Here is a 72089-nt window from a genome sequence, read left to right as displayed (position 1 = left end):
TGGCAGGATTCACATGGGGCATTCATCCACGTTCTGGACAGTGGCACTGAGGGCTTTGGGTAGGTGTGGCCAGGTTCTTCCCTGAGCAGGTGCACAATTTGTTCTCTCATGGTATCTTTGGAAGTGATGCCCCTATGCAGCTCCTCTGAACTGGCCACCAAGTTTCATTTCCAGTGTGAGGACACACCCAGACTAGATGGAGAAGATCAGTAAATGCACATTGACCTCCAGGGGTTGTGAACTAGAGACGAAGTTTCTTCAAGCAGGACCAAGATGGATGTTAAGAGGCTTTTGGGATTGGAGGGTGTTGGACAATCAAAGGAATGTGGCCAAGAACTTCACAAAGCTCAATCATCCTGTGACATTGCAAGATTGAGAGCAGGGTTGCCTTGAACCTAGCTTTCATTAGTGAACTTGGCCTTCACCACTTATAAGTCTTAAAACTGAGTAATTAATCCTGGGGTTCATAAAGGGTCAGCAAACATTTATATTGGTTTGTTTGTTGAAATGCTTTACACTTTTCAAACATATACATGATATGAAGCAGAATTCATACATTATCAATAGTTATGTTTACTATACTAGAAATAGAAACTGAAATTTTTTGAATGATTTTTTTCTGAAGATTCACTTCAAAATAGCAACAATGAGTGAATTGCAATGAGTACACTTCACAGAAATTAGTCTGAACCATATGGGCCCTTGAAAGTAGTCCTGGGACTGGGCATGGTGGGGCCCACCTGTAATCCCCATGGCTCCAGAGGCTGAGGCAGGAGGATCACGAATTTAAAGCCAGCTTCAGCAACTGGAAGAGGCCCTGTTTACTAAATAAAATATAAAAAAAACAACAAAAAAAAACCCCTGCTGGGATTGTAGTTAAGCACCCCTCAGTTCAATTCCAGTACCAAAAAAAGAAACTGTAAAAAGAAAGAAATTACTCCTAAGAATCATTTTGTTATAGAATATAAAAATCTCCCAATAATTGATGCTAGGACACAGGTAGACACGATTGTAAAAGCAAACTATTTTTAGTTGATACCCTGTTTCTATATTTTTTTTCCATGTATACTGGAAACCCAGGCAATATGTAGAGAAGAAATAGGAGAGTCCACCACATTATGGGAACAGAACTGGAATTATTTGGCAGAGGAAATTAGTGACAGGGAGGAGTTTGATGTTTCACATTTTATACTTTATTATTTTGTGCCCTAACATAACAAGAAAGTAAAGTGTGTGTGTGTTTCTGTGTGTATGTGTGTGTGTGTTGTGTTTTGAACCTTAAATTCACAATATTAGGCAACCAATCCCTAACTTTGAGCTATAAGAATTTTGTGGATTTAAATGTTATTTGATAATTTCCCACTTACCTAAACTACTGTGGAATGTCCAACCAAGTATGAGAAATTCATGGCAACTGACTAGGGACTGAAACCTCCAAAAACATAAACTAATTCTGGTAAGGTGGAAAACACCTATTATTTCAAAAACTCTGGAGGCTTAGGAAGGAGGGTCACAAATTCAAAACCACCTAAGGAACTCTATGTCTCCTAAAATAAAGAGGGTCAGCAAACTAGCTAAGTGGAGAAGACCCCTGGATTCAAACCATAGGCCATAAAAAAAAAACTTAGAATAAGCATTATCACAGATATTAGCTGTTGTAGGGTGAAAATTAACACAGCTAACATGATAAATTTATGTGGTTAACTTGATAATATTATGTGAACATTCTTATCTGGGGATTCAGTGTTCTGTAAGAAAAGATAGCATTTTCCTGTGGAAACATCTAGAAGCAGAATTGCTAGGCATCTGCCACTTCAATCAACATTCCAAGTGACTGTCCAAATAAGACATTCCCCCTGTTGGAGGTGCTATTTATCCACCTATTCTCAGTCTCATTACATGAAGGAAAATATATACAAAATAAAGGTTTGTATGCTACACACCTTTTAAATGCATGGAAAACACGTTTTATTTTGTCATTTAATATCATTTCAGAATTTCACACTTAAATAAATGTGAGATACATGACAAACATAGCATCTGAAACTCTTCACAATGGTTCCAAGAGGGTGGGCAAAGGAAAACCATAAATGCAAGATTTCCTCACTATTTCTGGTGTTGCTTAAATGACAAGAACGAGTATAGCCTCTTTCATAATCAAACATAATGATAGCAAAATGAAAAGGACTGATAAAAAATTCTCTATCCTTGGCCTGCTTCTTCACAAAACACCCCAGGAGTCAAAAGGATATTCAGGAAGAGCATCTCCAGCTGCATGTGTGAATGGTGCCACCTAGTGGTCTGAGCGATGTAGCCTGCAGAGATGGGTCCACAGGAGCTGTTGGAGAGACAGGAAACTCTCTGGTGGAAGACTTCAAGGTGTTGTATGTCCTAGAGACCCAAATTGCAAAACTGGTTCCAAGTGAAAAGCTCCGTGATACCGCTGTCTTCGAAGATTGTCTCAAAAACTCAGATCAACAATATCCAAAGTCTCCCCTGGGCACCCTTGCTAGGAGCCACAGCAAAAATATTGATACAGGTACCTTTGGTTTAGGTGACTGCCAGCTAGCCATTGAGATTATGATTATGTTAAGTTTTACATTCATATGAAAATTGGACTCCTGCTGTTTACCTCGGCCTGTTATGAGACTCAGGTTACTCATGTCACTCATGTAATGGAAGAGTTCCCATTTTTGGGGGAAGGATAGTAGGAGGGAATTTCCGGGGGAGGTGCGCGCGCCCGGTTCCGGTGACACATGTGGGTTGACCGGCTTGCTAGCAAGACGCACAGGGATCGCTGGCAGCTTTTTTAGATAAAGCTTTGTTTCCCGCTTGAGCGGTTCCTGTTTCTGTGTCTAGCCGGGTTGCTGGCGGCTCATGCAGCCAGATTGCGGTGGCTCATGCAGCCTGGTTGCGGCATTTTGGCGGCCCGGACGGGGAACGCCCGAAAATTAGAGGTGAGTATTCGCTCGCCGCGGAGGAAAGGCAACAGAATGGGTATTCTTATTTTGATTTATTTTGCTTTTATTTCAAGCTCCCTAGCCTTAGAATTTTTTCAGGCGAACTGGGAAAAATGGTTGGCTCAATGTTTGAAGTTATTCGGCCCTGAGAGAGAGAAAATTGATATAACCATTCTCCTCTTTGTTTCTATCTCATTCTGTCTTGGCCTTCTTCTATCCTACCTTATTGGATTACGTTACCTTTATAGTAGATTAGAATCTAATAAAAAAAAAACCAAAAAACTGTTAAGTAAATTGTTAGAGGTCCAGGCTATGGTAGAAAACATATTAGGTCAAGCAAAAGAAAACGTCCCTCAAGCTAGTCAGACAGAGAGAGATTTAAAGAAAGCAAGCTCAGGGGAAAAACGGCCATCAGGTAGGGAGGCTGCTACTAACTCTGTTCTATCACCAGAGGGCGTAATTCAACCAACAACTACCTGCAGCTGAGCGGCCCTCAGTTTCCTTAGATGATGGTCAGAATCATGAGGCAGGACCCCAAGAGTTAGAATGCCCTGTACTTGAGCGAGCGGAAGGGCAAAGAGTTTACCGTCCTTTAGATTTCAAAATAATAAAGCAATTAAAGGAAGCTGTAGCAACCTATGGCCCTCAAGCCCCCTTTACAATCAGCATGGTCGAATCTATTACCAACTGGGACTTAACACCAGCAGATTGGGCTAACGTGTGTCGCTCTGTGCTAAATGGAGGACAATATTTATTATGGAAAATTGCCAATGAGGAATTCTGCATGGAGACAGCTAGGCAAAATGCAGTAGCCGGTTACCCTGAAAGAAATACACAAATGCTTTTAGGAAAAGGACCTTATGAAAGTCAAGGTCAGCAGATCGGATATGACCCTGGTGTATACGCACAGATTGCTATAGATGCAATTAGGGCATGGAAAACTGTGCAGGAACAAGGAGATTTACAAGGTCAACTATCTAAGGTAATACAAGGAACTAATGAACCCTACGCTGATTTTGTAGCTAGACTTATTCAGACAGCCTCTAAGATATTTGAAAATACAGAACAAGCAATGCCATTTATAAAACAAGTGGCTTATGACCAAGCAAATCGTTACTGCAAAGAGGTCATTAGACCATGGAAACATGAAGATTTAAACACATATATTAAATTATGTAGAGACATTAATGAACAAGGGCAAGTCTTAGCAGCAGTAAAACAGGATTTAGATGCCAAGCCAAAAACATGCTATAATTGCAATCAGACAGGACATTTTAAAAGGAATTGCCCCATGGGAGGAGGGTTTAACAAAGCTAGGTATCAAAGGAATAGAATCCCAGGTATTTGCCCACGATGCCATAGAGGGAGACATTGAGCTAATGAATGCCATTCTCAGACCACCATAGAGGGTATTCCATTATCAAAAAATGGGCAAGGATCAAGTGCTTACCCACGATATCGTGGAGAAAGGTATCAGGCTCCATTGCCAAAAAACGGATTGGAGGGCCCAATGCCCCGGGGCCCAAAACCACAAATATACGGGGCAATGGAGGAACCCAACAGCACCATCAAGGTAGTGCCCAGGACGCATTATCCATTAGATCCCTCATCAGACAAACTAGAGGGAGCGCAGGGTTGGACATCTGTGCCTCTGCCAGAGCAGTATTAACTCCAGAGGTGGGAGTTCAAATCATTCCCACAGGAGTAAAAGGACTTCTTCCCCAGGGAACAGTAGGCTTATTATTGGGACGCAGTTCTTCTACACTAAAAGGACTTATGATAAGTCCTGGGGTAATTGATCCCGATTATGAGGGTGAAAGAAAAATTATAGCTAGCTCTCCTAGAGGTATATCAGTAATTTCATCAGGAGATAGAATAGCACAGTTATTAATAATACCAAGCCTACATGATAAATTTTCCAGTTGTAATGTAGAAAGAGGTTCCAAGGGATTAGGCTCCACAGGTGTAGATTGGGCTATGCTATCTTTAAATTTAGATTCTCGCCCTATGCTAAAATTAAATATTCAAGGACATGACTTTAATGGACTGCTGGACACAGGTGCTGACCTCAGCATCATATCTCGCCAGGAATGGCCAAAGCATTGGCCATTGCAACAAGCCACCCAAACGCTTAGAGGCCTAGGAGTGGCGACTAATCCCCATAGAAGTGCAATGGTATTAGATTGGAAGGATCCTGAAGGATGTGAAGGAACTATACAGCCCTATGTATTGGACCATCTCCCCATAAATTTATGGGGACGAGACGTCCTAGATCAATTAGGATTGACATTAACAAATAACGTCAATCCTAACGCGCCCACTACTAGGGCAAAACAAGGCTTTAGAAAAGAAAAGAGATTAAGAAAACAAGAACAAGATATAACAGCACCAATTCAAATAGATCAAGAAATAAATAAACATGGATTGGGTTTTCAAAAAGGGCCACTGAGACAATCAAAATTACTTGGAAATCAGAAAGACCAGTGTGGGTTCCTCAGTGGCCCCTAACTAAAGAAAAGATACAAGTAGCCCATGACCTGGTCAAACAGCAATTAGCGGAAGGACATATACAACCTTCCATATCTCCCCATAATACTCCCATTTTTGTCATTAAAAAGAAATCTGGTAAATGGAGATTATTACAAGATTTAAGAGCCATTAATAATGAGATGGTTTTTATGGGACCTGCTCAATCAGGGGTTCCCCAATTGTCTGCTCTACCAAAAACCTGGCATGTTTTAGCTATAGATATTAAAGATTGTTTCTTTTCAATTCCAATTCATCCCGAGGATAGTCCACATTTTGCATTTACTATCCCTGCACTGAATCATGAAGGTCCTGATCAGAGATATGAATGGAAAGTACTCCCTCAAGGGATGGCTAACAGCCCAACTTTGTGCCAAATTTATGTTAATAAAGCAATCCAGCCACTTAGAAATCAAAAACCTGAACTACAGATGTTTCACTATATGGATGATGTGTTATTGGCACATAAAGATAAAAACACATTGCTAGAATGTTATGCCACTCTTACAAACTTATTTAAAAAATATAATCTAGAGATAGCAATAGATAAAGTACAATTAAATCTTCCAATTAATTATTTAGGAGTTCTATTATCCTCAACCATGGTCCGTCCACCAAAAATTCAAATACGAGTAGATCAACTCAAATCGCTTAATGACTTTCAAAAGTTATTGGGAGACATAAATTGGATAAGCCTTATCTAGGCATACCAACAGGAGAGTTAGGACCTTTATTTGATATTCTAAAAGGTCCATCAGATCCAAATTCACCCCGCATGTTAATGCCTGAAGCTAGAAAGGCATTAAAAATCATTGAGGCATATATGGAAAATATGCATTTGGATAGAATTGATATAAGTTTGCCTTTATTATTTATTGTACTACCGACAAAAAATATTCCTACAGGAGTATTTTGGCAAGAAGGTCCATTATTATGGATACATTCATCTTATTCTCCTAATACTATTCTTACTAGATATCCTGAGGCTGTAGGGCAATTAATTCTCAAAGGAATAAAAGCAGCAAAATGAGTGTTTGGGATTTCTCCCAATAAAATTATTACTCCATATTCTATGGATCAAATTGATGAGTTAGCTAATGAGTTAAATACTTGGTCAATAATCATGTGTAAATCTAGTGTTGCATTTGATAATCACTTGCCATCTAACCCTTTGTTGTCTTTTTGGTCTAAGCATCCTGTAGTTTTTCCAAAAATGACAAGAAAAACCCCTATCATAAATGCTCCAAATATATTCACTGATGGGTCAAACAATGGTAGAGCAGCAGTAGTTACTCCTGATCAAACTTTTACATTTTTAGTACCCAAACAATCAGCTCAAAAGGTAGAGCTCAATGCAGTATTGCAAGCTTTTATGATGTTCAAAGATTCTACATTTAATTTATTTTCTGATAGTCAGTATGTAGTTAATGCTATTGTATCTCTTGAAGATGCTGGTAGGATTTCTCCTTCCTCTACTGTTTTCTCTTTGTTTTCTGCTATACAAAGTCTAATCTGGGACAGAAAGGATCCATTCTTTATAGGACATATCAGGGCACGTACAGGATTGCCTGGAGCCCTTAGTTTGGGTAATGAACTAGCAGATAAATCTACACATGACATACATATTTTCTCCACAATAGAAGAAGCTATAAATTTTCATAAAAGGTTCCATGTCAATGCTAATACTTTACAAAAACGTTTTAAAATAACTAAAGAACAAGCCAGACATATAATAAAACAATATCAAAATTGTGTGACATTTTTATCACAAGTTAATCTTGGAGTCAATCCTAGAGGACTGATACCTAGCCATATTTGGCAGATGGACGTCACACACTTGCCAGAATTTGGAAAATTAAAATATTTACATGCTACAGTTGATACTTCTTCTGGATTTTTGATGGGCTCCCTTCATCCCGGAGAAAAAACTAAAGATGTTATAGCTCATTGCTTACAAAATTTTGCCACTGTGGGTGTTCCTAAACAGTTAAAAACTGATAACGGTCCTGGTTACACCTCCAAGTCTTTTAAACAATTTTGCTCATCATTCGGCATTACTCATATAACAGGAATCCCATACAATCCACAGGGACAAGGCATAGTTGAAAGAGCTCATCAAACTATTAAAATGTACTTATTAAAACAAAAGGAGGGAATTGGTAAGGGGTATATATCCCCCAAAGATAAACTTAAAATAACCATTTTTACTCTAAATTTTCTAAATTTGGATTCATCAGGACTTAGTGCTGCGGAAAGACATATGTATCCGAAAAATGTACATAAGCCTAAGGTACTTTGGAAAGATATTCTAACAGGACAATGGAAAGGCCCGGATCCAGTAATAGTCTGGAGTCGGGGCTCTGTCTGTGTCTTTCCACAGGAAGAACAGCAACTAATTTGGATTCCAGAGAGATTAACTAAAACAATTTCTACAGAAAAAGAAGATGATTTGACTCAAATCCATAACAGCTGATATCCAGAGTTCCAGCCTGGCTATTCTTACATCTGCGACAGTGATTTACCATGGTGCCTTTTTCAATATCTATTTTATTATTTGCATTTTTCCCACATCATAAAGTTCTATTTTATTTTATTTTATTTTACTTTATTTTTTGAGCTCATACAAACCTAGGTTAATGTTTTTCTGATCAGTTTTATTTTTTGACTGTTTTATTTTTTGACTGTGGAGTTTTTAAACATTGCAATGGAGATTTCACCTAGGTATAGCTACAAGGCCTTTATTTACTATTGTCTTATGTGTTGTATGTTATGTATGCACTGTTTTGTGTTGTATGTCTGTATGTGTGTATGTCCATATTTCATTTATGAGGAGCACTCATGTATAAATGGATCAAAAAAAATTTTTTTTATTCACGTGATTTAAATGGTTTAATTTAAATTAGGTAAACAGCTGTTAAAAATTTATTTTATACGTGGTTAACAGATCTATTTGTTTACTTTCACCTTTCCTTTTCATTATATTTAATAATTCTGTTCAGGATAATGTCTCTTTAGCATCATAGCCAGAATTCCCATCTCCATCCCAGTGCCCGTGAAGACTAAGATAAAATCAGACTACAGCTTCTATAACTCAACACGTAATACTCAATCAAGGACTTGATTGACTTTGGGAGGAAATGGACATATTGATAGACTCCTCCACTTTGATTCTGCTTACACAACTAGCCTGGACTATGTATCACTTGAATGCATTGTGCTCTATTTGTTGATACAGCGAACTGGTAGTGCTAAAATATCTTAGCAGATGTGTCATCAGTGTTTCCAAAGGAGCCTTCAATTGGCTTGGTGTCGTGGCATTTCTGTGTCTTTCTCCCTTCTACTAGTGATGGTCTAAATTTGGGGGCCAACAGAGGTGAGGCAAGAACCTGACCCCCCCACTGGTGCATAGGCCTACTCCACAGGTATGGCTATATACTGGACCGGTAGTCAGTGACCAGTATGATTCGATTGCAGTGGTATCAACCTAAGCCAGGAGGCTGACGCAATAATGTCAGTTTTCCCATGACGGGTAAGAACCATATGTTGAATTGGACATACGTAACAGGCACGGTCCCTAGCCACATTGCCTGTTGTTTAATTAAACAGAAGGGGGCAGATGCTAGGAGCCACAGCAAAAATATTGATACAGGTACCTTTGGTTTAGGTGACTGCCAGCTAGCCATTGAGATTATGATTATGTTAAGTTTTACATTCATATGAAAATTGGACTCCTGCTCTTTACCTCGGCCTGTTACGAGACTCAGGTTACTCATGTCACTCATGTAATGGAAGAGTTCCCATTGGTTGGGGAAGGATAGTAGGAGGGAATTTCTGGGGGAGGTGCTCGCGCCCGGTTCCAGTGAAACACGTGGGTCCACCGGCTTGCTAGCAAGACGCACAGGGATCGCTGGCGGCTTTTTAAAATAAAGCTTTGTTTCCCGCTTGAGCGGTTTGTGTTTCTGTGTCTAGCCGGGTTGCTGGCGGCTCATGCAGCCGGATTGCGGCGGCTCGTGCAGCCGGGTTGTGGCACACCCTCAGCTATCATTGACCTGCATGCCCAAGTGACTGTCAGAACACTCTGGATTCACAAACAGGGGCTCTCATCTCAGTGCAGGAGCCTCCAGGAGTTCTTGAAGTTGCAGTAGCTGAACCTGTGGCTTCAATACAAGTTCTGTTTTCAGTGGGGACCTGGGCTGCTCTCTAGCAACTTGCTGTCCATGTAACACAAAAGGTAGCCCATGTAGGAGGATGGAGGTATCCAACTCAATTATGGCCAGAGATGGATTCTGCCAAGAATGTGAATTGGAAATCAAATGACACAGCAACGGCATATGCCTGCCACAGTCCACCACAGGCACATTCACTGTGAGCACAGTGGGAGAGTTGAGGGCTGGGGGAGATTTTTAAAGGCAAAGGAAAAAAGAATGAGAACACATATTTCCAAATAATAAGCCTTGGCAACTGCAGTGAAGAACAAGAGAGATGTAAGTTCAAAGGTAAACAGACAGTTTCTGTTCACAGATCGCTGCAGAAGTCTGTTCTAAAAGGCTGAATTCCAGCAGACTCTTGTAAATTCTTGTCAAGCAATCCTGGCTGGGATGTCTTCGTTCCTAATGTCCTGGCTTGGTTTTTGTTAGTTTGTTGGTGACAGTGGACACACATGAAAATCAATTGTGATACCAATGACACTGTCAAATTTCAGAGAGTCCAGGCTGTCCTGGCAGACTATAATATCCTGAAGATGCTGCTCTGCTTCAGGGAGGAGAGCAGCAGCCTTCAGACCCTGCCATACAAAGGCACTGTAGAGGACCTTATCTCCAAGGTGGAGATCATTTGTGAGACAGGCTGTGCAAGATAGATTTACCTAAGCACACATTGGTATGAATCTGGCAAGTGCTATCTTTGTGCCTGTTGCTGTGGCAGTGGCTGCCTGAGTCTAGCTTTTTCCAGAGCACTAGGAGAGGCACAGTCAGAGACATATTACTAGTGGGTACTGCTACCCCTCCAGAAGACTCTGAGAGTTCAGGAAACTGTGAGCAAGGGCTGATATCTGGGATAAAGAGAAATGTAAGAAGGATCAGGAGAGCTTTTTTTGTTGTTGTTGTTTTGTTTTTATTTTTTTTTTTAATTTTCTAGTGCTTTTGTGATTTTGGGGTTTTTTTTGTTTGTTTGTTGTTGTTGTTTTCAAGAAAATTTTCTACAATAAGCATCTTTATGTGCACATTCAAGAGACTCTTAGTTCTGACCCTGAGAGCATGACTTCAGGATGACTTCTGACTATAGGTTCCTAAAACTCAATGCCAAGGACTTCAGTTAAAATTTCAGCCACGTCATCAAATGTTTCATACCTCTGCTCAGTTGGGGACATTAGAATTGGGTCCTGAACTGGCAGTTTCTCTTGGTAACTCTGAGGCTGTTGCAGCTGTGGATTATAATATCCCCAGTCACTCTGCTGCTGTGGTCCCCATAGATCAAAGAGGTCCATGTCCTGCTGCTGCTGCATCTTTCCCTGCACACTACTGACACAGGTTAAAGGCAAGTCATCAAATATTTCGTACCCTTCACCCCAGACCTGCTGGTTTGGGGACCTGGGCTGCTCTCTAGCAACTTGCTGTCCATTCAATGCAAAAGGCTCTGGAAGAACACTCAACCCCATTTGTGGAGTAGATGTTCACTGAATCTGAGACCTTGAGTCCTCTCCATTCTTTTGAGAATCCGCATCCAGCTCTTGTGGATCTGAGGGCAACTGCTGCCCCAAGACATGATGCTTCTCAGTCATTAGAATTGGGTCCTGAACAGGCAGCTTCTCTTGATAACTCTGTGGCTGTTGCAGCTGTAGATTATAATATCCCCAGTCACTCAGCTGCTGTGGTACCCACAGATCAAAGAGGTCCATGTCCTGCTGCTGCTGCATGTTTCCCTGCTCAGTACTGACACAGGGCAAAGGCAAGCCATCAAAGAGTTCATAGCCCTCACCCCAGACCTGCTGCTTTGGGGAACTGGGCTGCTCTCTAGCAACTTGCTGTCCATCTAACACAAAAGAGTCACAGGAGCCATTCTCTTCACTGGAGAGTCCCCATGTTTCCACAGGAAAGGAGCCAGTGTTTCCCTGTGGAGTCTGCTGGAGGCAAGAAGGCTGTGCAGTTGAGCTGTTGTCATATTGCATCTGGGCCTCCTGGTGCCCTAAAACAGGATGATGTCCTTGGACAGTGTACTCATGTCTTCTCCTGGTGACAACTGCTCTCTGTTTCTCCTTTAGTCGTAGTCTGGATCTTTTATTTTTAAAACAATTCTAAAAAGAAATAATTATTTTCACTAAAATATTTTATACCAAAGCTTAATTTCAGGATTATCACTGATCTGCTCATTGACCTGGGGTAGACACAAAAAGGCAATCAATCCTGGTCTGAATCATGGAGGTTATTGTGGAGGTTATGAACAGTGCACAATTCCATACTCCCAACTCTTCCCAAAATCTACCAAAATTCTTCAGTGCATGTGAACATAGCTTTTCAAAGTCTCCCAACCACCTCCCTGCAACCAAGGAGAGTCCCAGGTTCCCTGTACACTTTCCCACAGCCTCTTGATTTTTCTCAAGCTGCCCCATCAACACCCATTTATGACTCCATGTCCTGTAAGGGTATTCATAAATTTGTTGCATTTAAAAGCCATAAACAGAACAAATAAAAGTTTTTCAAAACTGGACAGTGAGTGTATTATACATGTGATCCTAAGAATGGAATAGAAAAACTCTAATGTATATTTTTTTTCTCCTGCATCAATTCAGGATAATTGCAATGCTGGCAAGAGTTCAAAAAGCTTTGAGGTATGTGTTTAAAAAATGACAAAATGCTTTTTGGACTAGGTAACTTAATTAGCTAGGGTTGCAGAGGCTCACAGTCAAGAGTGTATGGAAACATTTTGATATTTGATCACTTCTGAAACCCATCTCCCAATCAGGATGAATTTAGGTTAACATCTAGGAAAATCGTTGATCCCCACTTAGGAGGTTTAAAATTATAACTCTACATAAAAAACTGGTTCTTCTAAATACATGCTCTCATTTTCCCTTCCAACATAATTAAACACAAAGAAAATAAGATGTGAATATCCATCATTTGTCAACAGATAGCAGGTGGGTTCAAAACGATGAGACAAAAAGGCAGATGCTCCCTTTCTCATTTCCAGACTCCCTCGGATCCTCTCCCTGACCATGCTTGCTTCTGTATCATATGGGCTTATTCTAAACTGTTGCACTGCTTTTCAAACCACCTCCTCTCCCTGACACCTGGTTATGTTTTTCTACTTTTTGTATAGCATCATTGATTTGCAGGATGTTTGAAATATTTCCAGTTCATGGAACATTTGAAATACAATAAATTGATAGCTGACAGAGAATTTGCTATTATTTCATTTTGCAACACTGTTATTACATTCCCTGTCTTATTTTCTCTAATAAAACGTTCTCCTAGTCTCAGGCAACAAATATTTTCAATAAGCATTGAATATTGATAGAGGAGAGGTATATGCAAACACAATTCACTATACATTAGGGCAATCCCATTACAGTAAAACTTTGTGCAGCATAAACAATAATACACAAAAATCATCATATCAGAAATTCCTAAAACAAAATATTGGCTCATGTCGCGAATGGCTACAGAGTGCCTACTAATGCTATGAGGTGCCACATATTGGATATAATTGAACCAAGTCTTTCTCCTGCACCTTGGGCGATCACCTCTTGGGAGTTAGATTGGCATACCATAGTTAGCAGTTTGCAAATAAAATCCTCCAATGTCTCTGCCAAAAAACAAATGAGGACAAATTGAAGTGCCCTCCTTAAATCTTATCACTGAATGCTCAACATCTCTGCAAACTCTTTGTCCCAAATTTAAAATATGCAATCTTCCCAGTTTTCCATTATTCCATAGCCAGCACCATGATCAAAAACTGGCACTGTTCCTATTTATTGAGCTAACACCTGAGCCACATCTCCAGCTCCTATCCAATTTATTTCTAAATTCCACAGAATATTAAAAAAAAAAAAACTGAACTCGATAAACAATCCCCAGGTTCACTCATTAAATTCTTCTAGTATATTTTCTCTCCCATCCCCCATCCTTGGGTTCTGGAGACCTAACTCAGGACCTGGGACATGCTAGGCAAGTACCCAAACTTTAAGCTATGCCCATGTTTTTGTTTACTTTTCATTCGTTCGTTTTGTGCTGGAGGAAGCCAGAAAGAACCAAGGCTTCATGCATATGGGCTCCTGCCTGCTCTTCAAGCACTCTGCTACAGAGCCACACCCCAGCCTATCCTGTTGATTTGATTTTGTTTTTCTCTTCACTCTGGGCCCTTTACCACCTCTGTCCCCATTAATATCTAAAAATTCATAGACTGGCCATGAAGTCAGGATCCTCCCGCCTCAGCTACCCACACAGCTGAGATGATGGGCACACACACACCATGCCTGGCTAACTCTTCATCCCACAGAAAGGGAGAAAGAGAATAAGAACCCAAAGAACTTATCCCTGGACCTCAAATCAGAGCAGTACCTGGCAATCTAACTAGATCCACTCACCCATGCTGCACATCTTCTAGGCATGCCACTTCATTTGTGTGTGTGTATGTGTGTGTGTGTGTGTGTGTGTGTGTGTGTGTGTGTGTGTTTTAATTGGGACTACCAGATATATGGTTTGGCTTGGAAACATTTCCAAATACCTCTAAATTTGATAAGAAACCTCTTGCATGCAGTCCACACCCTGCCACGAAATATCATAACTCAACCCTCCACTAAATTACCTCACCTTTGGAAGCCATGTTGCATTTCTACTCCTCACGCTTTCTCCCTGGTAAACTGAGGAACTCTGACGCAGTATCCGTTAATATACCCCATGCTAGACACGCCCACAGAGGGCTCCACCCCTGAGTGATAATGCCAATACCCATACCATGCCCCTTGCCGCAGGCCCAGACAGGTTCCCTAGGGATGCAGACTCAGCCCGGCCCTAGCCCACAGTACAGCCTAGACTCCTCTGATGACATTTAACCTACCTCTTCCAATCTTGGCTTCCCTTCATTAAGCACCTACTGAAACTAAACTTATTTAATCTCTACAACACCCATAAAATGTCTGTACTACTTTATGCCCATTTGGACTTGAGAGTACCAGGAATGGAGTTGTTTAGGCTTTTCAGAGCCACTAACTTCAAACCTCCTGTCACCACATTCTCACAACCCACACACACTATGTGTTCTGACAGTCTTGACTCAATGACGAGACACATCACTGGGTATAGTATGGCTTAAATAGTATTGAACTTAGAATTAGGAGAGACTATAAACTGGAATTGAATAATAATATTATAAGACATAGATTAATATTTTATGAAAATTAGATCACTGTTTAAAAAAAAAAGAAAACACCTTTTATTCTTGTTTTCAGTAAGGCGACATGAACATACAGGCACTCTACACTGAACTACACCCATAGCCATTTTTTTATTGTTTTATTTTAAGTTTTCATCTCGGCAATTTAATGGCAATTGTGCAGAAATTAAAATTTTAAAACCAAAAAAGCTGAAGGAATCCAATTTTCTAACTTAACTCCACCATAGACTGTTTCTCTGTAACCAAAAATCAAGAAGAGGCCCAACAAACAGATTGATGGGCACTTAAATTTATGGAGGGCCTTTCAGAGGCTATGACAGCAGGTGGGCCCCAGGCTGTCTGCTTAGGACAATCTGCCATTTGAGGCACTGCATGTGCTTTGGGGCACATGGGGGAATATTTTAGGAACCAGAAGGGTTGGAGGAGATTGGAGACTGAGACAGTAGACCAACCAAAATTGGGTTTAGCCACCAGTTGTCCCCAAAGCCATCTTCATTGTTCTGGGATCCCACTCCCCCTAGCCACAGCCCCCTCTGCTGATGGCCTTCTTTGCCCCCATGGGTTCTGGCAGGTCTAGCTCCAAATTCTAGGTCTCATGCTTTCTTTTGGAACACTCTGCATGGGATCACAACTTATCTACCATGTGACAGGCTGTCATATAGACCAGCTCTGAGGTCCCCAACAAGGACTTCATAAGAAACAGGAAATTGTGAAGGAGTCAGATGGGAAGAGGCCTGACTAATGAGAAAGCTAAAGAGGATGACAGTTTCAGGATGTCAGGTCAACAATGAGGGAGATGAAGAGAGGCAGGGAGTTGATTATGAGGCAGGGATAAAGATGTCAAGGAGGTGGGTGGGGTGGTGGTGATAAAATGGGCAGCTTAAAATGATATGGATGGAAATGTTGATACCAATGAGGATGCCAAGACAACAAGGAGAAAAAAAAATAAGTCAGTCTTCCTGGTGCAGGCCTGTAATCCCAGCAACATGGAAGGCTAGAGCAGGAGGATCACAAATTCAAGCCTCAGTCTCAGCATCTGAGCAAGACTCAGCAGTATAGTGAGACCTTGTCTCAAAATCAGAAAATGGAAAGAAGCAGAGATGAAGTTCAGTGCTACAGTACCACTTGGTTCTGTCACCAGCACCAAAAAGAGAGAGAAAAAGTATTTAATTAATAAATAAATGTCCCATGACCTGGTCTTTCCTTTTTATTTCTTCAAAGAACTTTCGAAAGAAAAAAATTCAGGATTTATTTTCATTTTAATTGTTTCTACACCTTCATAGGTGTTAGGCACTTTTAATAGCCAAACCAGACTTCAGAGCCTTTATTGTACTTTGACCATGTTCAATATAAACTCAAAAAAAGAAAAAAATATATATGTTTTAAATCAAAATAGAAATATGGCTGCAGTGGCACAATCTGAAATATTGCAAGAATCTGTCTTAAAAAATAAAAAAATGAAAACAGATGAAACAACAACAAAAATACTTTTTTGGAAAAAAATTTCTGGGAATGTTGCTCAGTCATTAGGAAATTAAAAGATCTCTCATGTTCTAAAACAGGAAAAATTCATATCATCAAAATGGCCTTTATATTAAATACAGAATTCCATCAGAAGCCTACCAACCAAGAAAAGACCAGGACCAAATTGATACACAGCTGAGTCTGTAAGACCTTTAAAGAAGGAATAACACTAATAATTCTCAAACTATTTCATGAAATAGACACAGAGAACACTTCTGAACACTTTCTATAAGGTCAATATCACCCTGATTTCAAACCAGACAAAGACACATCTCCATCATTATTTATTAGACCCCAAATTAATTAATAAGGATCCTATAGTGCAAGAATTAAAGAAAAAATCAACAAATGGGATGGATTCAAACTAAAATGTTCTCCCTGATAAGTGGATGCTGTTCCATAATGGGAGGGCATGAGAAGAAAGGAAGAACTTTGATTAGCTAAAAAGGAGGGAGGTAAGTGGAAGAGGCTTGGGGGCAGGAAAGATGATGAAATGAGAAGCACATCATTACCCTAGGTACATATATGACTGCACATATGGTGCAAAGCTACAAAGAGTACCACCAGGAAATGAAAAATTATGTTCCAATTCTGTACAGTAAATCAAAATGCATTCTTCTGGCATATGAACCTAATGGGGATAAATAAATAATTTTTTTAAAAAAATTTAAAATGAACCCCATTTACCAAAAATAAATAAAATAAAATAAACCAAAATGTACATGGAGAAACTGCAAATTGATGGGAATACCTGTGAAATTTTATATGGAAATTTGTTTTGAACACACCTTATAGAATCCAAACAATGACACACTTCAAAGACTGAAGCCTTTGTTCATCTGAAAAATCTACTTACACCCACCTGAGTTCCACTTATGCAGGGAAGATCTTAGAATGGTCCCTGCCACCTGGAGCAGACAAAAACCTTTAAGGAGATGTCTGGGGTGACAAGGAAGTAGCAGAGTGCCCTTGTCAGGATCCTGATGTATCAGGTCTGCCTGGTCTTATGGCTTCCTTATCCCTGTGAACCTTGGTCCCCCGGTAGAGCTGGATGGAGCCCCTCAGAGACACCAGGCAGTGTAAGCATCTTTAGTTTGTGACCAGACACAAACTCCTGACTCCTGTCCTGTGTGGAGTGTTAAATGCCCTGCTAGGAATTCAGTCCCCAGCTCCAGCCAGAAACCCTGCTTGGTCTTTGCTTGGCAGTGGGGGAATCCCAGCTGAGAGCTGTCAAGAGATATCTCATTGCCCTCGCTGGGCTGAAGCCTGATTCCTCCTCCAGAAGCAGAACAGTGCCAACTTCTTCCAATTATGGCTTCCGCCCTGCTTTAGAGAAGGTGACCAGCCAGTGCCTGCCATCCAAAAAAGAAAAAAATAAAACAGGACTTGACAGGCAAGAAATGTGACCTGGTCCTGGGCACTTCAGCATCTCAGTTTTCAGGCTCAAGAAGAGGCAGGGGGTCAACAAGCTAATCCTGATTGTAGGCGGATGACTTTCAGAGGCCCTGAAACCCAACTTTCCACCATAGCCTCTCGTGCCCAGCAACCGTTTCCAGCTTGGACACTGAAGGCTGAGTCCAGAGTGGGCCTCCTGAGAGCTTACAGATGCCTTTTGACAAAACCCCACCTATACCCACAGAGATATGCTGATGGAAACCAGCCCTCAGCTTAGTACCACCCCAAACACATGGATCCCCAAGCCAGCAGATCCCAGAGCCTGTCACAGACGCCGGCCTGTGAAAACAACCTGTGCAATAGAACATAGACCTTATAAAAGTATACAATGAAAAGAACACACCACTACACTTGCTCTAGTCTTGAAAGTTACCAGGCTATTTGGAACAACTCTATGACACTACATTTGATACCTTTCATAAATATATCCATGGAAAAATTTAACTTCCCAAAAATGACTCAAGGAGAACCACTGGGAATCCTTGAAAAATACAAAATCAGTCCTAATAAATCTTCCTGTAAAGGAAAGGCCAGACTCAGTCACTGAAAAATCCAAACATTTCATAAAGTTATACATGTAAATTTGCACAAGATTTTAGAGAATAGCAAGAAAGATGGCATTCCTAATTCATACTAAAGGTATCTTATGACCCAAACCCTTGAAGATAGTGCTGGCAAAAACCTGATTATCAGAAAATTCCTGAAACTAGGTGCAAAAATTTTCTTGGAAGTATTAGGGACCTTAATGTAGAAACACATAAATAGGATACATGTATGATGATCTACTAGGCTTTCTCAAAGAAAAACATATTTTTTTAAAAAAAATCTAGGCAGATCAGGATATGACTGGGTTATAATCTTGCAATCAATGAAAACAACATTTGAAAATTCAAAATCTAAAGAAAGGGAAGGCATAAATAAATTCAGTTAATGACTGGGGTTGAGGTTCAGTGGTAGAGTGCTTGCCTAGCATGAAAGAGGCACTGTGTTTGATTCTCAGCACTGCATATAAATCACTAAAATAAAGGTCCATTGACAACCAGAAAACATTTAAAAACAAATAAATGAATTAGTTAGCTAGTTAGTTAAAAACAAACCCAGTGGAGTTTTCTCAAAAAATTGGAGAAAAAAATGCTTTGCCCAAGTCCAAATGCAACATTCAAAAATTTTGGTCAGGGGCTGGTGTTGTGGCTCAGAAGTAGACCGCCCATGTACCACATGTGAGGCACTGGGTTCTATCTTCAGCACCACATATAAATAAAAGAAATATATTGCACCCAACTATAACTAAAAAAATAAATATTTTTAAAATTTACGGCATATAAATCTAGTCCATGTGTTTTTACTGGGTGAATGCCTATGTGTAAATTCAAGAATAATCATTACTCTTTCAGCTCTTCTTTCATTTTCAGAATTATCATATTATAAAGCTAATTTTGAAACTTGATATTTCAATGGTCATTATATCCTAGAACATTTTCAAAATAACTGCATTAGTCAGTTATTTTTAACTGTGCTGTGCTAACCTTAGATTTTAAACATCCCTTAAAGCTACAAGTGGTAAAGATTAGTGATGCTACTGGGATATATGGGGACCTTTAAGAGGTGGGGCTTATGGGGAGAATTTTATGTCATTGGTGGCAGAACTTCAAGGGGATTATGGGGCCCTGGCCCCTCCCTCTTTCTCCCTATGTCTTCCTGGTAGTAGACAGTTTTACTCTACCCTGATGCATTTTCTCCCTTCAGACCCAACTGACCATTAACTGAAAAATCCAAAACCATGAACCAATCCTGGCCTGGTCAACCACACCCATAATCCCAGCAACTCAGGAAGCAGAGACAGGAATACCACTAGTTAAAGGCCTGCCTGAGCAACTTAGTGAGAATTGGTCTCAAAGAATAAAAACACCAGGGAAAGTAGCTCATTGTCAAAAAGCCCTGGATTTAATCCACAGACAACTTTAAAAAAATATCAAATAATCCTTGTCACTGATATGAATTATAGTGGTGGAGAACTAACACAGCTAGCTGGATTACTTTATCTGAAACTTCTTGTCTGGGGGTTCTGTGTTCTCTAAGAAAGGACCATCATTTTTTTATGGAAACATCTAGTAGCAGACTTGATGTACATCTTCAATTTCAATAAACATGCCAAGTGACTACCTAAAGTGATTGTGTAAATAACAGATTTCCCTGTTGGAGAGTTGCTATTTCCCCATCTGTTCTCAATCTCATTATAGGAAGGAAAATATTTTTAAAATGAAGGTTTTTATGTTACACAACTTGGAAATTCATACAAAATGTGCTTTATTGTGTAATTTAATAAATATAGTATTTTGTACTTGCACAAACTAAATAAATATGAGACACATGAGAAACATAGCATATCAGATTATAAGAGATGGGGCTTATGGGGAGAATTTTAGGTCATTGGTGGCAGATGTTCAAGGGGATTATGGGGCCCTGGCCCCTCCCTCTTTCTCCCTGTGTCTTTTCACAATGTTGTGAACTTTTCACAATGGCTGTGAGGAAGTGGGCAAAGTACAACAAACACAAGAGCAAGGTTTCTCTAAAAGTCCTAGTGTTACTAAGTGATCATAACCAGTATACACCGTTTGTAATTAAATATTGTTAGAGTAAAATGGGAAGTGCTACCAAACAGAGCCCTGGCCTTGGTCTGCTTCTACACAAAACACCCCAGGAGTCAACTGGAAATTCAAAAGTTGTTGGTTCCTCTTTTTCACTGGCACTGTGTGAATGGTGCCCTCTAGTGGTTTGAGAGATGTAGCCTGCAGAGCTGTTTTTGCAGGAGCTATGGAAGAAACAGGAAACTCTGGAATACTTCAAAGTGTTCTGAGTCCTGAAGACCAAAATTATAAAAATGGTTTCAAGTGGGATATTCCCAGGTACCCCCCACTTTGAAGATTGTCTTAAAAACTCAAATTGACAATATCTGAATGCTCACCTGGGAATGCTGAGACCAACATGCCCAGGTGATGGTCAAATTGCAATGGAATCCCAACAAGGACTCTTGCCCCAGTGCAGGAGGTTCCAGGGGTTCTTGAGATTTCAGTAGTTTGAGCTGCAGCTTCAATAGAAGCCATGTCTTTGGTGGGGAAATCTCAGGTAGTGCTGTGCCTTTTAGGTGGATGGAGGTTTCTATTTAAATAACAGAGAAAGTTTCTTTCAAGAATATTAATTTGAAATGGAATGACACTATAATAGGCACATGCCTTCCACAGTATAGTAGGCAGGCATATACCTGCCACATATGCTTGAGTATATTCACTATGAGCACAGTGGGAGAGCTTAGGGCTGAGGAAGATTTTTAAAGGCAATATTAAAAAGAAGTACAAAAGAAATTACAAAACAACAATTCTAGGCTACAATGATTAATCACAAGGATTATGTGAGATCAAAGATAAATATACAGTTGATGGAAAGATCTCCTTGCAGAAGTCTGTTCCTAGAAGGCTGCATTATGGCAAAATGTTGTGAACTTTTCTCAGGAATCCTAGGTGAGATGGCTTCCTTCATAATGTCTTAGCTTCTCTATTTGTTGGTCTTTGTTGTTGTTAGATTTGACACAGAAGGAAATTTATTTTGATATCAATGATGCTGACAACTTTTTGAGATTCCAGGTTATCCTGGAAAGCTATTGTGTGCCTGAAGGTACTGTGCTGGTCCATGGAGGATAGCACCAGTCTTCAGAACCCTCCATACACTGGCACCTTAGAGGATCTTACCTCCAATTGGAAGAAAATGTCTAAGGCAGTGCTGGGCAAGAAGTGTCTTGCACATGTTTGTTTAAATTTGTGTCTGTTGCTGTGGAGGGCCTCCATGAGTCCAACCTTCTCCAGGGCACTCTCTAATAATTGGAAATACTCAGTCACATGAGCCATCCTCTTCAGTAGGACCTCTCTATGTCTTCATAGCAGAGTAGCCAGGTCTTTCCAGTGGAGACTGCTGGTGGCCACAGGGTCATGCAGCGGTGCTGTTGTCAGATGGCCTCTGGGCATCCTGGTGGTGGAAAACCTGATAACCGTGGACAGGGGACTCTTGTTGTTTCCTGGCAGCAACTATCCTCTCTTTCTCTCCAGTTGGTAGTCTGGATCTTTTGTGTTGATACCAATTCTAAAAAGAAAGACAAATTATTTTCAATCAAATATTTTATAGGTAACCTTAGTTTCAGCATTACCACTGACTTGTTTCTTGACCTGGAGTAGACACAAAAAAGAAAATCCTTCCTGGGTTCTCCATATAATGGAGGTTGTAAATGGTGCCCAATTCCAAATTCCAAACTGTCCCCACAGTCTACATCAGCCCTTATGTCCATGAGAACCCAGGCTTTTCAAATCTCCCAGCAACCTCTCTGCAACTCATGTATTTAGAATGAAAAGATCCAGAGCTGCCCTACACACATTCCCACAACTTCTTATTTTTTCTCAAGCTGCCCCATCAAGGTACAGTCATGACTCAGTGTATTGTAAGAATATTCTTGAATGTGTTATATTTAAAATACACATACAGAACAAGCAAGATTTTGTCAAAACTGGGCAGTGCATTGTACACGTGATTTGAACAACTGCACTGAACAACTCTAGTCTTCATGTTTTTCTCCTGCATCAATTGAGGATACCTGCAATGCCAGCTGTAGTCCCCAGAGTTCCGTGGTCAGTGTATGGAGATGAGAAAAATTTGGGGGCCATGAGTCAAGTCAAGTTGGCGCCTGGCAGTTTGCCAGGAGGAGTGGTTTGTGAGGCAACGCCACCGAGTCATTAAGATGGTGTTGATTCCTTATTGGCTGATTGCTGTATCTGAATGATGCTAATTGAGTCAAGCTGTGTGTAATCAGTCAGGTATATATACCATTGTTGTTCTGTAATAAAGCAGTTCCCGCTTCACCTTTCAAGTTGCTTGTCACCTCCGGGTTATTTTGCCCAGCCATACTGCAGCAAGAAAATGCTTTTTCGACTATACAACCCAATGAGCAAGGGTTGTAGAGGGGCACAGACAAGAGTGTCTGTAAGCCTTTTGATATTTGATCATTCCTTGAACCCATCCCCAAGTTCACAATAGCTTTAGGTTAAGAGCTGGAAATAATCTTCCATACGTGCTTAAGATTGTTAAAATTGTCACTTTACATAACAACTGGGACCTCTAAAAACACATTCTCATTTTCTCTTTCCAACATAATTATAACAGAAAGATGAGGTGCAAGATTCCATAATATGTCAGTGGTGACAGAGAAGTTAGCAAGTAAGGTACAAAAATTAAACCAAAAGGCAAGTGGATTTTGTTCAAATGATCGATTAAGAATCTCCAAATCATGTTTTGTAAATTTGTGCCATGGTTTTCCTTTTCCTCTTTCTTGATTTGTTTCTCCTTCTTCCTCATGACTATCTTCAAGTGAAGATGCTGAAAAAGATGGAAACATAAAAGAACAGAATTTAGGAATACTAGAGGCATCCAGACAAAGAAAAGTTTATGTTTTGACTAAGATTTTTTAAAGGTGGAGCTCTGACTCACACCTTATTCATAATGAAAAAAAGGACTAAGGGCCTATCTTTAAAATATGAGGATACCATGATATTATGATCTGCAGGCTGGGAAAGAATTTTGGTCTAACAATAATTCAAAAATATAAAGAAAGAGACTAATGCAAAATTCTCAGCCATAATAGTAACTGAGAAAGTACAAATAAATCAGCTCACATCAATCTCACACCAAAAACCTTAAGTGGGTGGCACTAGAGTAGGGTTGGAATAAGATTAAATAAACTAGGGAGCAAGCATTGAGATGACACAAGTATTGATGTTTAAATGACTACCTCCATTTTTTGGTCTATAATATAAAGTACAAACTGAGCTTACTGTTCAATATAACAATCAAACAAAAAATACTGAAGTTTTTGCAGGATGTTTACATGACCTTTTCCTAACCCCTCTCCAACAGGATGGTGCCAAGGGCTCGCCAAGTGTTTGTATGGGGCCTTTGATTGTTTGGTGGTACTGAGAATTGTTGCCAGGGCCTCAGGCATGCTAGGCAAGGACTCTTCCACTGGATCACACTCAAAACAAGAAAAGCTAAAAGGCTGGGCATGTAGCTCAGTGGTAGAGCATCTGTGAGTTCAATTCCCAGCACCAAAGAAAGAAAGAAAGAGAGAGAGAGAGAGAAAGAAAGAAAGAAAGAAAGAAAGAAAGAAAGAAAGAAAGAAAGAAAAAAGAAAGAAAGAAAGAAGAAAGAAAAAAGAAGAGAGCCTGAAGTGAGGAATTTAACTGTAAACAAATAGAGATTTATGAGACTGCAGTTATTATTAAGGTGAACATAAAATATTGTAAAATTAATTTTTTTTACTGTAAGAAAAATATACACAGAATTGACATGAGAGGAAATAAGAAGAAGGTCAAAACATGCCCCTATCAAAAGGAAAGAAAAAAACCCAAGTTTAAGCAGTAAGAACAAAGTAGGAACACACACACACACACACACACACACACACACACAGGACATACCAAACAAAAAAAAATGGCAGTAGTAGCCCTCATTTCTCCTCCTTCAACTTCTATCTCTCACCAGTGGCTTTGTTTTTCCAGCATTTTTCAGAAGGGTAACAGATAACCCCAGTAGCTGTTCCACTGGCTTTATAATAGAGCTTCATCCCAACTCTTTCTTATTTTTCATTTTGAGACAGGGTTCAACTAAGTGGCCTCAAACTTGAGATCCTTCTGCTTCAGGCTCCAGGAGTCACCTAAATGACAGGCATGCACCTCATGTCCCGCTAGTAGTGCATTGATAATTGTACAGAATAATGGGATTCTGGGTGACACTCTCAAAATCCTCATACACAACTCACTCTTTCTGTCCTCTCCTTTTCTCTGTGTGACCTAATCCACTTGGAAGGCATCCATTCTTCCATAGAAAACAAATATGGAACATTTATTTCTGAGTCCAAAGAAACATTAGGCAGGATTTAACAAATGGTGCTGGAAAAACTGGATATCCACATACAAAGGATCAAGTTGGGCCTTTTATCCCACAGGGAAATATTATCTCAATGGAAATAAATAAACTAGAAAAATGAACAAAATATGCTGCAACAAAACGTGAGAATAAAGTTTCATAACATTGAATTTGGCAATGATTTCTTAGCTACATCACCAAAAGCACACACACAAGATTAGACTACATCTAAATAAAGAACTAAAGAATACAATGAAGTAAAGAAAATGACAGTCTACAGATTAGGACAATCCCTTTGCAAATCCTCTCTGACAAAAGGTTGATATCAAAACAAAGAACCACAACTTACACAGAACTGTAAATTAAAATGGGAAACGGATTTGAATAGACATTTCTCCAAAGAAGAAAAACCCATTGTCATTAAGCATGTGAAAAGATGGTCAACATCACAAATCATAAGGGAAGCCAAGCTCAAATCTGCAGGGAGATAACACCTCACTCTCATTAGGGTGGCTACTATCCACAAACCAAATAACAAGAGTAAAGCATCTGCAGAACAGGAGCAGAGGAACTGGAACCCCTGATACACTTTTGGTGAGAAGGCAAAATGGTGTAGCTACTGTGAAAAATGACATGGCGGTTTCTCAAAAAAATAATTAAAAATGACTCTATTATCCAGAAATTTCACATATATGAGGTACCTCAAGCGTCAAAATCATAGAAACCAAAAGTACTATATGATAGTGTCCAGGGGCTAAGGAGCACTGTAGGGAATGGGGAATTGTGGTTTAAGGAATACAAAGTACTGGTTTTTTTTCTTTCTTTTCTTTTCTTTTTTTTTAATTTCCCTTACTTGTAAATGGCAGTGGTAGCCCTCCTTTTTCCTCCTCCCACTTTTTAAAATATCTTTTTTACTTGTAAATGGATCTTTTATTTAATTTATTTATTTATTTATATGCAGTGCTGAGGATCAAACTCAGGGTCACACACATGCCAGGCAAGTGCTATACAACTGAGCCACAACCACAGACCACAAAAATATCAGGTTTACAAAATGAAAAGAGCTCTGTGGACAATTGGTGGTAAGGTTTACAGGACAATATGGTGTTGCCACTGAACTGCACATTTAAAAATGGTAGTGAGGGTAAGTTATACACCCACTATGCATCCCAAAGGATGGTTCTTGGAAAGTTTGATAAGGTCTGAGAACCCAGGACTTGCACAGAGGAACAGCTTAGTAAATATGTAATAAAAAAGAAATTCAAAGACATCATCCCAAGAGAGAACACCTGAATTTATTCACCTCAGACAAACATAGTTCACTTATAGCAAAGCCACATCAGGATAACTAACCAACTCCATAGAACAGATTTAACTTACTCTGGGAGTGGAGCCTCCCTGGCCTTAAAGACCACACCCCACAATGCTGTTCCATCAGGATTAAGTTTTTCACACAGGAATTTCAAGGGGTTCAACATTGGCTCCATTTCAGTTGAACTGACCCCAGAGTTGTTTTACTCTTATTCATGAGCCGAATAACCATGCTGTGCTCAAGAAAGGACTGGATATATGCTGGCAATGACACCGAGCATGTCATCAAGTTATGACTGACATTAGAGATATATTAGATTATGTAAGTGCACCTGATGGTGTCCATACAACAAATGTCTCCTCATACATTTCTCTGAATTGGTCAAAATCATTAAGCGATGCCGAATGGAATCATTTTTGGTGCTTTTTGATGTTTCTTAATACGAGAAATACAGTTCTCTCTTAACAAACAAAGGATGATAATCTCCTTTATGAACACATTCAACATACATTGTAGTCTTAATAGTGAGCTCTGGAGAGTACATAGGAGGCTTATTCCTGTCTAGGAGGGGCTGGTGAGAAGGCTAAAGGAGGCAGTGCTTTAAACCATGCCACTTAGCAGAAATCTCCTCAACAATTCATATTGAGTACCACTTTTCTACCTCTCATCCTAGAGAACCATCAATGAGCTGCAACATGATATAATAGCAAAGAGATGCAAGTTCCCCAAATGTTCAGAAACTACACCTAAGTTGGGATTAAAAGAATAATAACAAAGCACTCTATTCACAGCAAATGTCACATGTGGGGAGGCCAGCTCATCACAGCCAAAATTCCAGGGGAGCTTCTGGTCTAGATTCATCCCACTCCCTACTCCATAACTCAATATGAAATGTTTCCAGCATTTCTTAAATGCAAATGTGCACACTGAAAATGTTTGAAAGACATGAATTCTTTCCAAACAAAGTTCAGTAGTAACAAGCAGTAACCAAAGAGACAAGGCCTTTATATTGCTTTACCCCCATGGTTAGAAGCAGAAACTCTGGCACCTGTTTAGCTGAGATCCATGGTGGCTTTGTGAAAGACTTCATATCCCAAAGGGACTCCAGTTTTGTCATCACTGTTTGAAGGCCCTTTGATGCACATTTTTGCCTCTGAGACCCTCTGGCCACTTGACTCCTGAGTCACTATGTACAGTTTGGGAGGAGGGTCATGTATAAGTTGCAAGACAGCTGACTCCTAAACCTTGTTCTCTAAACTAGAGCTCCTCTAGAAAAAGAAATCAGAGAGAGAACCAAGACTTTTGCAAGTTCACCTCATGATAAACCTTGCAGGTAAAATCTCTTCCACTATCCTAAGCTTGGAAAGTTCCACAGTTTAATTCTGAATTGCACAGAATAAAAAAAAATATATATTTGTGAATGGGAAAAAACAATTCCCAAGACCACTCATTAAATTTTCCAGTGTACTTTCTCACCCCTCTCGTACTCCTAAGATTCTAGAGAATCTGGGGCATGATAGGCAAGTACCCTACAATTAAGCTATACCCATGCTCTTTGTGTGTTCTGTGGGGGAGGAAGCCACATGGAAACCAGGGCCTCCTGCATGCAGGCCTTGTGCATGTAGGCCTCTGGCAAGCTAAGCAAGGATTCTACTATTGAGCCACTCCATAGCCTATCCTGTGGTTCTAAGGAACTAACCCACTGCCCCACCAATGCCTCCTAGTGTTAGAGCAAGTGCTCTAACACTGATCCAACAGTACTTTAACACTGATCCACAAGCCCATTTCCGCACCCATAAACTTTGTCTGATGGGGTCCCTCGCTGGAGTTCTCCGTGACCACTTTCATCAAGGAGGAAGTTGACATCATCAGAAGACCCTCTCCCTGCTTCTTTGTTCTGGCCCCACTCCCAGCCTCCTCACTGGCCATCTTGCCCTGACTGTTTATGCCCTTCTACATCTAGAAAACCTCCTTTGGAAACACAGTGTTCATGAATAATGAGCCGGGAGTCAGCATGAATGAAAGGGTTCCTAGGAAAAAAACTCGGTGATCAGATATTTACATAGTATTAAAGTATCTCCCATGAGATATTTATTCCAAAAGAAAAATTTAAAAAAATATTTTTAGTTATAGGTGGACATAATACTTTTAGTTTTATTTATTTATTCTTAAGTGGTGCTCAGGATCAAACCTGGTGCCTCATAAGCACTAGGCAAGTGCTCTACCAATGAGCCACACCCCAGCCCCCAAAGGATATTTGTACAGTAGAGAGGTCATGGAGCCATCCCCTTTATCACACCCTCTTCCTTCCCCCCATTAATGGGCGTTGAGCCCAGGGGAGCTGGCCATACCACTGAGCTACATCCCAGCCCTTGATGAGATGGACTGAGAAACACTCTATGCCACTTCACAGGAGAGAAGTGGCATTTTGACTTAACACAAAGTCAGAATGGATGAATTGTGGCATTTGTCCTGTTGTTACTGTTACAATAATTATTGACACTAAATCTAACCCACACTCTGCATTTCACTTCTCCCTGTACCAAGCAGACCCTCCTCTCCTCTTATATCTTTTCCCACCTGGCAAGAGGATGGGAATGCATACTCAAAACATGGTAGCTTAAAAACAAAATATAAACAACCAAAAATCTTCCTAAATCTCAACTTTCCAAGTTCACTCCCTCCTTTCCCACCCTTCCCCAGATGTCCTGGTTCTCTTCTCTGGCATAGCTTGCTGTGGTCTTGGGCTAGCAGCCTCCTAGGCAAAGCCCACACTTCCTTGTGGGGCATCACTGAGGGCTCTCTTGGCTAGGTCTTCTTGGTGGATCTGGAAATCCTTTTTGGTGTCAAAAGGCAAAGACATGTACACATTGTGTGGTTTGGGCACTCCCAACCAGGAGGCTTTCCATTTGGGCTGACTCTCACCCCATGTCTCTGCTCAGAGACAGGGCTACCTCCCAGCTTTCTGTTTTCCTTGGACCCTTGCTTTGGGCATGAGCGAGGAGAGCAAGCCACAGAGTAGGCTGCAAACCTGAGTATGGGCACTGGTACAACCTGGGCACTTTGGGGGCAAATCCCCACACCTCTAAATAGTCTCTGTGTACCTTGGGCCACCTCCTTGATCCTCCCAGACTCACCTTGCATTCAGTGTGGGTATCACTGAAACCTGCAGGGTAAGGGAGCATTAAAGAAAAGAGACTGGAGGCTCCTGCATCAATGGTGCCTCATTAGCTTAGGCCAAGAGTGTTTTTTTCTAGCACCAGGATGCTCATGGTGGAGATCCACATACATCCCAGTAGCTTCATTCTTACCTGGTTCACCCTCCACATTCCCTCATTATCTGTGACTTTCCTGGGACCTGAGAGTTAAGAGGCTCCATAATGCTGAAGTTGTGGATTTTGCAGGCAGACCTAAGTGCCTTCCAACCTGGAAGCTGCAACTCTCTAACTTTAGATTAAATATATTCATACATTTTCCTTGAAAAAGGATGAATATATTTAATGAGGATGAAGATACTTACCTGGTACAAAGATTAAATGAGATAAGGCATGTGGAGTCCAAAACACCACTGAGATTAGAGAAGGCATCCAGCAAATGACAGAATAATAATAAATGATTGTACTTGCTGGCCACCAGTGTGCTTTGTGGCCTGGCACCTGGTGGGTATATTCTCTCAGTTATTTTCACTGATGCCATTCTTCCCAATTTTGAATTAGATGGCTCATTTTTAGAGAGAGAATGTTCAACTTTAGGAAACTGGGCCCTTACTGTCTTCTTGCCCAGAAATATCAATATACATTGGGCTGGTTTCTTTAAGTGGGAAACACACAGTTGCCATAAATTCAGACAGTTTATGGAATCATTCAAGTAGTTCTGGTCCTACCATATTTTCTAGGTAAGCAAATCTTCTACTAAGAGCAATATTTTGTCTCCTTCACAATACTGTCTCTTTTGATTTGTCCTTTATTGCATTGAACTGCCCTTGAGTTCTTGAATAATTAATTAATTCATTGTCAGCATCTCTACATTTTCCTGGTGTAAAAAAGAACAAATGCCTTGAAAGGAGGCATATGTCTGTATTCCCATGGCTAGGGAACCTGAAGCAAGAGGATTGAGAGTTCAAAGCCAGGCTCAGTAATTTACAGAGGTCCTAAACATCTTAGCAAGACCCTGCCTATAAATATAAAAAAAAGGCTAGGGATGTTGTTCATGCAGCTCAGGGGTTAAGAGAACCTGGGTTCAATCCTCTGAAAAAAAGATTAAAAAAAAAGAACACAGCTCTAATTTATCCTCTATGCATGTGTCAAATGTTTGATTAACAAAGAAGGAATTTTCCATGGATATGTCCCTTAACTTATATCTTAGAGTTTATCATTATTTATAAGTCATCAATAACTGTTTAATTTCAATAGTTAAATATTTATTGAAATGATACCATTATTTTGATTTTTGATTCTTATCTATGAGAAAGGAATGGTGGCCCGAAAAATTTTCAGAGTACCATTTGGGAATGAATAGTCATAAAAAATTTATTTTCAATTATCAGTTAAATGACTTGGCTGACTTGAGAAGCTGAGACAGGAGAATCACAAGTTCAAGGTCAGCCTGGAAACTTAACCAGGCTCAAACAACATAGTGAGACACTCAAAATAAAAAATTAAAAGTCTAGGGATGTGGGGATATGGCTCACTGGTAAATTACCCCTGTGTTAAATCCCTAAAACAAAAAGAAAGAAGGACAGAAAATTAGCAGCTAAAGGATAGCCTATAAATTAGAGCAGGAGGATATTTAGATGTTCATTTCAAGAAAAACAGTTTAAGTTAGAAATATTATTTAAATACATTTCAAAAACCACAGAAATATTATAAATGGAAAAGAGATTACATCTTTAATAACCTTTAAAACTACTTGAAGAAAACAATGGAAATCATTTTTATAATTTTGGAGTGTGGAATCATAAGCAAATTGGAAACTCTAGAAGTCACAAAAAAATTTTGAGAAATTTGGCTACCTAATATGTAAACTTCCTGAGCAAAGACACCAAAAAGATAGTAAAAGGGAGGTCTGGAGAAAACATTGCCAGCACCAATAAAAGACATTTACATTAATAATCAGAATATAAAAAGAAAAGGGGGAAATAGAAGGGAAATTATTTAAGTAGACAAATGCAACCCAATGTCACTTCTACATAGCAGCAACTAAATAAAACCTAACCAGAAGATACCATTTTGAACCATAGGATGGATTTACTAAAAAAAAAAAAAATAGGTGTTGGGGATCAGCCCTCCTCTACACTATTCCCACCAGACAGTGATATCAGAGTTGGGTGCGCACTGGCTCATCTGTGGTTTAGTGAGAATTGGGGGCAGTGTTTGCCTTTTGGACAAAACATAAAAGTTCTCTCATTCTGTGATTGCCAGGCCAGGAATCTAGTCTTTCCAGAATACAGGAAAATGGGGACTAGGAATGTGTTTCAGTGGTTGAGCACTTACCTAGCACATGCAGGTCCTGGGTTCAAACCCCAGCATTGGGGGGTAGGGGAGAGAGAGAAACACACACAGAGAGAGAGAGGAAGGAATTAAGAGAGGGAGAAATGGAGGGAGGAAAAAAAGGAAAGAAATGTGGTATTTACAGCTGCCTTTTAGACCAGGACGCAAGAAAAGACCACTGACTCCAATTAAAATCAAATTAAAGCAAGCTTATTATTTTGACCAGCCGGGCTGCCTCTCCCTCCCAAAATGGAGGGAACAAGACAGCAATGCCAGCTTTTCTGAGGCCCGCTTTATACCCCAGAAAGTTACACCTGGGGGGTTACACATAACAGAACTCTGACAAGCATCACACTAATGGAAGTTTACTTTTTTGGTGGCCCCAACATCAGAATTTATGAGGACCATTAGAGCCTCAGAGAGGGTTGTTGTCCATCCAGGGAAGGCCAATATTTATGAGGTGTCACTAAGTTTCAGAGAGCGCTGCTATCTGGTCAGAGAGCCAGGCATGGGTGAGTTCAAGGAACGGGCAGGCATTCCAAGCAGGTTCAGAATGTGCAGTAATTTATAGAAAAGCAAAAAATTATCTTTTCATGGCTTTGTAGCAAGATAGCTCCCAATTTTAAGAAAAGATCCAGTTGGGTCTATCACTGCCCTCCCTCTCTAATGCCTGCACTACTTCAAGTGCACTAAACTCCAGTAGAAGGGAGCAAGAAGGTCTCTAAACGAATCCTCCAAAAAGCCCACTACCTCCCAAACCACAAGCGGTAAAACCCCTAGAAGCACTTGGCTACAAAAATCACTTGAAATGAGCGCCCTCTAGTGTAGAGATGAAGAAAACTCAGAGTTACAGGCCCAGTGTTGTGGTGCTCTGACATCTAGTTTGTCCACTAAATTTCAGATTCATTAACTCCTCTTCCAGCGCCTGGTGTGAGAAACTGCTCCGATTTCAAAACAGATTTGTGATTCCAGAGGGCGGCTATCCTGCTTTGTGGGAAGCAAATGAAGACTCTCTGGTTGGCTTTTTAGAAGACACAAATAAGATCTGTGCTATCCATGCCAAACGTGCAGTAGTTATGCCAAATGACCTCCAAATAGCACTCTGACACATTGAGAACTTATGTAAGAACCTACTATGGAGCTGTGTGTATATGTAGCTGTGTGAAAGCCACCCATGCACGAGGCCCTGGGTTTGATCCACACATCTCAAAACAACAAACCAAACCACTCTTGGTAGGTCTGATGTTAAACATCCCCTCTGTCCCCAAGGTGTCAAAAGGTGCCTCAGTGGATGATTATAAGTAGAAAACTAGGGGAGAGGAATCAGGTATTGACAGCTTTTCCATTTTTATTTGTGTGTGATTTTTTTATGTAAATGTTAAAATGCAAACATTAATGCAGATCAAAATGTTTCAATGAACAAATTCTGGCAATTCAGCTGTATGATGATTATAAAGGTCTGCTATTATTTTCTTTTTTTGGACTGTGGCAGCATTTTGATTGTTTACAAACTAAGTTAACTTCTTACTGACAGCCACTAAATGTAGTTTTTAGAATTGTTATCATACAGTGGATTTCACTCACTATGCCTTTCTGAGTTGTCCCACATGCTAGTGCAAGTTTTTAATACTGTCCATCTTCTGTGCTGTTTTTATAAATTTGCTATTAAAATATAGGAAGCCAGGCACTGTGACACATGCTGGTAATCTCAAGTATTCCAGAGGTTGGGGCAAGGGATTGCAAGTTCAAGTGGTTTGAATTTTAAATTTAGGGGCAGAAAACTCTGCAACTTAGTGAGCCCCTGTCTCAAAACAAAAACTTAAAAAGGGCTGGGGATACAGCTCAATGGTGGAATGTCTCTGGGTTTAATCCCTAATACCTAAATAAGTAAATACATGCAACTGTTAAAAAGATGTATGTTCATGAAGCATGTTTTATACTGGGGGCAAATAAAGAAATAGTCTGTATAAATAATGGTAGGTCCATCCACAGGATCCTTTGTAGCTCCTACATGGAATAAAGTAGATTTATGTGTACTCACTTTCATAAACTTTTTTCAAATATTTAATGATCTCCCAAGAATTGATGCTAGGACACATGTAGACATGAATGTGAAAGCAAACTATTTTTTGTTGATACCCAGTTTCTAATTTTTTTCTCCATATATACTGGAAACACAGATAATATGTAGAGAAGAAATAGGAGAGTCCACCACATTATGGGAAAAGAACTGGAATTATTTGGCTGAGGAAATTAGTGACATGGAGGAGTTTGATGTTTTGCATTTTATACTTTATTACTTTGTGCTCTAACATAACAAGAAATTAAAGTGTGTGTGTGTTTGTGTGTGTATGTGTGTGGGTGTGTGTGTGTGTGTGTGTGTGTTTTGAATCTTAAATTCACAATATTAGGCAACCAATCCCTAACTTTGAGCTATAGGAATTTTTGTGGATTTAAATGTTCTTTGATAATTTCCCACTGGGCTAAACTACTGTGGAATGTCCAACCAAGTATGAGAAATTCATGGCAACTGACTACGGACTGAAACCTCCAAAAACATAAACTAATTCTGGTAAGGTGGACAACACCTATTATTCCAACAACTCTGGAGGCTTAGGAAAAAGGATCACAAATTCAAAACCACCTAAGCAACTCTATGTCTCCAAAAATAAAGAGGGTCTGCAAACTAGCTAAGTGGAGAAGACCCCTGGATTCAAAACTTAGGGCATCAGAAAAAAAAAAACTTAGAATAAGCATTATCACAGCTATTAGCTGTTGTAGGGGTAAAATTAACAGAGCTAACATGATAACTTTATGTGGCTAACTTGATAACTTTATGTGAATATTCTTATCAGGGGATTCAATGTTCTGTAAGAAATGATAGCATTTTCCTGTGGAAACATCTAGAAGCAGAATTGCTAGGCATCTGCCACTTCAATCAACATTCCAAGTGACTGTCCAAATAAGACATTCCCCCTGTTAGAGGTGCTGTTTATCTGCGTATTCTCAGTCTCATTATATGAAGGAAAATATTTACAAAATAAAGGTTTGTATGCTACACGCCTTTTAAATGCATGGAAAACACATTTTATTTTGTCATTTAATATCATTTCAGAATTTCACACTTAAATAAATGTGAGATACATGACAAACATAGCATCTGAAACTCTTCACAATGGTTCCAAGTGGGTGGGCAAAGGGAAACTATAAATGCAAGATTTCTTCACTACTCCTGGTGTTGCTTAAATGACAAGAACAAGTATAGCCTCTTTCGTAATCAAACATAATGATAGCAAAATGAAAAGGACTGACAAAAAATTCTCTATCCTTGGCCTGCTTCTACACAAAACACACCAGGAGTCAACAGGATATTCAGGAAGAGCATCTCCAGCTGCATGTGTGAATGGTGCCCCCCAGTGGTCTGAGGGATGTAGCCTGCAGAGCTGGGTCCACAGGAGCTGTTGGAGAGACAGGAAACTCTCTGGTGGAAGACTTCAAGGTGCTGTATGTCCTAGAGACCCAAATTGCAAAACTGGTTCCAAGTGAAAAGCTCCGTGACACCGCTGTCTTTGAAGTTTCTCTCAAAAACCCAGATCAACAATATCCAAAGTCTCCCCTGGGCACACTCAGGTATCATTGACCTGCATGCCCAGGTGACTGTCAGAACACTCTGGATTCACAAACAGGGGCTCTCATCTCAGTGCAGGAGCCTCCAGGAGTTCTTGAAGTTGCAGTAGCTGAACCTGTGGCTTCAATACAAGTTCTGCTTTCAGTGGGGACCTGGGCTGCTCTCTTGTAACTTGCTGTCCATGTAACACAAAAGGTAGCCCATGTAGGAGGATGGAGGAATACAACTCAACTAGAGCTGGAGAAAGACTCTGCCAAGAATGTGAATTGGAAATCAAATGACACAGCAATGGCATATGCCTGCCACAGTTCACCACAGGCACAGTCACTGTGAGCACAGGGGGAGAGTTGAGGGCTGGGGGAGATTTTTAAAGGCAAAGGTATAAAGAACTACAACACATATTTCCAAATAATAAGTCTTGGCAACTGTAACAAGAGAGATGTAAGTTCAAAGTTAAACAGACCGTTTCTGGACACACATCGCTGCAGAAGTCTGTTCTAAAAGGCTGAATTCCAGCAGACTCTTGTAAATTCTTGTCAAGCAATCCTGGCTGGGATGTCTTCCTTCCTAATGTCCTGGCTTGGTTTTTGTTAGTTTGTTGGTGACGGTGGACACACATGAAAATCCATTGTGATACCAATGACACTGTCAAATTTCAGAGAGTCCAGGCTGTCCTGGCAGACTCTAATATCCTGAAGATACTGCTCTGCTTCATGGAGGAGAGCAGCAGCCTTTACACCAAGCCATACAAAGGCACTGTAGAGGACCTTATCTCCAAGGTGGAGATCATTTGTGAGACAGGCTGTGCAAGATGGATGTACCTAAGCACACATTGGTTTGAATCTGGCAAGTGCTGTCTTTGTGCCTGTTGCTGAGGCAGTGGCTGCCTGACTCCAGCTTTCTCCACAGCACTAGGAGAGGCACAGTCAGGGATCTATGACTGCTGGGTACTGATACCCCTCCAGAAGACACTGAGAGTTCAGGAAGCTGTGAACAAGGGCTGCTAGCTGGGATAAAGGGGCATGTAAGAAGGATTGGGAGAGTTGTTTTTTATTTTTATAATTTTTTTTAAATTTTCTAGGGCTTTAGTGATTTTTTGAGTTTTTTGTTTATTTGTTGTTGTTTTTGTTTTCAAAAAAATTTCCTACACTGAGCATCTTTATGTGCACATACAAGAGACACTTAGCTCTGACCCTAAGAGTATAACTACAGGATGACTTCTGACTATAGGCCCCTAAAATTCAATGCCAAGGACTTCAGTTAAAATTTCAGCCATGTCATCAAATGTTTCATAACTCTGCTCAGTTGGGCATGTTACAATTGGGTCTTGAACTGGCAGTTTCTCTTGATAACTCTGAGGCTGTTGCAGCTGTGGATTATAATATCCCCAGTCACTCTACTGTTGTGGGCCCCACAGATCTAAGAGGTCCGTGTCCTGCTGCTGCATCTTTCCCTGTGCACTACTGACACAGGGCAAAGGCAAGCCATCAAATAATTTGTACCCTTCACCCCAGACCTGCTGGTTTGGGGACCTGGGCTGCTCTCTAGCAACTTGCTGTCCATTCAATGCAAAAGGCTCTGGAAGAACACTCAACTCCATTTGTGGAGTAGATGTACACTGAATCTGAGACCTTGAGTCCTCTCCATTATTTTGAGAATCTGCATCCTGCTCTTGTGGAACTGAGGGCAACTGGTGCCCCAAGACATCATGCTTCTCAGTCATTAGAAGTGGGTCCTGAACAGGCAGTTTCTCCTGATAACTCTGGGGCTGTTGCAGCTGTGGATTATAATTTCCCCAGTCACTCTGCTGTTCTGGTACCCACACATCAAAGAGGTCCATGTCCTGCTGCTGCTGCTTTTTTTCCCTGTGCACTACTGACACAGGGCAAAGGCAAGCCATCAAAGAGTTCATAGCCCTCACCCCAGACCTGCTGCTTTGGGGAACTGGGCTGCTCTCTAGCAACTTGCTGTCCATCTAACACAAAAGAGTCACAGGAGCCATTCTCTTCACTGGGGAGTACCCATGTCTCCACAGGAAAGGAGCCAGCGTGTCTCTGTGGAGCCTGCTGGAGGCAAGAAGGCTGTGCAGTTGAGCTGTTGTCATATTGCATCTGGGCCTCCTGGTGTCCTAAAACAGGATGATGCCCTTGGACAGGGAACTCATGTCTTCTCCTGGTGACAACTGCTCTCTGTTTCTCTTTGAGTCGTAGTCTGGATCTTTTATTTTGAAACCAAATCTAAAAAGAAAAAAAATATTTTCAAAAAAAAATATTTTATACTAAAGCTTAGTTTCAGGATTATCACTGATCTGCTCATTGGCCTGGGGTAGACAGAAAAAAGGCAATCCATCCTGGGCTGAATCATGGAGGTTATTGAGGAGGTTTTGAACAGTGCACAATTCCAAACTCCCAACTCTTCCCAAAATCTACCAAAATTCTTCAGTGCATGTGAACATAGCTTTTCAAAGTCTCCCAAATACCTCTCTGCAACCTAGGAGAGCCCCAGGTGCCCTGCACACTTTCCCACAGCCTTTTGATTTTTCTCAAGCTGCCCCATCAACACCTATTCATGACTCCATGTCCTGTAAGGTTATTCATAAATTTGTTGCATTTAAAAGCCATAAACTGAACAAACAAAAGTTTGCCAAAACTGGACAATGCATTATACATGTGATCCTAACAATAGAATAGAACAACTCTAATCTACACTTTTTTCTCCTGCATCAATTCAGGATTGTTGCAATGCGGGCAACTGTCCAGAAAACTTTGAGGTATGTGTTTAAAAATGGCAAAATACTTTTTAGACAAGGTAACTTAATTAGCAAGGGTTGCAGAGGCTCACAGTCAAGAGTGTCTGGAAGCCTTTTGATATTTGATCACTCCTGAAACCCTTCTCCCTATCAGGATGAATTTAGGTTAACATCTAGGAAAATCTTTGTTCCCTACTTAAGAGGTTTAAAATTATAACTCTACATAACAAAACTGGTTCTTCTAAATACATGCTCTCATTTTTCCTTCCAACATAATTAAACACAAAGCAAACAAGATGTGAGCATCCATCATTTGTCAACAGTTAGCAGGTGGGTTCAAAATGATGAGACCAAAGGCAGATGCTCCCTTTCTCAGTTTCAGACTCCCTAGGATTCTCTCCCTGACCATGCTTCTTCCACATCACATGGGCTTATCCTAAACTGTTGCACTGCCTTTCAAAACAATTCCTCTCTCTCTCTGACATTATCTGGTTATGATTTTCTACTTCTTTGTATAGCATAATTGATTTGCAGGATGTTTGAAATGTTTCCAATTCATGGAACATTTGAAATACAAAAAATTCATAGCTGAAAGAGAATTTGCTATTTTATTTTGCAACACTGTTATTACATTCCCTTTCTTATTTTCTCTAAGAAAACGTTCTCCTAGTCTCACACAACAAATATTTTCAATAAGCATTGGATATTGATAGAAGAGAGGTATATGCAAACACAATTCACTATACATTAGGGCAATCCCAATACAGTAAAACTCTGTGCAGCATAAGGAATAATTCACAAAATCATCTTATCAGAAATTCCCAAAATAAAATATTGGCTTATGTCCCAAATGGCTACAAAGTGCCTACTAATGCTATGAGGTGCCACATGTGGGACATAATTGAACCAAGTCTTTCTCCTGCACCTTGGGCAATCACCTCTTGGGAGTTAGATTGGCATACTATAGTTAGCAGTTTGCAAATAAAATCCTCCAATGTCTCTGCCAAAAAACAAATCAGGACAAATTGAAGTGCCATTCAAAAACCTTATCATTGAATGCTCAACACCTCTGCAAACTCTTTGTCCCAACTTTAAAATATCCAATCTTCCCAGTTTTCCATAATTCCATAGCCAGCACCATGATCAAAAACTGGCACAGTTCCTATTCTGAATAATTACTGAGCATGTTAATGGGTGCCTACTCCCAAATTTGCCTCAGGGTTCTTGATTTTTCATAAAAGTAACATAATAAATTAACATCCACACTGAAATGAAACTGTGACAAAGATCAACAATATCCTATGTGAAGAAATGACATGAGACATTTTCAAACAATCATTGTATTTACTGTATTATATAAAAAAGGTATGTTCATGCAAGTTTTCCAAATTTTGACTTACATTGATTGAGTTGATGGGGCAATGAATTTGCTTGGCCAGCTCTTGTCGGGTCCCAAAATCTGGGTGGGAATTCTGTTCAAATGATTGTTTAAGAATCTCCAATCATGTTTTGTAAATTTGTGCCAGGGTTTTCCTAACCCTTTTTCCTGTTTTGTTTCTTTTACGTCCATTGAACTGTCTCCAACTGAAGATGCTAATAGTGTAGAAACAGATAGAAAAAGATTGAGGATTGCCAGTAGAATCCAGAGGAAAAAAGTATTATTTGTTCACCAAGATTTTAACAATGCAGAGCTCTGCCTCACAACTTCTTCATATTAATAACACCAAAAATGGATTAACTGCTGATCCTTAAAAACATGAGGAGAACATGTGATTATAATATGCATGGTGGAGAAGAATTTTAATCTAGCCAAAATTCAAAATATATAAAAAGAGACAAATAAAAAGTGTTAAATCTTAACAACAATTGAGAAAATACAGATAAATCAGCTCATATCAATCTGATAACCACTACTTTAAATGGTTGGTGGAAGAGTAGGGGATGAATAAGATTATATAAAGTAGATAGAAAGTATTGTGTTGGGACAAGTATTTACCATTCTTCCATAAAACACAAAAATGAGACATTCATTTCTGATTCAAAAGTAATTAAATTTAACAACTGGTCCTGAGAAAACTGGATATCCACATGGAAACGATAGAGTTGGACCTTTTACTCAATAGGGAAATATTAACTCAAAATTCAAAGAATTATAAATAAAGCTAGAAAAATGCATAAAACTGGCTGAAAAAAAAAACTTGGGAGAAGGTTTCATGATATTGAATTTGGCCATGATTTCATAGATATATCATCAAAAGCAGAAACAAAAAAAAATTATTAGACTATAACTAAATAAACACTGTGCATGAAAGAACACAAGGAAGAAAATGAAAGGACAATCTGTGGAACGGGTGAATCCCTTTGAGAACCACACCTGATGGAGTGTTGATATCAAGACATAAAGAACCATATCTCTGAGATGGGCAAAGGATTGGAATAGACATTTCTCCAACAAACATAAACAAATTGTCATTAACCCTATGAAAAGATGGTCAACATTACAAATCATTAAGAAGGCAAATTCAAATTCACAGAAAAATCTAACCTCACTCCCATCACTAATGCTACTATCTACAAACCAAATAAGCAAAACACAACAACTACAGAGGAGGAGCAGAGGAACTGGAACCCCTGATGCCCTGTGGGTGGGAAGACAAAATGGTGTAGCTACAATGGAAAAAAATATGGTCATTGCTCAAAAGTCATTAAAAATTACTATATTCTCCAGCAATATCGTTTGTATGAGGTACCTAGAGTACTCAAAGTCTTTGGGACAATAGTACAATGATAATCCTCAAGAACTGGAGAGGGGACTCTCTGGGGGTGTGCTTTAATTGTCACAAAGTACCAGTTCTATAAGATGAAAAGAGCTCTGTGGAGAGTTGCTGGTAATGGTTGCAGGACAATGACATGCAGGTGATGCCACTGAAGTATACACTTAAAAATGGTGGTGAGGGTAAATTTTACCTGTTTCATTAAAATTAAAAAAAAAATAACTCAAGGAAATAGATCCAAAAGAGAAAATCTGAATCTGTACATGTTACACAAACATAGGTTACTTCGCAGAAAATCACTTATAAAATAAATAACCTGGCCTGAGAACAGATTTAATTCACTCTCAAAGTGGAGCCTCTTTAGCTTTAAAGGTCCAACCTACAAATAAAGTTGCAGGGCACATGCATTTTTTACACAGGAACTTCAGGGGCTTCAACACTGACTGCATTCCAGTCAGATTGAGCCCAGAGCAATTTTCTCTCAGCCATGCACCAAATAACAATGTTGTGGCCAAGGATGGACTGGATATATGATGCTGATGCCTCATGGCATATCATTGAGTTACTTTTGACATCAGAGTTGTATTAGATTTTCTAAGTTCACTCTATGATGTCCACACAAGAAAAATCTCCTCATATGTTTCTCAGAAACAATCCTTACCATTAAGCAATGCCTGATTGAAAATGTTTTTTCCCCTTCTTTTTGATGATTTTAATATGAGAAATTCAATTACTCTTAAAATACAGGCATTTTCAGTTCTGTTTTATGGAGCAAAAACAAATTTTATATAGAAAAATAATATTTGAACATGGTGTTTAGTCATCATGGTGAGCTAAGGAGAGTACATTTGAGGCTTCTTTCCGTCTAGAAGAGGCTGCTGAGAAGAGTAAAGGAAGCAATGCTTTTAATAATGGGACCTAGGAGACAGAGAGTTTCTTCAGCTTTTCCTAAGCAGTACCCCACTTCAACCACTTATTCTAGAGAACCATCAAAGATGTGCAGCATGAGGTACTGGACATGAGAATGCAAATTACCCAATATTTTCAAACAACACCTAAATGGGAATTTAAAATTTAAAAACAACAACAACAAAATCATCTATTCACACTTGTGGAGTCCAGGTGAACACAGCCAAGTTTTCAGAAAAGCTTCTGGTCTGGTTCATCCCACTCCTCACCCAAAAACTCATATACAAAAGTTTCAGATTTTCTGAAAAGCAAATGTTCATCCTGCAGTTGTTTGAAAAACATGAGGTTTTTGGTAGTCAAAGCTCAGTAGTAAAAACTGAGATATTATCCTGTGAACTGCAATAGCCCCATGGGTAGAAGCAGGGCCTCTGGTGCCTACTTACTTGAGATCCATGATGGCTTTGTGGATAAATTCACATCCCATACAGACTGCAGTAATTCAACACTGTTGTTGTTTTGGGGGGAGGGGGAGTTTCCTGAACATTTTTGTGTCTGAGACCATGTGTCCAGTGGACTGCTGAGTCCACTATGTACACTTGGGAGGAGGGTCATGTAAGTTGCAAGACAACTACACCTGAACCCACAGCCTTCACCTTTCAGCAAGGGCTCATCTACAGAAAGAAATCAAAACTACAACAAATTCTTTTGAATGTCCACTATGCACACAAAAGATTGTGCCAAAATCTCTTCCACTATCCAATTTCTTTCTTTTTGTTTTTAAAGAGAGAGAGAGAAAGAGAGAAGGAATGAGAGAGAATTTTTTAATATTCATTTTTTTAGTTTTCAGCGGGCACAACATCTTTGTTTGTATGTGGTGCTGAGGATTCAACCCAGGCCACATACATGCCAGGTGAGTGCACTAATACCTGAGCCACATCCCCAGCCCCTATTCAATTTATTTCTAAATTTATTTCTAAATTCCACAGAATATTAAAAATAAACAAAACTGAACTCGATAAAAAAATCCCTAGTATCACTCATTAAATTCTTCTAGAATATTTCCCTGCCCCTCCCCCATCCTTGGGTTCTGGAGACTTTACTCAGGACCTGGGACATGCTAGGCAAGTACCCAACCTTCAAGCTATGCCCATGTCTTTGTTTGCATTTGATTTCTTTGTTTTGTGCTGGAGGAAGCCAGAAAGAACCAAGGCTTCATGCATATGGGCTCCTGCCTGCTGGGCAAGCACTCTGCTACAGAGCCACACCCCAGCCTATCCTGTTGATTTGATTTTATTTTTCTCTTCACTCTGGGCCCTTTACCACCTCTCTCCCCATTAATATCTAAAAACTCCTAGACTGGCCATGAAGTCAGGATCCTCCCACATAGCTGGGATGATAGACACACACATATCATGCCTTGCTAAGTATTCATCTCACAGGAAAGGAAAAAGAGAATGAAAACCCAAAGAACTTATCCCTGGACCTCAACCCAGAGCAGTATCTTGCCAATTTAACTAGATCCACTCACCAATGCTGCACATCTTCTAGGCACGCTTCTTAATTGTGTGTGTGTGTGTGTGTGTGTGTGTGTGTGTGTGTGTTTTAAGGGCGACTACCAGATATATGGTTTGGCTTGGAAATATTTCCAAATATCTCTAAATTTTCTAAGAAACCTGTTGCACCCAGTCCACACCCTGCCACGAAATATTATAACCCAAACCTCCACTAAAGAACCTCACCTTTGGAAACCATGTTGCACTTCTACTCCTCTTGTTTTCTCCCTGGTAAACTGAGTAACTCTGGAGCAGCATCCTCTAATATACCCCATGCTAGACACGCCCACAGAAGGCTCCACCCCTGAGTGATGACGCCAATTCCCATACCACGCCCCTTACCCCAGGCCCAGACAGGCCCCCTGGGGCTACAGATTCAGCCCCGCCCTAGCCCACAGTACAGCCTAGACTCCTCTGATAATATTTAACTTATCTCTTCCAATCTTGGCTTCCCTTCTTTGAGCTCCCACTGAAGCTATACTTATTTAATCTCTACAACACCCATAAAATGTCTGTACTACTTTATGCCCACTTGGACTTGAGGGTACTAGGAATGGAATTGTTTAGGATTTTCAGAGCCACTGACCTCAAACCTCCTCTCACCACATTCTCACAGCCCACACACACTATATGTTCTGATAGTCTCGACTCAAGGACGAGACACATCACTGGATATAGTATTGCTTAAATAGTATTGAGCTTCGAATTAGGAGAGACTATACACTGGAATTGAATAATAATATTATAAGACATAGACTAATATTTTATAAAACTTAGATCATTGTTAAAAAAAACACCTTTAATTTTTGTTTTCAGTAAGGCAGCATGAACATACAGGCACTCTACACTTAACTACACCCATAGCCATTTTTTATTGTTTTATTTTATGATTTCATCTTTGAAACTTAATGGCAATAGTGCAGAAATTAAAATTTTAAAACCAAAAAAGCTGAGGGAATCCAGTTTTCCAACTTAACTCCATGATAGAAAGTTTCTCTGTAGTCAAAAATCAAGAAGAGGCCCAACATACAGATTGATGGGCACTTAAATTTATGGAGGGCCTTTCACAGCCTATGAGAGCAGATGGGCCCCAAGCTGTCGACTTAGGACAATCTGCCATTTGAGGCACTGAATGTGCTTTGGGGCACATGGAGGAATATTTTAGGAACCAGAAGGTTTGGAGGAGATTGGAGACTGAGACAGTAGACCAACCAAAATTGGGTTGAGACATCAGTTGTTCCCAAAGCCATCTTCATTGTTCTGGGATCCCACTCCCCCTAGCCACAGCCCCCTCTGCTCATGGTCTTCTTTGCCCACATAGGCTCTGGCAGGTCTAGTTCCAAATTCCAAGTCTCATGCTTTCTTTTGGAACACTCTGCATGGGATCACAAGGTATCTACCATGTGACAGGCGGACATGTAGACCAGCTCTGAGGTCCCTAACAAGGACTTCATAAGAAACAGAAACCTGTGAAGGAGTCAGATCGAAGAGGCCTGACTAATGAGAAAGCTAAAAAGGATGACAGTTTCAGGATGTCAGGCCAACAATGAGGGAGATGAAGAGAGGCAGGATGCTGATTGTGAGGCAGGGATGGAGATGTCAAGGAGGTGGATGGGGTGGTGGTGATAAAATAGGCAGCTTAAGATGATATGGATGGAAATGTTGATACCAATGAGGATGCCAAGACAACAAGGAGAAAAAAAAATAAGTCAGTCTTCCTGGTGCAGGCCTGTAATCCCAGCAACATGGAGGGCTAGAGAAGGAGGATCACAAATTCAAGCCTCAGTCTCAGCACTTGAGCAAGTCTCAGCAGTATAGTGAGACTTTGTTTCAAAATCAGAAAATGGAAAGAGCAGAGATGAAGTTCAGTGTTACAGTACCACTTGGTTCTATCACCAGCACCAAAAAGTGAGAGAGATAAAATGTTAAAGAAATAAATAAATGTCCCATGACCTGGTCGTTCCTTTTTATTTCTTCAAAGTACTTTAGAAAGAAAAAATTTCAGTTTTTATTTTCATTTTATATTTTTGTACATTTTCATAGGTGTCAGGCACTTTTAATAGCCAAACCAGCCTTCAGAGCCTTTATTTTACTTTGACCATGTTCAATATAAACTCAAAAAAGAAAAAAAAAAAATATATATATATATTAAATAAAAATAGAAATATGGCTGCAGTGGCACAATCAGTAACCCCAGTACCTCAGGTGAGTAAGACAGAAGATTAAAATCTGACTGGAAATTGAGCCAGGCCCTGGCCAAACAATAAATAAATAAATAAATAAATAAATAATCAAAGTCTCCGTATAAATGTCAGTGTTAGTGCCCACTGGTTCACTCCTAGAAGCAAAGTAGAAGTGGGTATCTTATTCTCATTCCAGAAATTTTTGTGTCTATGCACTTAGCTGGACTATAAGTTTTTGGTTTGTATGAGATCATCTTAAAGTTCAGAGATTAAACATCCCTATTTTTTTCGTTTCCTTTATTATTTACAAATGTGAGGTTTTTTTAAATTTCTTGGTGTTTTAGTATGAAATCATGTTGTCCAATATGACACCAAAATTTTGGTGGTCACTACCACCAACTGCTGACATGTTCTCTCCTGCCATATATGGATGGAAATGTTGATACTAATGACAAGCAAAGAGAGAAAAAATAAGCCAGGCTTATTTTTTTTAAAGTTTCTCTAACAGTCAAATAAAATGTTGGACTTGGATTGATTTATCTGGATTTTTCTTTTTTTAACCACAATAGCTCAAAGTTTCCATCACCTTTGTTTCATTCCTTTCTGAGTACCCTGAATTCAAGCCAGGTAGTGACCTCCTTTCCTCCCCTCCTCCATCCAATCCACCTGGACAGACAGCCTCACTGCCTTGTTCTCATTCTCTTCTCAACTCCAGTCAGGCTCTCCTCAGAGCTCACTCCATGATTTACACCAAGGAATCAGCTCCAAATGGCCCAATCTGATGGTTAATTTTTCTAAGTCATCAAAAGTTTTAGCCAATCATTTTTGTTTGTTTTCCTAGTTCACATTCTGTATGTGAAGCTTGGCTTCAGAGCATGTGACCTAAGTCCTTCATCCTTGTTACAAATGCCTGTGAAGGTAGGAACCCAGCACACACCAGGCCATCCAGATGCAGCCATGCAATAATGAAGTTTTGAACAGCAAAGTGCAGGTTCAGAAACAACAAAATTCTGGTGAACTCAGTTTTTGTTGTTGTTGTTGCTGTTTTGTTTTTTTGGTATTTTTTAAATTAGTTGTATATAAACATAATATGTTAATTTATTTATTTATTTTTATGTGGTACTGAGGATCAAACCCAGTGCCTCACAACCATGAAGAAAGCACTCTGCCATCAAGCCAAAATCCCAACCACTCAGGTAAACTTTTAAGAGTACATAATCCCTGCATGGTATGGGGCTGCATACCTGGAATTCCAAGTACTCAGGAGACTGAAGCAGGAGGATTTAAAGTTCAAGGCCAGTATAAATCCTAGTGAGAACTTAAGTAACTAAATTAGATCATGTCTAAAATTTTTACAATAGAATAAAAAGGACTGGGGAGAAGGCTCAGTGGCAAAGTGCCCCTAGGTTCAATATTAAAAACAACAACAACAACAACACAATAATACTTCTTTGTTTCATGATGGGAAATAAACGTGTTCAATAAGGCCATTTAACATGCCTCTGGAAGTCTCAAAACCACACTTCATGAACTGGTACATTTGGAAAACTGATGACTCAACAGTTGGCTTGTAGAACATTGCATTTTGTGGAGATGATTTGATATCACTTGACCATTCACTGAATTTTATTTTGTCCACCTAAATTTTACCTGCTTGCCTCATTCTCCCACATCACACCATTTAATTCACTTAACCATAATAATCCCAAGAAAAATAATTAATTTTTATTAGTAGATTCTCTGTTCTAACTCTAATCTCTTCAAGGATATATAGAAACCAGTATTCTTTAGGACAAAACTTAGTAGAAACTTAAATTACCAACATACTTAATCATCATTACTTGAAGTTTTTTACAGTCCTTTCTTTATTTAGACCTTTCTTTATTTAGGTCGCTTTGCCAGTAAGCTATATTCCCATTCCTTTTTAATGTTTTTTCCTGAGGCAGGGTCCCCCTAAACTGCTATGACTAACCTACAGCTAGCAACCCTGTTATAGCCTCCCATGTGCCGGAAATGCTAAATAAAATTTGAATATTTTAGTCAGAAAATTATCCTCTGGTGTCTTCTTTGCCCCACAAAGTCTCCACACTGATTATCCCTTCCTCTTTGTTCATTAGTGAGTCAATGACCTGAGGGCATTCCTGGACACAATCCCTGAATGCAGAATCTCACAGGATCAATGCAAAATAGACATTTGTCCCTATTAAATCCCTATGATTGATTTTCCTGAGAGGTGAACTACAGTGTACCAACCTGAGAGCCCCAGACTGCATTGACCTTCATCATACTTCTGGGACAAGGTATTCCCCCTGGCACTAAACAGGCCCTCACAAATATTTCTTCCAGTGGGGCAGTCATTATTGTGGCACATTTTAATTCAATCACTGGTCAGGCTTGAAGCAGGACATGAAACTTTATTTGTCATGGCACCTGAGAAGTGCAGCAAGCAAGTCCCCTCTGCAACCTCTGACACTGTGCAGCAGGTAGGTTACCTTTACACCTAATTGACCACAACAATTGGAATGACCAAGAGATCTTTATTATAGCAGTGCAAAAGAGGAGAAGAGAGAGAGGGAGAGAGAGAGAGAGAGAGAGAGAGAGAGAGAGAGAGAGAGAGAGAGAGAGAAGTGAGAGAAGAAGGAGAGCAAGAGGATGAGAGGGAGACAGAGAGAGAAAGAGCAAGAGAGAAGAACCCAGCAGGAGGGAGTATTTATAGCCTAAAGCTAATGGGGTCTTTGGGGCTGCAAGCTGCCTTGGTGTTATACAGTGATTGGATCATAGAGTAGTGTCATTTGCTGCCTTCAGACAGAAGGGGCAGGGGCTAGATGTGGGTTTCCATTGCACCAGACAGGTGGGTGTCCAGTATTCAGCCTTGAGTGGGGTTGAGTGTTCAGACTTGATGCAAACAGGTGATAAAGGACCCAACAGAGGGGGGTTTGAGTGAATGGGTTATCCTGCAGCTAACATTTGTTCAGCCTGACCAGAAGACAACTTAGTGGAGGCTGCCCTGCATCTAACAATGGCCATGTAAATACATTAATGTAACTGGTGAAATGTGGTTTTTCTACCAGCTTGGGCCTTCTAACATAGTCCTAGAAAGAGATAAAAAAACATGATGAAGTTTTTTTTCAGCCTTATCTTTAGAAGGTGACTGAGACCATGAGGTCTTTCATTCTTTTTTAGGACACACATTTTCTCTTTTGACTCAGGTGTGATGAATAGTCTGTGGGCTGGAATGGGTGTTGGAAGTCAGGAGTCTCTCAGGACTGGTTATCATCAAAGAAATTAATGAGCTTTAAGTTGAACCTCTTGGAGAGAGTTAGCAACAGTTTGAAGCAGTTTATTTTGGTAAGGGTGTAGGGCCTTTGAGGAATTAACATTTTAATCTACCACAGGTGGTCTCCCAATTTCTGAATTCAAGCTTGCTTCCATTTCTGTGATCTGACCAAATCAATACTAAACCTGTTTTTCTGATCTCTTAGATAGTGCTACCAATATTTTCACCAGGCAACTACACTGACTGTCTTTAGTTGTTGTTTCATTTTCCCCCTCTAATTTTAGGTATGCCTACTGCTGTAAGAAAAGGGGAATTGAAATGACATGGCTGGGGCAAACACTTTGGAGTTGCCTTTTAGAAATTTAAATATACCTGTTGACTTTTAACTCTTAGTACAATTCTTTTGAGTGAGGACAGACAGAAATTTTAAACCTGTATTATTTACCAAACACATGCAGACCTGCAAACACATGGTGTACATACATACACAAAACAAAACAATAAACAAAGGCTTTGTAGATTTTTAAAAAACATTTTTCATTGAGGGCTAACCCTTGTAAATTGGTCTCTGAACAAAACAGTGTGTAAAAAGGAAACCTCCATAGTTGGATAAAATAGGATTGATCAGAAAAACACACTATCCTTTGCAGACCAGATCAAAATTATAAGCTCAAAAAAATGTACAATTATTAAGCCTTCTTGCCTCTGGCCTAATGTAGCCCTCAAATATAAAAAGCATTTAATAAAAGAAGTGAGGGCTTGTGGGAAATCAGAGAAAGAAGGATTTTGATTTTTTTAATTGTAAGGGAATATAGAAAAAGGCTGTCTCCACACCCTCCCTGAAGGGATTTCCCTAAGAAGTAGCAAGGAAGCCTGCTACCATCAGTCTAACAGTTCAACTTTTGAGGGAGAATTTTCTCCTTTAAAATCGGGTTCTGTTGTGCCTTGTGTGGTGGCATTTTCCCTGGAGTTTGTGGGACTTATTAGAGAGTTCAGCACAGAGTATTCTGCTTGGGTATTCACTGCAAGATTGACACATTGGCCCCATATCTTGGCAATTATTATAGATTGATGGGGGCTGAGAGGTATCTGAGTTTTTTTGATCTGGTTCTAAGACAGCTTTTCCAGGTCTCTTAGATAGCAGTAACAATATTTTAGCCTGGCATTTTGTACCTTTATCAGTTGTGTTTCCATAGTTCTTAAAAACCTCCTTGACCAACTCTAATAGTTGGGACATATTTATGGTGGTAAATTTTAGTAAAGCAACATGAGAGTGCAATAAAGAGAGAGGAAGAGACTTCTAAAATCATTTTGACTTTTTCTAAGTCTTAGCCTGGAAGAAGTTAAATAGACTTTTTTAATCTATATTTTCACATGATTTCTCTACTGAGCCTTTTTGCAGCCATGTATATTCTAGTGCAAGCATTAGTGAGGAGCCTAGGGCTTTTTAACCATTTCCACACCACCCAGTGGGTGGTAATCAGGCCACATTAGGATTTGGGTTTCCCAAGACAAAGCTAAAACAATAAGTAAAAACAACAGGAAGGTGAAAATCAGTAATCTGACAGGGTGCTGAGCATGACTCAAGTCAGAGGATGGTGGTTTATTGGGTCCCTGATGAGTCCATTCTGCCAAAATAAAAAGTAAGAAATTACTGGGGTGAACAGTCAGAGGTCATTGTCAGGAACAGAGACTGACATGAACAAGAAAGAGACAAACATGGACAAGACACTCTCTATTCCAATACTCTGGCATCAGACCATCCCCAAGTTCTATTTACTGGCTAAATGTGTTTAAAAAACACTGTGAAAAAGTGCTAGGGTTCCAGGTCTGAGCTGCACCAGATCCTCTTTCACAGGTGGGCTTGAATCCATGAACACAAGGTGTCCAGACCATGCAACCCAGAGAGCGCCCACAACTTCAGAGATATGGCAACCCACCCTGTGAAGCAAGGATCAAGAATCCTTCATGCCCCAGAGCCACTTCCTAACTCCTGAAATCTGGCTGGAGCCTCCAAATGTTGTGGCACATTGGAAATAAATGACTGGGTCAGTCTTGAAGCAGGACATAAAACTTTATTCACCATGGCAGGGGTGGAAGGGCAGAAAACAATCTTTGACCCTTTGTAGAAGGTAGGATAAATTTTAGTAGCTAAAAACCAGAAGCAACCCGTAACTCAAACCATTACCAACATAAGAACTTGGTCAAAGTGACCTAGTTAAGGGAGTAGTAGATGCTCCCCCACCCCCACCAAAAAAAAATGGAGGCGGGGACTAAAAGAAGAACATCTTCCATTGTATAAGAATAAAAGGAACACTTTTTCAGCTGATATGCATTGCTTATCAGTGTGTGCAAAGAAGAATGGGTGAAGTGCACTTTTTTTTTGTGAGAGCTATTTTTTATATGAAATGGAGTCCCACTGTAAAAGGGAGTTTGTCTGCTCAAAGCACATATAGTTTAACCAATAACATAATGAAATCTTAACTCCATTCCCATCATAGAGAGCTTTCTCAATCATTCATTTTCCCTGCTTCCAACTTCACTTTCATGCAATATACAACAGACACTTTCAATTCCATAATGGAAAACAAACAAATGAAAAAACCTTCACTAACTTGCCTTGGCTGAAGGATCACAATGGATTGATATCCAATGTCCTTCAAGACCAGGACCCTTCCTGTTTTCCAGCCTCATCTTTCTCCATTCCCTTGGACAATCATTTATGCATGCCAAAATAAAAAGTTAAAAAGTAAATAAATAAAAGCAACTACTCCTGATTCCCTGGATGCCCGATGCTTAATGTATATTTTTAAAAATTTGTTCATATTGCCCTTTCTCCAATATGGTCCTGAAAAAGTGTGGAACAAGTGGCTAGCTCCATATTGGCACATGCCCATTCTACTCTCTAGCTATCACAGTAGAACACCTCTGTAGGTACTTTTTATCTCTGTACCTTGTGATAAACTATTGAGAATATATTTTGAGAGATGTAAGCAACGTTTAAAATTATTTTCTCCTAGAAGATTACTAGGTCAGCCATGGAGGGTGAATGTCTGTAATACCTGCAACTCAGGAAGCTGAGGCAGAAGAGTCACAAGTTGTAGACCATCATAAGTAACTTAGTGACATCCTGTGTCAAAATAAAAAGTAGTGGGTTAGAAATGTAGGTCAGCAACAGAAAGCTTGCCTACCAAGTACAATGCCCTAAATTTAATACCCAGGTTTATTTTAAAAAAAGAAGCAGAAGAAGAAAAAAGGAAAGAAAAAGAAAACAAATTCCCAAAGAAAATAAAATCAATAAACACGTGAGCAAAAGCTATATAAACAATGACACTTTTAGCAGAAACACTGGCATTTAAAAAGGAAACAGAACTTAAATGAGCAATATGTCACAGGAAAGAATACTTCAAAGTCATTTTATGACCTCAGAATTACACAGATTTCTGAGCCCAAGACAGTATAAGAAAACTATAGACAAGAAAAATTCTGACAAATGTTGTGAAAAAATATTTATCAATTTCTAACCAACTGAATTCAATAATGCATTTAAAAAATGATAGAACTAAGAATATAACTAAGGGAGAGAGTACTTTTCTACATGCTCAAAAGGTTCTGGGTTTGAGCCTCAATAATACACACACACACACACACACACACACAAATTAAAAACAAATAAAACTATTCTACACCATGATCAAATGGAATTTATTCTTGAAATGTAAGGAGAATTAAACATGTGGAAAATCAATGAAATCTACTACATTCATGGTAGGAAGAACAGCAACCACATGATCATTTCAGCTGATGCAGGGGGAAAAGCACTTGACAAAGTTCAACACTCATTCATGATAGAAAAAATTAATAAACCAAGAGTAGAAGGCATCAGTCTCAGCATCATAAAATCTATATAAGCAAAGTCCACATCTGACACCAAACATAACAGCAAAAGACTGGAAGCCTCTGCTGTAAAATCAGAAAGGAAGCAAGGATGCCCAGTCTTACCACTTGTATGCAACACAGTACTAGGAGCTCTATGAGAAAGTAGGCCAGAAAAAGAAATACCAGACTTCCAAATTAGAAAGAAGAGGTAAAGATTTCTGTTCACAGATATCAGAAAAAAAACAGCCTAAATGTTCCTCAAACAACTTTCAGAGATGACTTAAAAATTCATCAAATTATAGAATAAAAATATCTTATGTTCTTATGTGCTACAATTGAGCCATCCAAAAAAAATTGAAGAAATAAATCTTATTACTTAAGCAACAAAAAGAATGAAATAGGGTGTAATGTATAAGAGAAAATATAATGTAATAAATAAAATATAATGTATAAGAGAGAAATGTATAAGCACCTGGTTTAAAGCTCCAGCAAATACACACACACACACACAGAGAGAGAGAGAGAGAGAGAGAGAGAGAGAGAGAGAGAGAGAGAGAGAAACACACACATACACACACATACTACTGATTCTGTCTCTCTGGTTGAACCATGATTTATACATATTTTTCTCCCCCTTCTAAGTTATACAAGTTTAGGTGGAAGTGTCACTTTCCTATTGTTCTTATTTGAAAAACTTGGGCTCATTTCAATATGACTTTAAAAGATTTGTATGGTTGCCAGGTTGACATGCCTATTACTCCTTTGGTTTGAAACAATGATTATTCTGGAAATTCTACTGAGAAATAATTTCAGTTTTCTATATTGCTACAAGATAAACAATGCATAAAATATTTTGAGAGAGAGAGAGAGAGAGTGAGAGAGAGAGAATTTTTTAATATTTATTTTTTAGTTTTCGCAGACACAACTTCTTATTTTTTCATTTGTATGTGGTGCTGAGGATCAAACCCAGCTTCGAGTGCATGCCAGGCAAGCGCACGACTGCTTGAGTCACATCTCCAGACCAACATGTAATTTTTTAAATAAGTTTAAGATATTTAAGATGAAAGAGAATAATAGACAATATATTAGGGGATGACTAATGTAATCTAGGAGCTAAACACAATTAGCTACGTTAGCCCTTACTGAGTGTGTCACACGTGTCTGTGTATGGACCATGTTTATTAGTACCAGGAGACAAAAAAAGATTGAACTAAAAGAAACCACATTTTGAATAAAGAAATGATACTCTCTCTGGACTCAGAATTTTAAACAGATGACAAAATACTAAGAGAGCCATGACCTCTACTATCCCTAAAAATGAGACCATGAATGGTAAGGGGAAAATGAGGACATAGACTGGGTGCCCAATTCAGGGAACAGAAATTAACCTAATCAGGGGAAAACATATCTGAAGCAAAAGGATGCTCAAACTTCTGTCCAGGAACATCTTGGTAACATTTGCTGTATCTTACATTTCCTATGATGTCATAAATGATAATTTTTATTTTAGTGGCCTAGATGCTATTTCTTCTACATAATGCTAGTGTGTTTTAATGATGATTTTGTTTTTTGATATTTACTAGGAAGAAAAATTTATGTGAATTTGCCATTAGCATAAACGTGTAATAAAAATTTGAGCCCAAACTACTTAGAAAGTCTTTTCTACTCTTCCAGACAAAGAAGCAGAAGATTCTTTCTTGTACTTAAGAGACTGCCAGAGTTTGGAACTTGAGAGTCCCCAAAAAGCTGAGATGTTTAAGGATTTGTCCCCAGCATGGTTCTCTTGGGAAATGATGAATGTTCAGAAGTAGGGCCTTGAGGAAATTTGTTGGGTATTTGGGGGTGTGCTCTCAAAGTCAAGTGATTTTTGGTTTTATTTTATGCATTTATTTATACACAGGACTGAGAATCCAACCAGTGCCTCTTGCACACTTGTTAGGCAAGCGCTATCATTGATCCACAACCCAGGACTAAGGTGAGAAGTTTTTTTTTCAACACATGCTCTCACTATGAAGTGCAGCCTTTCTCCAGAACAAAAGCAGTGAGCCAAATTGACATTGGAGTGAAATCTCCAAAACTGATACAAAAGAACCCTACTTCTTTACAATTTGATCATCTAAGGTATTTGCTATACTGAAAGAAAGCTGACTGACACAAGAATGAAAACTAATAATCCTGATTGAATAGTTGAACCATAATGTCTCTTATGATGGCAAAATGTTGTTTGCATATCTTCACTGGACGCCTTGCCAGGATATGTCTTTTATGAATAGTTGACTTTAGAGCTTTGAATTCAATTTAGTCTTGTGACTTTCATCAACCAATAAAATATAAGTAGATTTTAATGTGTGTAATAATGAGAAAGATTTATCATCTATTAGGCATATTTTTTCTTTTTTAATTTACAAATGACAATTTTATTTTATTTATGAATCTAATGCAATGTTTGGTGTTATTTATTACCATGGCACTATTTAGACAAAAATGACCGATCTACAAAACGTCCTTTGTATTTTAAAACTCTATCATACAATTGAGTCTTTGAAAATATTTATTGAATTTCCAGATACATTTATTATAATTGCATCTGAGAATCCTTTTATCAATCGAAATGTACTTTCTGTAAAACTTAGAGGAAAACCCATTTCCTTATTGAAATGTTTCAAGAGGCTAGTGCTCTTTTCAGGCTCAAAAATGAAGTGGTACAACCTAAGGTCCACACCACATCCAGGATCATGGAAAGGCATTTGCTCTGGTGCTTACATCATGTGCAGAAACTGATTTAGGGTTGTAAAATAAAATATGTGGAAGCCATTGGTTTTACCTAGGCTCCAAAATACAATAAACAGACCAAATCAACATGGAGTTCCATTCAAGTAGCTGAGTGCTATGGATCTCAAATTGTTCTAATGCCATGTGCTGCAGGTTAGGTTGTCAGGTTTTGGTACCACTGGGAGATGGGAGAAACATCAGAGGGCAACTTCAGGTAGAAACACATTGGAAGGAATTATGTCTTTGGGATCATGTACTTGAAGGGAATGTTGGGATACTGACCTTTCTTCTCTGGTCTCTTTTTGCTTCCTGGTAGCATGACGTGAGAAGTTTGGTCAACCACATGCTTCCCACCATGATGTCAGCTTTATCAGAGGGCCAAAGGAATGAGACCAAGGGATCATGGACTGAAACCTCAGAAACTCCTTTGACGTTGCTTAAGTCAGGTATTTAGTCAGAGCAATGGGAAGCAAACATTGAGTTTTGGTTCATATGGAAACATTTAAATCACATCAGCTGTAAAGAACTAAATTGTCTCTATACATCACTTCTGTTTTCTATCAATGCTGCTTAGTTAATTATTGCCCACAGTTCTTCAAATCTGTTCTGATTCTAAAGGCTGCCTGATTTACAAGTCATTTTTATTAGTTTCTTAAATAAACTCATTTTGAATTAATCTCATCTGAGATATTTTTCTAGCTTATTCAGGCATCCATTTAGGGAAAGGGCAATGTCACTTGGAATTTTACTTCATGAAGAAGAGGAGGGCAGGGACTCACAATCCACACATCAACAATAATCAACTAGAGTGCTCCTGCACACACACCAAGTGAGGAGTGGCAGCCCTGCTCATTAGGGAGGCTTCACTAAAGCCAAGTCAAAGACATTGTTTAGCACCTGTGTCTTTTCTGCAAACTAGTCTTTTGTGAGCAGCCCATCACTTTCAATGAAGCTTTATCAGCAGATTTTACAGTCCAGCTCAGGAAGTTAACCACAATTCCATGGTCACAATCATGGGCATATTGGCACACTGCAAAAAAACCAGGAAATTTTGATTTCTCATTCTCAGCTTACCCTTTGCAATTTGTAAAGGCATCACACATTCCCCAAATCATTTTTCTGTCAAGTACCTTTTATTGAGAGCAGATGTAGTGTGAGTCCATTTATTATGAACAAAACAACATTCTAAGAATGGCAGGTGTGGTCCTATTGGGCAGCCCTATCTACCATGCAAGTGGTCTTTGACAGATAAATATATAAAGAAAATAGATGTCAGATACATTGACCTTGCATGTATCTGACGAAATGAATGAACTTTTGCTTAAACCACATTTGTTTGGACCCTCTGTTCTCTCATTCCATATATCTGTCAAGATATATAAAACCCAGTTTGACTTTTTCAAAACTTCATAATGGACCTATAAATGGACAAACTCCCTCATGAGACACCTTGTTATGGTATGCCTTTGAAATGTGGATCTGGCTTTTCCTATGATTGCATTTCAACCACTGTTGTGGTAACCTACCTACAATGAATTGAAGGAAGATATAAAATTTGTATGAATCCGGGCACAGTGGTGCATGATTGTAATACCAGAAACTCTGGAGAATTGCAAATTCAAAGTCTGCTTCATCAACTTAAAAGGCTCCCAGAATTATTGCAACAATCTCTCTCTCAAAAAAAATGATCAAGCAACAAAAAAATACTTTTTTGAAATGTAGCTCAGTCATTAGGTAATGGAAAGATCTCTCATGTTCTGAGACAGGAAGAATTAATATCATCAAAATGGCCTTAATATTAAATATAGGATGCCATCAGAAGAGTACCAACCAAGAAAAGACCAGGACCAAATTGATACAAAGCTGAGTTCTGTAGGACCTTTACAGAAGGACTAACACTGAAAATTCTCAAACTATTTCATGAAATAGAAACAGGGAACACTTCTGAACACATTCTGTAAGGTCAATATCACCCTGATTTCAAAACCAGACAGACACATCAAAGAAAGAAAACTTCAGATGAATATCTTGAATAAATATAGATGCAAAAATTCTGAATAAAATTCTGGCAAATCAAATACAAAAACACAACCAAAAGATAGTACATGATCAAGTAGGGTTAATCCCAGGGATTCACAGCTGATTCAACATATGGAAAGCATTAAATATAGTTCATCACATTAATTGACTCAGAGAGAAAAATCATATGATCATCTCAATAGATGCAGAGAAGACATTTGACAAAATACAGCATTCTTTCATGTTCAAAACAACAAAAAAATAGGGATATCAGGAACATACCTCAACCTTTTAAAGGCTATCTATGCTAAGTCCCAGGCCAACATCATTCTAAATGCAGAAAAATTGCAAGCATTCTCTCTAAAAACTGGAACAAGACAGGGATGCCCTGTTTCACCACTTCAATTTAACATAATTTTTGAAATTCTAGCCACAGCAATCAGAAAAAAATTAAAGAGATATGAATAAGAAAAGAAGAACCCAAAGTATCACTATTCGAAAACCAATATGTCTCTATAACTAGAAGACCCCAAACATTCTACCAAAAATTTTCTAGAACTAACAAATGAATTCAGTAAAGTAGCTGGATATAAAATCAACACCTATATCAAGGACATTTCTGCACATCAGTGACAAATCCTGAGATAGAGAAACTAGGAAAACCACCCCATTTACAATAGCCTCTAAAAAATAAAATACTTGGGAATAAATTTAATGAAAAAGGCAAAAGACCTACAATAAGAACTACAGCATGCTAAAATAAATAAATAAATAGATAAATAGATAAATAGATAAATAAATACATAAATAAATAAAAATTTAAAAAATAAAAGAAGACCTTAGAAGATGGAAAGATCTACCTTGTTCTTGGATAGGCAAAATTAATATTGTCAAAATGACCATACTACCAAAAGCACTATACAGATTCAATGCAATCCCAATCAAAATCCTAAATACATTTCTCATAGAAATAAAAAAAGCAATTGTAAAATTTATCCTGAAAAAAAAGAGACCCAGAATAGCCAAAGCAATCCCTAGCAAGAAGAGTGATCCTGGTGGCTTTACTATTCAAGACCTTAAACTATACTACAGAGCAATAATAACAAAAACAGCATGTTATTGGCACCAATACAGACCTGTACACCATGGTACAGAATATATGAAACAGAGATTAACCTAGGTAACTACAGTTATCAAGTATTAGACAAAGGTGCCAGAAATGCACATTGGAGAAAAGATAGTCTCTTCAATAAACAGTGCTGGGAAAAGTGAAAATCCATATGTAACAAAATGAAATTAAACCTCTTTCTCTTGGGCTGGGGATGTGGCTCAAGCACCACATACAAACAAAGATGTTGTGTCCAGCGAAAACTAAAAAAAAATAAATATTTAAAATTCTCTCTCTCTCTCTCTCTCTCTCTCTCTCTCTCTCATTAAAAAAAAAAAAAACTCTATTTCTCACCATGCACAAAAATCAACTCTAAGTAGATTGAGGACCTAGGAATTCAGCCTGAATTACACTCATATCTCCATAATGTCAGATTAGGCCCCAAATTCATTAATAAGACTCCTATAGTGCAAGAATTAAAGCCAAGAATCAATAAATGGGATGGATTAAAACTAAAATGTTCTCCTTGACAAGTGGATGCTGATCCATAATGGAGAAGGGGGAATGAGAAGAATTGAAGAATTTTGATTAGACAAAAGGGAGGGATGGAAAGGTAAGAGGCTTGGGGGCAGGAAAGATGATAAAATGAGAAGCACATCATTACCCTCTGTACATGTATGACTGCACATCTGGTGCAAAGCTACACAGAATATGACCAGGAGATGAAAAATTGTGTTTTATTTCTGGACAGTAAATCAAAATGTATTGTGCTATTATTTATACCTAATTGGCATAAATAAATAAATAATTTTTTAAAAAATTTACAAAGAACCCCATTTACCAAAAATAAATAAATAAATAAAGTAAAATAAACCAAAATGTACATACAGCACCTGCAAATTGATGGGAATACCTGTGAAATTTTATATGGGAATTTGTTTTGAACACACCTTATAGGACCCAAACAATGACACACTTCAAAGACTGAATCCTTTATTCACCTGAAAATTCTACATACACCCACCTGGGTTTCTCTTACATGGGGGAGATATTAGAATGGTCCCTGCCACCTGGAGCACACAAACACATTTAAGGAGAGGTCTGGAGTGACCAGGAAATAGCAGAGTGCCCTTGTCAGGATCCTGATGTATCAGGTCTGCCTGGTTTTATGGCTTCCTTATATCTGTGAACCTTGGTCCCCTGGTAGACTTGGATGAAGCCCCTCAGAGACACCAGGTAGTGTAAGCATCTTTTGTTTGTAAACAGACACAAACTCCTGACTCCTGTCCTGTGGGGAGTATCAACTGCCCTGCTAGGAATTCAGTCCCCAGTTCCAGCCAGAAACCCTGCTTGTCCTTTGCTTGGCAGTGGGGGAATCCCACTTGAGAGCTGTCAAGAGATATCTCATTGCACCTTTCTGGGCTGAAGCCTTATTTTTCCTCCAGAAGCAGAACAGTTCCAGGTTCTTCAAATTAAGTCTTTCTCCCTGCTTTAGAGGAGGTGATCAGACAGTGCCTGGCATCCAAGAAAACAACAAACACACAAACAACAACAACAAAAAAAAAAAAACCCCAGGACTTGACAGGCAAGAAATGTGACCTGGTACTGGGCACTTCAGCATCTCAGTTTTCTGGCTCAAGAGGTGACATGGAACCCCTCATGGGGTCACCAAACTAATCCCCATTGTAGGTGGATGACTTTGCAGAAGCCCTGAAACCCACATTTACACACCAGCATCTCATCCAGAAACCTCTTCCAGCTTGGACAAAAAGGCTGAGTCCAGAGTGAGTCGGCTTGAGAGCTTGCAGATGCCTTTTGATGAAACCCTACCTGGACCCACAGAGATCTGCTGATGGATACCAGGTCTTAGCTTAGCACCATCCCCAACATATGGAACCCACCCCAGCAGACCCCAGAGGCTGTCACAGGTGCTGGCCTGAAAAACCAACCTGTGCAATAGAACATACACATTACAAACACATAACATGAAAATAACACACCACTACACTTGCTCTAGCCTTGAAAGTTACCAGCCTTTTTGGAACAACTCTATGAGAATACATTTGATACCTTTCATGAATATATTCTTGGAAAAAATTAACTTCTCAAAAATGACTCAAGGAGAACCACTGGGAATCACTGAAAAATACAGAATCAGTCATAAAATATCTTCCTGTAAAGGAAAGGTCAGACTCAGTCACTGAAAAATCTAAACATTTCATAAAGTTTTACATGTAAATTTGCACAAGATTTTAGAGGAGAGCAAGAGAGATGACATACCTAATTCATACTAAAGCTATCTTATGACCCAAACTTTTAAAAATAGTGCTGGCAAAAACCTGAGTATCAGAAAATACCTGAAAATAGGTGCAAAAATTTTAATGGAAGTATTAGGGACTTTAATGTAGAAACACATAAATAGGATACATGTATGATGATCTACTAGGCTTTGTCAAAGAAAAGGATTTTTCTTTAAGAAAAAGCTATGCAGATTACTATATTACTGTGTTATAATCTTGCAATGAATGAAAACAGCATTTGAAAATTCAAAATCTACAGAAAGGGAAGGCATAAATAAATTCAGTTAATGACTGGGGTTGAGGTTCAGTGGGAGAGTGCTTGCCTAGCATGGAAGAAGAACTGTATTTGATTTTCAGCACTGCATATAAATCACTAAAATAAAGTTCAGTTGACAATCAAAAAACATTTAAAAATAAATAAATAAATTAGTTAGCCAGTTAGTTAAACACAAACCCAGTGGAGTTTTCTCATAATATTGGAGAAAAACAAAAGCTTTTGTCCAAGTCCAAATGCAACTTTCAAAAATTGAGGGCAGAGGCTGGGGTTATGGCTCAGAGGTAGAGTGCTTGTGTACCACAAGTGAGGAACTGGGTTCTATCCTCAGCACCACATATAAATAAAATAAAAACATTGCATCCAACTACAACTAAAAAAATAGATATTTAAGAATATTTAGGGCATATAAATCTAGTCCATGTTTTTGTGTTTTTACTATGTGTAAATTCAAGAATAATCATTACTCTTTCAGCTCTTCTTTCATTTTCAGAATTGTCATATTATAAAGCTAATTTTGAAACTTTGATATTTCACTGGACATTATATCCTAGAACATTCTCAAAATAACAGCACTACTCTGTTATTTTTAACTGTGCTGTGCTAATTCCTTAGATCTTAAACATCCCTTAAAGCTACAAGTGGTAAAGTTTTAGTTCCCACTGTGCTGTTACTGAGACCTATTGGGACATTTCAGAGGTGAGTTTTATGGGGAGAACTGTAGGTCATTGGAGGCAGATGTTCAAAGGAATTATGGCTCTTGGCTTCACCCTCTTTCTCCTTATGTCTTCCTGGTGGTAGACAGTTTTACTCTACCCTGATGCGCTTTCTCTTTTCAGGCCCAACTTACCATGAGCTGAAACTTCCAAAACCATGAACCAAGCCTAGCCTGGTAAACCACACCCATAATCCAAGCAACCCACAAGTCTGAGGCAGGAATACCACAAGTTCAAGGCCAGCCTTAGCAACTTAGTGAGAACATGTCTCAAAGAATAAAAATACCTGGAAAAGTAGCTCAGTGTCAAAAAAACCCTGGATTTAATCGAGAGACAACTTAAAAAAAAAAAGTCAAAACAAACCTTGCCACAGGTATTAATTAGAGTGGTGGAGAGCTCACACAGCTGGCTAGATTACTTTATATTAAAATTCTTATCTGGGGTTCTGTGTTCTGTAAGAACGGAGCATCATTTTCCTATGGAAACATCCAATAGCACACTTGATAGACATCTGCAACTTCAATAAACATGCCAAGTGACTACCTAAAGTGATTGTGTAAATAACAGATTTCCCTGTTGGAGAGTTTCTGTTTCCCTATCTGTTCTCAATCTCATTATAGGAAGGAAGATATTTTCAAAATGAGATTTTTATGTTACACACCTTGGAAATTCATTCAAAATCTGCTTTATAGTATACCTTAATAAATATAGTAATTTGTACTTGCACAATCTAATAAATATGAGACACATGACAAACATGCATATCAGATTATTCACAATGGTTATGAGGGGGTGGGCAAAGTATAATAAACATAAGTGCATGCTTTCTCTAAATGTCCTAGTGTTACTAAATGATCGTAACCAGTTTACACCATTTTGTAATTAAATATTGCTAGAATAAAATGGGAAGTGCTACCAAAGAGAACTCTAGCCTTGTCTTGCTTCTACACAAAACACTCCAGGAGTCAACTGGAAATTCAAAAGTTGTTGTTCCTCTTTTCCATTGGCATTGTGTGAATGGTGCCACCTAGTGGTTTGAGAGATGTAGCCTGCAGAGCTCTTTTTTGCAGGAGCTGTGGAAGGAACAGGATACTCTCCGAAATACTCTAAAATGTTCTGAGTCCTAAAGACCAAAATGATGAAAATTGTTCCAAATGGGAGGTTCCTAGTTACCACGCATGCTGAAGATTTGTCTCAAAAACTCAGATTGGCAATATCTGAATGCTCACCTGGGCACGCTCAGATATCATAGACCCACATATCCAGGTGACTGTCAAAATACAATGGAATTCCAACAAGGACTCTTATCCCAGTGCAGGAGGTTCCAGGGGTTCTTGAGGTTTCAGTAGTTGGAGCTGCAGCTTCATTGGAAGCCCTGCCTCTGGTGGGGAAAACTCAGGTACTGCTGTTTGTAGGTGGATGGAGGTGTCTATTTAAATAACAGAGAAAGATCCCCCACAGCGGACACTCCACCGAGGCAGTCAGCGGCCACCATCTGGTATAGCTGAAGGATACACCGCCATTCTCCCACAGAGTGCAGCATCAAAACAGGTTTGTGTCAATCAGCTCACCCCCAAGACATTGGGAATTCGCATAAAATCTCTCCTAGGCTTGCCGGTAGAGGGAGTATCAAGCTGAGCCTCCATAAAGACTAGGGGTAAACTAGAGACACCTGACCTCCAACCCCTCCTCCCAGTAGCAGCCAAAATGAAACCTGGCTAGCCAGCGCTGGGGGAGGGGCAAGCAGAAAAAATCAAAGTGATCCTCCTTCCTGTGGAGCACAGATAACTCAAGGAGAATAGGAAGATGGCGGCGAAGGGAGTGCATCACCCCAGGGCGCCGCGTCACTAAGTGGGAGAAAGACGATGCAAAACGGCTGAAGGATATCTTTGGGAAGTTCCAGTGAAATTGAGGTGCTCCAGAATCTAGTGGACAGATTTCCATCGTGAGAAGTTCGGCTCTGAGAGCTCCATTTCCCCGCACAGAGGGTCGCATAGCCTGACAGGCGATCGCCCGGAGGCTGGAGTCTGTGGCGCGGGCCGGGGAGCAGCAGGGTGCCAGAGCGGGGGAACAGCGATACGGATCCGGGGGGGGGGCTCCCGCCAGTGGTACATCGGAGCCCTTAGTGCTGAGTTCCGGCTTTGAAACAGAGGAGAGAAGCGGCCCAGTTTGGTTCCAGACACCGGTCGGACCACAGTGGAGGACAGCAGCCGCCATTTCGGAGAGATGATGTGTTCTACTGATCTCAGCCCATTCAACTATGGAACAGGTGATATCAGGCTGGTATTTGCCTGCGTCTAGCAGACAGATTTCTTGCTCACGCTCGGGGCGGGGGTTCTTGTAGAGAATACTCCTAGAGGCGCGTGCTGGGCAAGGCATGCGCCGGGCACTGTGCAGCTGGATTCTGGTTCCCGGGGCTAACCTGGCCCAGGTCTGAGGAAACTGCGGAGACTGCCGGTGGAGGCCAGCTCCAAGTGGAGCATGTGCTGAGCTTGGGGCGACTGGGTTCTGACTCCAGGAACAGTTTTGGCCTGGGGCTGGGGAACCCGTGGGGGTCGCTCGCTGGAGCCAGCTCCAAGCGGAGAGTGTATCGGGATCGGAGAGGCTGGGTTCCGGCTACCTAAGCTGCTTTGGCCCAAGGCTAGGGAACCGGCGGTGACTTCTTCTCAATCAGGGTCCGGCGGGGTGCTGTAGGGGCAGAGTGGAGCTTTCACCTGCGCCCAGAGCAGGCCAAGTGACCCGCCGGCGTGGTACCATGACACCCCAAACGCAGCTGGGGCTGAAGAGAGCAGCCGCCCACGCCTAGAATAGGACCAGCGATTCCGCGGCTCGGTAGCCAAGTAACCTCATTTGGAGTAGAGGCTGTGCAGAGCTGACATCCGAGCAAGCAGGGCAGGCAGACCTGCCGCCAACTGGCAAGACAGGCCAGGTAGCTGGCCAGCGTGCTGGACACGTAACACTGAGGCAGTTGCGTCACACTGGTTGGAGTGGGGGTGGAGCAGGGTCGCCGCCCGGGTCCGGAGGGGGCTCAGTGACCCGTTGGAGAGGTAGTCAGGTACCCCCATTGGGAGTGGGGGCTGTGCAGAACTGTGACCCACCGGCCTAGAGGTCTGCCAGCGCGGTAGACTCGTCACACCAATTGGAGTGGGGGCCCAGCAGAGTCGCCACCCACATCCAGATCAGGACCAACGACCCCAGGGCGTGGTAGTTACGTTACCACAATTGGAGTGGGGGCAGAGCAAAGCCACCACCCGTGCCTGCAGCGGGGGCAGACCTGAGACCGATCAGCAGGGTAGACAGACCACCATAATTAGAGGAGGAGCACAGCCAATACCCGCCCTGCAAGGGAGACTTCCCAACTATACAAGAGCAACATAAATAAATAGGGCGTAAATTTCAAAAACACAACAGTTGCACCAAGCAGAAAGAAATGCGAGCAGTATGAAAAGACAAGGAAAGAAAGGACCACAAGCAATGCAGGTCAACTCAACTTTAGAAGAGGTAATAGCTGCAACAGATGGAATGTCAGATAAAGAGATCAGGATTTATATGCTTCAGATGATCTGGAGTCTCAAGGAAGACATGAGACAGCAAAATCAGACAATGAAAGATCACATTGACAAACAAATCCAGGAAGTAAAAGATCAATTTCACAGGGAGATAGAGGTAATAAAAAACAAACAAATAGAAATTCTAGAAATGCAGGAAACAATAAACCAACTTAAAAACTCAATTGAGAATACTACCAGCAGAGTAGATCACTTAGAAGAGAGAACATCAGACAATGAAGACAAAGTATTTCAACTGGAAAAGAACATAGACAGCTCAGCAAGTCTGCTAAGAAACCATAAGCAGAACATCCAAGAATTATGGGACAATATCAAAAGACCAAATTTAAGAGTCATTGGGATACAGGAAGGCACAGAGCTCCATTCCAAAGGAATAAACAGTCTATTCAGTGAAATAATAGGAGAAAACTTCCCAGAATTGAAGATTGAGACAGAATCCCAAATCCTAGAAGCCTACAGGACGCCGAATGTGCAACATCATAAGAGATCCACACCTAGACACATTATAATGAAGATGTCCAACATACAGAATAAGGAGAGAATTTTAAAAGCTGCAAGAGAAAGAAAGCAGATTACATTAAGGGGTAAACCAATCAGGATAACAGCTGATCTCTCAACACAGACTCTGAAAGCTAGAAGATCCTGGAATAACATATTTCAAACACTGAAAGAAAATGGGCTCCAACCAAGAATCGTGTATCCGGCGAAATTAAGCTTCAGGTTAGAAGATGAAATTAAAACCTTCCACAATAAACAAAAGTTAAAAGAATTCGCAGCTAGAAAACCATCTCTTCAAAAAATCCTTGGCAAAACATTACAGGAAGGGGAAATGGAAAACAACATTGAAAACCAACAATGGGAGGTAGGACAGTAAAGGGGGGAAAGTAGTCAAAGAGGATAACAAATCAGGTTTAGTAACATCAATAAACAAATATGGATAGAAGAACAAACCATATCTCAATAATAACCCTAAATGTTAATGGCTTAAACTCACCAATTAAGACACAGGCTAGTAGAATGGATCAGAAAACAAAACCCAACAATATGCTGTCTACAGGAGACGCATTTGATAGGAAAAGATATACATAGACTGAAGGTGAAAGGTTGGGAAAAATCATATCACTCATATGGACCGCGGAAACAAGCAGGAGTGTCCATACTCATATCTAATAAAATAGATTTCAAGCCAAAGCTAATCAAAAGGGATATAGAAGGACACTTCATACTGCTCAAGGGAACCATACACCAACAAGACATAACAATCATAAATATATATGCCCCAAATAATGGTGCAGCTGTATTCATCAAGCAAACTCTTCTCAAGTTCAAGAGTCTAATAGACCAACATACAATAATCATGTGAGACTTCAACACACCTCTCTCACCACTGGACAGATCTTCCAAACAAAAGTTAAATAAGGAAACTATAGAACTCAATAACACAATTAACAACCTAGACTTAATTGACATATATAGACTATACCACCCAACATCAAGTAGCTACACTTTTTTCTCAGCAGCACATGGAACCTTCTCAAAAATAGACCATATACTATGTCACAGGGCAACTCTTAGACAATACAAAGGGGTAGAGATAATACCATGCATCTTATCTGATCATAATGGAATGAAACTGAAAATCAATGATAAAAGAAGAAAGGAAAAAGCAAGCATCACCTGGAGAATGAACAATAGGTTGCTGAGTGATCAATGGGTTTTAGAAGACATCAAGGAGGAAATTAAAAAATTCCTAGAGTTAAATGAAAACACAGACACAACATATCGGAATCTATGGGACACATTGAAAGCAGTTCTAAGAGGAAAATTCATTGCTTGGAGTTCATTCCTCAAAAAAAGAAAAAAACAACAAATAAATGATCTCATACTTCATCTCAAAATCCTAGAAAAAGAAGAGCAAAACAACAGCAAAAGAAGTAGAAGGCAAGAAATAATTAAAATCAGAGCTGAAATTAATGAAATTGAAACAAAAGAAACAATTGAAAAAATTGACAAAACTAAAAGTTGGTTCTTTGAAAAAAATAAATAAAATTGACAGACCCTTAGCCATGCTAACGAAGAGAAGAAGAGAGAGAACCCAAATTACTAGCATACTGGATGAAAAAGGCAATATCACAACAGACACTTCAGAAATACAGAAGATAATCAGAAATTACTTTGAATCCTTATACTCCAATAAAATAGAAGATAGTGAAGGCATAGATAAATTCCTTGAGTCCTATGATCTGCCCAGATTGAGCCAGGAGGATATAGACAACCTAAACAGACCAATACCAATAGAGGAAATAGAAGAAACCATCAAAAGACTACCAACTAAGAAAAGCCCAGGACCGGATGGGTATACAGCAGAGTTTTACAAAACCTTTAAAGAGGAACTAACACCAATACTTTTCAAGCTATTTCAGGAAATAGAAAAAGAGGGAGAACTTCCAAATTCATTCTACGAGGCCAACATCACCCTGATTCCGAAACCAGACAAAGACACATCAAAGAAGGAAAACTACAGACCAATATCTCTAATGAACCTTGACGCAAAAATCCTCAATAAAATTCTGGCGAATCGGATTCAAATACATATCAAAAAAATTATACATCATGATCAAGTAGGATTCATCCCTGGGATGCAAGGCTGGTTTAATATACGGAAATCAATAAATGTTATTCACCACATCAATAGACTTAAAAATATGAACCATATGATCATCTCAATAGATGCAGAAAAAGCATTCGACAAAGTACAGCATCCCTTTATGTTCAAAACTCTAGAAAAATTAGGGATAACAGGATCATACCTCAACATTGTAAAAGCAATCTATGATAAGCCACAGGCCAGCATCATTCTGAATGGAGAAAAATTGAAGGCATTCCCTCTAAGATCTGGTACAAGACAGGGATGCCCTCTCTCACCACTTCTGTTCAACATAGTCCTCAAAACACTGGCCAGAGCAATTAGACAATCAAAAGAAATTAAAGGCATAAAAATAGGAAAAGAAGAACTTAAATTATCACTATTTGCAGATGATATGATTCTATACCTAGCAGACCCAAAAGGGTCTACAAAGAAGCTATTAGAGCTAATAAATGAATTCAGCAAAGTGGCAGGATATAAGATCAACACGCACAAATCAAAGGCATTCCTGTATATCAGCAACAAATCCTCTGAAACGGAAATGAGGACAACTACTCCATTCACAATATCCCCCCAAAAAATAAAATACTTGGGAATCAACCTAACAAAAGAGGTGAAAGATTTATACAATGAAAATTACAGAACCCTAAAGAAAGACATAGAAGAAGACCTTAGAAGATGGAAAAACATACCCTGCTCATGGATAGGCAGAACTAACATCATCAAAATGGCGATATTACCAAAAGTTCTCTATAAGTTCAATGCATTGCCAATCAAAATCCCAACAGCATATCTTGTAGAAATAGATAAAAGAATCATGAAATTCATATGGAATAATAAAAGACCCAGAATAGCAAAAACAATACTAAGCAGGAAGTGTGAATCAGGCGGTATAGTGATACCAGACTTCAAACTATACTACAGAGCAATAGTAACAAAAACAGCATGGTACTGGTACCAAAACAGGCGGGTGGACCAATGGTACAGAATAGAGGACACAGTAACCAATCCACAAAACTACAACTATCTTATTTTTGATAAAGGGGCTAAAAGCATGAAATGGAGGAAGGATAGCATCTTCAACAAATGGTGCTGGGAAAACTGGAAATCCATTTGCACCAAAATGAATCTGAATCCCTATCTCTCACCGTGCACAAAAGTTAACTCAAAATGGATCAAGGAGCTTGATATTAAATCAGAGACACGGCATCTGATAGAAGAAAAAGTTGGTTATGATCTACACGCTGTGGGATCGGGCTCCAAATTCCTCAATAGGACACCCATAGCGCTAGAGTTAACAAATAGAATCAACAAATGGGACTTACTCAAACTAAAAAGTTTTTTCTCAGCAAAAGAAACAATAAGAGAGATAAATAGGGAGCCTACATCCTGGGAACAAATCTTTACTCCACACACTTCAGATAGAGCCCTAATAACCAGAATATACAAAGAACTCAAAAAATTAGACAATAAGATAACAAATAACCCAATCAATAAATGGGCCAAGGACCTGAACAGACACTTCTCAGAGGAGGACATACAATCAATCAACAAGTACATGAAAAAATGCTCACCATCGCTAGCAGTCAGAGAAATGCAAATCAAAACTACCCTAAGATACCATCTCACTCCAGTAAGACTGGCAGCCATTAGGAAGTCAAACAACAATAAGTGCTGGAGAGGATTCGGGGAAAAGGGCACTCTTGTTCATTGCTGGTGGGACTGCAAATTGGTGCAGCCAATTTGGAAAGCAGTATGGAGATTTCTCGGAAAGCTGGGAATGGAACCACCATTTGACCCAGCTATTCCCCTTCTCGGTCTATTCCCTAAAGCCCTAACAAGAGCATGCTACAGGGACACTGCTACATCGATGTTCATAGCAGCTCAATTCACGATAGCAAGACTGTGGAACCAGCCTAGATGCCCTTCAATAGATGAATGGATAAAAAAAAATGTGGCATTTATACACTATGGAGTATTACTCTGCATTAAAAAATGACAAAATTATAGAATTTGGAGGGAAATGGATGGCATTAGAGCAGATTATGCTAAGTGAAGCTAGTCAATCTTTAAAAAACAAATACCAAATGACTCCCTTGATATAAGGGGTGTAAACAAGGACAGGGTAGGGACGAAGAGCTTGAGAAGAATATTTACAGTAAACAGGGATGAGAGGTGGGAGGGAAAGGGAGTGAGAAGGGAAATTGCATGGAAATGGAAGGCGATCCTCAGGGTTATACAAAATGTCATATAAGAGGTAAGGAGGGGTAAGTCAAGAGAATACAAATGGAAGACATGATTTACAGTAGAAGGGGTAGAGAGAGAAAAGGGGAGGGGAGGGGAAGGGAGGGGGGATAGTAGACAATAGGACAGACAGCAGAATACATCAGACACTAGAAAGGCAATATGTCAATCTATGGAAGGGTAACTGATGTGATACAGCAATTTGTATACGGGGTAAAAGCGGGAGTTCATAATCCACTTGAATCAAACCGTGTAATATGATGTATTAAGAACTATGTAATGTTATGAACGACCAATAAAAAAAAAAAAAAAGATTCTGGGTTGTGGATCTGGGCTGCTCTGTATCACCTTGCTTTCCATCTTGTCCTAGAAGTGCTGGCACAGAACTGACCTCCATTTGTGGAGGAGATAGAAACTGCATTTGAGCAATTGAATCTTGTCCATTTGTTTGACAACCTGCATCATGCTCTTGTATAAGGGGAGGCACCTGATGTTCTAAGTCCCCATGCTTCGGGGAAATTAATAATGGGTCCTGAATTAGCAGCTTCTCTGGGTAGTTTTGGCACTGTTGCTGCTGTAAAATAGAATATCTCTAGTCATTCATCTGCTGTCCTTTAGGGAGACCAGAGAGCTCCTTGTCCTGCTCTTGTTGTATCTTACCCTGCACACTATGAACAAAGGGCAAATGCAAAAGCCTGCTCTGCTGGCTTTCTTCTATCATGAACATGGCCTTATAGATGGCTGTACTGGTACTAGAAGAAGGTCCACTTTCTCTGGCCCCTTGACCCAGAGAAACACAACTTGGTTTCTTTATCATGCTTGGAAATACCCAGTCACATGAACCATCCTCTTCACTAGGACCTTCTGTGTCTCCAATGCAAAGTAGCTGGGTCTTTCCATTGGAGCCTGCTGGGGGCCAGAGGGATGTGCAGTGAGGCTTTCAGATTGCCTCTGGACATCCTGGTGGTAGAAAACTGGATAACCTTGGACAAGGGACTCCTGTTGTTTCCTGGCAGCAAATATTCTCCGTTTCTCTCTAGCTGGTAGTCTGGATCTTTTGTTTTGTTACCAATTCTAAAAAGAAAGACAAATTATTTTACTCAAATATTTTTTTAGGTAATCTTAGTTTCAGCATTATCACTGACTTGCTTCTTGACTTGGAGTAGACACAAAGAAGAAAATCCTTCCTGGGCCATCCATATAATGGAGGTTGTGAATGGTGCCCAATTCCAAATTCCAAACTGTCCCCACAGTCTGAAGCAACCCTTCTGTCCATGAGAACTCAGGCTTTTCAAAGTCTCCCAGCAACCTCTCTGTAACCTCTGTATTTAGAATGAACAGATCCCAAGTTGCCATACACACAGTCCCACAACATTTTAATTTTTCTCAAGCTGCCCCATCAAGGTACAGTCATGACTCAGTGTATTGTAAGAATATTCTTAAATTTGTTGTATTTAAATTACACATTCAGATCAAGCAAGCATTTGTCATAACTGGGCAGTGCATTGTACATGTGATTTGAAAAACTGCACTGACCAACTCTAGTCTTGATGTTTTTCTCTTGCATCAACTGAGGATAAACTCAATGCCAACAGTAGTCCCCAGAGTTCAGAGGTGGGTGTATGGAAATGAGAAAATGCTTTTTGACTACGCCACCTAATGAGCTAGTGTTGTAGAGGGGCACAGGCAAGAATGTCTTTAAGCCTTTTGATATTTGATCACTCCTGGAACCTGTCCCTAAGTTCAGAATAGCTTTAGGTTAAGAGCTGGAAGTTATCTTCCATACATGCTTAAGATTGTTAAAATTGTCACTATACATAACAACTGGGACCTCTCATTTTCTCTTTCCAAAGCTCTCATTTTCTC

This window comes from Urocitellus parryii, chromosome 5, assembly GCF_045843805.1.
Source record: "Urocitellus parryii isolate mUroPar1 chromosome 5, mUroPar1.hap1, whole genome shotgun sequence".
NCBI classification, from domain to species: domain Eukaryota; kingdom Metazoa; phylum Chordata; class Mammalia; order Rodentia; family Sciuridae; genus Urocitellus; species Urocitellus parryii.
This window is presented reverse-complemented; position numbering follows the sequence as displayed.